At 48.6% G+C, this 71,896-nt stretch overlaps 4 protein-coding genes across 4 annotated transcripts; 1 reads left to right on the forward strand and 3 right to left on the reverse strand.

The window, feature by feature from the left end:
• Positions 1 to 13,348: 13,348 nt before the first annotated feature.
• LOC120982689 (histone H2B 1.1) lies at positions 13,349 to 13,733 on the reverse strand. Its single transcript, XM_040412945.1, has one exon. The coding sequence runs from the start codon at positions 13,730 to 13,732 to the stop codon at positions 13,352 to 13,354; it is 381 nt and encodes a 126-aa protein (XP_040268879.1). The 5' UTR covers position 13,733; the 3' UTR covers positions 13,349 to 13,351.
• A 1,992-nt stretch (positions 13,734 to 15,725) lies between these two features.
• LOC120982676 (histone H2A type 1-like) lies at positions 15,726 to 16,215 on the reverse strand. The gene has a single exon (XM_040412934.1). The coding sequence runs from the start codon at positions 16,122 to 16,124 to the stop codon at positions 15,732 to 15,734; it is 393 nt and encodes a 130-aa protein (XP_040268868.1). The 5' UTR covers positions 16,125 to 16,215; the 3' UTR covers positions 15,726 to 15,731.
• Positions 16,216 to 19,062: 2,847 nt separating this feature from the next.
• Positions 19,063 to 19,703, forward strand: LOC120982660 (histone H3). Its single transcript, XM_040412917.1, has one exon. It carries the CDS (start codon positions 19,248 to 19,250, stop codon positions 19,656 to 19,658), a length of 411 nt encoding a protein of 136 aa, XP_040268851.1. The 5' UTR covers positions 19,063 to 19,247; the 3' UTR covers positions 19,659 to 19,703.
• A 1,312-nt stretch (positions 19,704 to 21,015) lies between these two features.
• Positions 21,016 to 21,666, reverse strand: LOC120982655 (histone H1B-like). Its single transcript, XM_040412913.1, has one exon. It carries the CDS (start codon positions 21,664 to 21,666, stop codon positions 21,016 to 21,018), a length of 651 nt encoding a protein of 216 aa, XP_040268847.1.
• Between the last annotated feature and the right edge of the window lie 50,230 nt (positions 21,667 to 71,896).

The following is a 71,896-nucleotide window of genomic DNA, read 5'->3' on the forward strand; positions in this document are numbered from 1 at the left end:
CATTTCCACAGAGTGGGACATTCCACAGAGTAGGACATAAACAGCATTGAGATACTCATGGGTAGGCCTTTCCCCACACCATGGGCAAGACGCCCCCTGGTGGTACAGGAAGGGGACTTGGACCTGATCAGAGAGAAGTACTAATCTGATCAAAGTCCTCAGTAAAACTGAAGAAAAAGTTGCTTGTAAGTCTCCTTCTCTTTCACAGGAATCAACCCGTCCATTCCGGATAGGCAACCAGGTGATGATCAAGATCTTAAAGAAGGGAAAGGAACCAGGAAGTTTCACCTACGGACAACCCACCGAGGTAGTCGCGATCACCAGAACAGCGGTCCTCACTGAACAATCGCCCACGTGGATCCACGCCACAAGGATTAAGTTGGTGAAGAAAAGAGAGGTACTAACGGGGGCAGACAGCCCTGACCTCCAACGAGGCCCAGAGGTACTAACGGAGGCAGACAGCCTTGACCTCGAAGAAGATACAGAAGGGGTACTAACGGAGGCAGACAGCCTTGACCCCCAACGAGATGACGCAGTCGGGAAATTCCTTGAGATGGCTGAGATGTAGTGCCTTAATAATTGTAATTTTGTGTCTCCTACTTACTGTCCCATGGCTGTGGAACAGACAGATATACCTGGAAACAGAATGCAGAGGGGAAGACAGTCTATGCAAGACAAAGGAGAACTTATGGCTGTACCTGGCCAAAACTCTGAACTTAACTGACTTTTGTCTCCAAACCACTTTATCGGCATCTAACATTTTGGAGACATGTCTGGTAGCAGTCCCCACCCCACTAGACGTATGGACGGAGCTCCTACGTTCCCAATGGAACGACACAGACTTGGAGGATCATGATGTTAAATATGGATATGTAAATCCTTATCATGCTTGTTATGACTGTCCTACATATGAGAATCTGCAGAGTAATATGATAGAAATAGTTACAGGTCTTGTCACAACAGCAGAAATATGTTATAACTTCACCTGTGATGAGACACTATTGCCTCCCTGCATACAAGCAAAAATGCAGAATAAGATTAAGCCAAATATTTGTGATAGAGATTTAGGTAGTTGTAAAAAGATAATATCAGGAAAGAATATGCAATGTAATATTACAAAAACAGTACCATCCCTAGACAAACATGTACCTCTACCAGCAGGATGGGTATTGGCCTGTGGGAATACTAGTTACACATACATACCGGCCAATATTACAGAGGGACCCTGTACAATAGCCAGGCTGACATTAGCAATGTTACCACTATTTCCAGCAATGCAGACACGACACACGAGAGACACTTCCCTACAGTTACCGGAAAATTGTGATTATAATGTGAATCTCCTCTCTAGATCAGAATATATGAGTTTAGGGGTATCTTTGATAGGAGTACCAGGGTTGGCCATATATAACCACAGGACAATATCAAAACTTGCCTGTTTTATGGTAAAACAGATAAATGTCACTAGTGCAGTTCTGCAAGATATGCTGCTGGATATACAATCGTATGAAAAGGCTATCTTGCAGAATAGGGCAACTATTGACTATTTATTGCTCCAACATGGTATAGGATGCTCAGCGTTCGCAGGGATGTGGTGTTTCAATCTATCAGATCACTCCCGTGGAATAAAAGATAAAATAGGCCAATTAGAGGAGATGAGGAAACATATAAAACAGGATGTTGACCAAGGTTGGTGGGACTGGCTTTTTGGCTGAATACCTGACTTTGGTCAAATAAGATATGTCTTAGGAGTGGTACTCGCCGTGGTCGCTGCAATAGTGGGTCTCTGCTGTTGTCTGCAGTGTGCGCCCTCCCTTCTAGCCATATGTCAAAAGGTGGCCGAAAGAGGGGTACACTCGACATTCCTCTATACTCCGGTAGAGGTAGAAGAGGCAAACCCAACCTCAACAAAGCCTGAGGATTATACTGCTGAAGGGTATATGGAATACCTAAAGGCTTATAAGCAAACCAAGGAAGAGCAGAGAAAGAACCATATAGTATAAGGTATATATATAAGGTTCTAAGAGGGGATTTGATGGGATATATGTGACTCCATTTTGTCTCATTTAGCCACGTGTATTACATTTGGTTAGTGCACTACAAAACCTCCCTCCCCCCTATGGAATGTGAGACACTTCCTTAAACTGTTTCATGAAATCCATACATGTTGAAAGTATGAACAGCCTTCTAGCCATAAAAGGACATCTGACTCAAGTACTTGCTAGCCTATGTGTATATACCTGATTGGTCAAATGCTGTTACTAGGAGTCAGCTATGATGTTAATGCAGAGCTTATGTGTGACCATACTATTGGTCAAATACTAATGCTAACATATGATTGGATGTAAAGGAAGCTCAACCCCCTCTATTAAAACTGTTTGCCAGCTGTGAATAAACCAGAATGGATTGGAAATAGACATGTGTTCATGTGGTCTATCTTCTTCATTCTCCCGGTACCGGTAAGGCTTAATTCAAGCTGGCCACTGAAATCATGTGTTAGGGACACACCGTTAGGGAAGAGAATAAGATATTCCTTACACGCGTCTGCCCATCTCCTCCTGTAAGTCTGCCTGGATCCAGACCCTGCGCTGCCTATGAGACTGCTTATATCTGCACTGCCTGACAACGAGACTGCTTATATCTGCACTGCCTGACTACGCGTCTGCCCATCTCCTCCTGTAAGTCTGCCTGGATCCAGACCCTGCGCTGCCTATGAGACTGCTTATATCTGCACTGCCTGACAACGAGACTGCTTATATCTGCACTGCCTGACTATGCGTCTGCCCATCTCCTCCTGTAAGTCTGCCTGGATCCAGACCCTGCACTGCCTATGAGACTGCTTATATCTGCACTGCCTGACAACGAGACTGCTTATATCTGCACTGCCTGACTACGCGTCTGCCCATCTCCTCCTGTAAGTCTGCCTGGATCCAGATCCTGCACTGCCTATGAGACTGCTTATATCTGCACTGCCTGACAACGAGACTGCTTATATCTGCACTGCCTGACAACGAGACTGCTTATATCTGCACTGCCTGACTACGCGTCTGCCCATCTCCTCCTGTAAGTCTGCCTGGATCCAGACCCTGCGCTGCCTATGAGACTGCTTATATCTGCACTGCCTGACAACGAGACTGCTTATATCTGCACTGCCTATGAGACTGCTTATATCTGCACTGCCTGACTACGCGTCTGCCCATCTCCTCCTGTAAGTCTGCCTGGATCCAGACCCTGCACTGCCTATGAGACTGCTTATATCTGCACTGCCTGACAACGAGACTGCTTATATCTGCACTGCCTGACGAGACTGCTTATATCTGCATGCTATATTGCTCTGAACTTTGTGTGGCCTGTATCTGTCAAGTGACTTTTGAATACTGTCTGCCAGTAAAGACCATCTGTTCCTTTATTCTGCCTTTGTTGGACTCTGTTCACACTACTGCAGGTAGCTGCATTCAAGGTAACCAGTGCAGACACCGGGGTCCTGTTTCTGAGAGTCAGCAGTCAGCAATATTGGACTAATTCCCAGTCCTCTATCAGCTGACACAGAGGATCCACATCCTCTGGTCGTAACAATCTCCTCTCCCTGTGATCCTGTCTGCCGCTGGGGAGAGAGACCGGCTGTCATCTCTCCCTGTAAGGTAAGTGTCAAGGACAATTTATGTTGACCGTGACGCTGTTGCGTGCAGACTGGTTGCCGGGGGCAACGTGTAGTTTTCTGTTTGCATGTACACTTTCCTTTATTTGGTGCATTCCCCGTTTTGGTGGTCACGGGGTTAATTTAGGTGTGTCTGCTAGGTGTGGTGGGTGTGACCTCAGGCCTCTTTATATGATGGTGTGTTGGAGCCTGTGGTCAGTCTTATTTAGTTGTCTGCCTGAGTAGGAGCTCTGCTCCCTGGCGGTATGTCTTTGTGTCTGTGTGAGTCACCCTTATTTATTATATTGATTCCTTGCCATGGCTGTGTGTCCCCTCCGGTGTGTCTCTGTTTTCCTCCCCCACCTGGTGTATGTTGTATTGGTGTGGTTGGTGTATGGAGGTTTTCTGGTGGTGTCTGGGCTCCGCAAGGGACGTGCTTTCCCGGAGGGGTTTAAGCGAAGACAAGACTGTGGGTTTCCCAGCCTGGAGCCTCATTCCATCTTGGCTACGGCAGGTAAGTGTGGATTGCATAGTTATGTTGCTGTGTAACTTACCTGCCGTACTGTTTATCCCATGGTCTTGCTTCCTGTCTGCCACTGGGTCTCTGGAGACACCATTTCATCCGTGGTGTAGGATGAATAGGTGGTCTCTGCCCTGTCGTTTGGCCTAGGGCATTACAGGGATAGTAGGGTCCTAGGTTCGTGAGCATGAGCCCCCTTACCATCTGAGGCGGCTCATGCGCTAGGAGTCCAGGGAGAGCTCAGGGTTACTTTAGGTGGTGACCAGCTCCTTGTGCCCTGCTATCTTGCTTTGCAGCCACTTCCATTGCACGGTGGGGGGTTTTCCCCGCTCCCCGCCGTGACAGTAAGCTGCCGATGGGGAGTCAGACCGACTGTCTGGACTCCGGGTAACGCTGGCTGTAGTTGGGGATCTGGGCCGGCTGCCCAGCATCCCTGTAGGGCCGGTGAAGAGACTTCGGTCCCATCTCTACCTGCCGTCGGGAGGTCTTCCCAGAACCAGTCGATGAAGTTCCCTACTTTGGGAGTTGGTAGGAAAGCAGGGGGTATCGCCGCCAAGTCTTTCCAGTTGTAGGGGGGCAGATCTGGCTCTGCTTGTCGGGTAGGTTGGGGATGAACGGAGCTGAGCAGGTGTTGGTAGGTCTGCTCCAGCTCCCACTCCCTTGTTACCAGGTGGGTCATGTCTTTGCTCACCTCCCATCCGCCAGCATAAACATGCATGCCCATCCAGTAGTCGTAGATGTCCCAAAACCTAGACTCCTCCATGCTGCCGAGATCAATGTCCTCCTTCAACGCCTCTCATAGTAACCCAGGTCCATCATAATCCTTCCCTTCAGGTAAGTCGTGCTCGGCCGTCCAGGGGGGATGTTGAATGACATGCCACCTTAGGGCCCGGTAAGCGTCCTCTAGCCAAAGCTCCTTACATACCAGGCTCTGGAGCGCTGTTACCCAGTCATCCAGGGGCTGCTCTCCCAAGAGACCCATCCGCATCGCCACACGCTTCTGTAGCTGCTGATCATAACTGAGGAGACTCTCACCTCGCCGCCACTGGGCATTTTCCAGGACATCATACCAGACTTCCTTTCTGTCTGCATCCCTGTAGTCCGCGGCCGCCTCATCGCCATGGAACACTGTCCGAAGACTAGCTGATTCCATCCTGCTGTATCCAGGGGCGCTGTACGGATACTAGCATTGCCCTCCATATACTCCACGAACTGTGTCTCCGAGCTGCTCCTCCTCGCACTAGGACACCATCCCACTGCTGCCACCACTGTAACGGATCTCCTGGCACCCCGACTGGGTACCTCCGTTGATGGGTGCTCCTAGTGCTTCCCGAGGGCTCCAAGCACTCCGCTCGACACCGTAACCACCACAGGAACAAGGAACAGGATGGCTGTAAAAATGTTATGGAAAGGGCTAGAGGGCTGAAAATGGCCTCAAAATGTGGTTAAGAGCATGGCGAGTGCGCTGAAAACAAATGTGGATAGGGAAATGACTTTAAATAACAAAATACATAAAAATTAAACGAATAATCTTGATCTAGGAGGACGAGGTCCATATGGAGTAGGAGGTTGAGGAGGCGGTGGATGTGGCGGTGTAGGTGGAAGCGGCGGTGGAGGAAGAGGAGGAGGAGGTAGCCTACACTGCTTTTTGGTTTTACATTTATTTATATATTTTTTTAATTAGGGTACACCCCAAAACATTGGGAAATATGACCTGTGATAACGCCCTCCAGCCGTGCTAAACACACGTTCAGACAATACACCGGCTGCAAGGCAGGCCAGCACCTCCAAGGGGTAAAGGGCAAGCTCAGGCCGTGTGCCCAATTTGGAGACCCAGAAGTTTCAGGGGCTGACCCCTGTCAGTCAGTTCATGTAGATGTGTGCACACTTACTGCTCCACCATGTTGCATGTCCTCCAAACAGAGGATCTGCCAGCAACACCACCACCTGGGTCACCAAGCATCTCCACAATGTCCCACGGAAGCGTTCAGCTCTCCATCTCCCAAACGCTGGAGAGGAAGAGGAAGTACCCCCCTACCCACCCGCCATCCCTGGCCCTGAATGCCAGCATTTCTAAATTACTGGCCTTTGAAATGCTGTCATTCCGTCTGGTGGAGACGGAGAGTTTTAACGGCCTTATGGCGGTGGCTGTCCCACAGTACGTCGTGCCCAGCCGCCACTACTTTTCTAGGAGAGCCATCCCTTCCCTGCACAACCAAGTGGGGGACAAAATCAGGTGTGCACTGCGCAACGCCATCTGTGGCAAGGTGCACCTGACTACGGATACGTGGACCGCACGGTCAGGGCCGCTATATCTCCATAACAGCACACTGGGTAAATGCAGTGGCGGCTGGGCCTGAGGCGGATAGCAGTTTGGCGCATGTCCTTCCACCACCGAGGATTGCATGGCGCTTCAGTTTGCCTCCTGTTGCTTCCTCCTCCTACTCCGCTTCCTCATCCTCTACCGGCTCCTCATCCGGTCAGCGTAACCCCTTCACCACCAACTTCAGCACAGCCAGGGGGAAACGACAGCAGGCAGTTTTATAACGTATCTGTTTGGGGGACAGGCCCCACACCGCGCAGGAGCTGTGGACGGGCCTTGAACAACAGACCGACGAGTGGTTGGTGCCAGTCAGCCTCAAGCCCGGCCTGGTGGTGTGCGATAATGGGCGAAATCTCGTAGCAGCTCTGGGACTAGCCGGTTTGACGCACATCCCTTGCCTGGCGCATGCGCTGAATTTGGTGGTGCAGAAATTCCTTAAAAATTACCCTGATATGTCAGAGCTGCTACATAAAGTGCGGGCCGTCTGTGCGCGCTTCCGGCGTTCTCACCCTGCCGCTGCTCGCCTGTCTGCGCTACAGCGTAACTTCGGCCTTCCCGCTCACCTCCTCATATGCGACGTACCCACCAGGTGGAACTCCACCTTGCACATGCTGGACAGACTGTGCGAGCAGCAGCAGGCCATAGTGGAGTTTCAGCTGCAGCACGCACGGGTCAGTCGCTCTGCGGATCAGACACACTTCACCACCAATGACTGGGCCTCCATGCGAGACCTGTGTTTCTTGTTGCGTTGTTTCGAGTACTCCACCAACATGGCCAGTGCCGATAACGCCGTTCTCAGCGTTACTATCCCACTTCTATGCCTCCTTGAAAAAACGCTGCAGGCGATGATGGAAGAGGATGTGGTACAGGAGGAGGAGGAAGAGGGATCATTTCATAGGGTTTCCGGCCAGTCATTCCCAAGTGGCTCCGAGGGTGGGTTCCTGCACCCACAAACCCAAGGTACACAATTGTCCAGCCAGGGCACAGTTCTGGAGGATGAGGAGGATGAAGAGGAGGAGATGGAGGAGGAGGAACCGTGTTCACAGCAGGGTGGCACCCAGACCAGCTCATGGCCATCACTGGTGCGTGGCTGGGGGATACAGAGGACACAGACGATACACCTCCCACAGAGGACAGCTTGTCGTTGCCTCTGGGCAGCCTGGCACACATGAGCGATTACATGCTGCAGTGTCTCCACAACGACCGCCGAGGTGCCCACATTCTAACTTGTGCTGATTCCTGGGTGGCCGCGCTGCTGGATCCCCGTTACACGGACAACGTACCGTCCTTTATTCCCTCACTGGAGCGTGATCGTAAGATGGGCGAGTACAAGCGCCCGCTGGTAGACGCGCTGCTGGTGGCATTCATTGTCCCCATTGACTTCAATGGGGTTTGGGTTCGGGGTCAAGTTCGGGTCCCGAACTCGAACTTTTTTGTGAAGTTCGGCCGAACCCGAACATCCAGGTGTCCGCTCAACTCTATTTGTCACTAAACATTTTGGAAGGAAAGGCGAGTTCTCTCAGGGGTATCTGTGCCCCCCGCCGCACCGAGCACCCGCTCTGGCCGGGCAGGAAAGCATGTCCATGGAAAACTCGCCCAGTTGGGGCCACACATGAAGTTTGCATGCCCAGAAGTCCAGGAGATCTTGGATCATGGGTTACAGGGTGCAGTCCAAGTATGTCACCGCCTGCTGGTTCAGGTTCTGCTGGATGTCCTGCTGCTGGAGCTGGGTGGTTTCTTCAGAGGGCGGCTGAAGAAAGCTGCTCATTATAGACGGAAGTTGATGCATATGATGCTGGTGATGCTTCTATCCCCCCCATCATCCCCACACACAACAGCCCCCCCCAGTAAGACCTTAATGAGGACCGCCTGGTAATATGGAGGCTGTACTATAGTGTGAAGGCTGAAATCTGTAGGCTGTAATATAATGTGGAGGCTGTAATATCATGTGGAGACTGTAATATGGAGGCTGTAATATAATATGGAGGCTATAATGTAATGTGAAGGCTATAATATAATGTGGAGGCTGTAATATAATGTGAAGGCTGTAATATAATATGGAGGCTGTAATATCATGTGGAGAATGGTAATATGGAGGCTGTAATTTAATGTGGAGGCTGTGATATAATGTGAAGCCTGGTAATATGGAGGCTGTAATGTAATGTGGAGCCTAGTAATATGGAGGCTGTAATATAATGTGGAAGCTGTAATATAATATGGAGGCTGTAATTTAATGTGGAGGCTGTAATATAATTTGGAGCCTGGTAGTATGAAGGCTGTAATAAAATGTGGAGCCTGGTAATATGGAGGCTGTAACATAATGTGGAAGCTGTAATATAATATGGAGGCTGTAATATAATGTGGAGGCTATAAAATAATATGAAGGCTATAATGTAATGTGGAGGCTGTAATATAATATGGAGGCTATAATGTAATGTGGAAGCTGTAATATAATGTGGAGCCTGGTAATATGGAGGCTGTAATATAATGTGGAAGCTGTAATATAATATGGAGGCTATAATGTTAAGTGGAGGCTGTAATATAATATGGAGGCTATAATGTAATGTGGAGGCTGTAATATAATATGGAGGCTATAATGTAATGTGGAGGCTTTAATATAATATGGAGGCTGTAATGTGGAGGCTGTAATATAATGTGGAGCCTGGTAATATGGAGGCTGTAATATAATGTGGAAGCTGTAATATAATATGGAGGCTATAATGTAAAGTGGAGGCTGTAATATAATATGGAGGCTGTAATATAATGTGGAGGCTATAAAATAATATGAAGGCTATAATGTAATGTGGAGGCTGGTAATATGGACGCTGTAATATTATGTGGAGGCTGTAATATAGTATGAAGTCTGTAATATCATTTGGAGGCTATAATGTAATGTGGAGGCTGTAAATAAGGAGGCTGTAATATAATGTTGAGGTTAATAATATAATATAGAGGCGTTAATATAATGCAGAGGATATAATGTAATTTACAGGCTGGTAATATGGAGGTTGTCAATTAATTTGGAGGCTGTGATGTAATGTGGAGGCTGAAAATATGGAGGCTGTAACATAATGTTTAAGCTGTGATGTAGAAGCCGGTAATACAGAGGCTGTAATATAATGTGGAGGCCAGTAATGTAATATAATATGGAGACTGTAATGTAGAGGCCGGTAATATGGAAGCTGTAATATAATGTGTAGGCCAGTAATGAAATATAGAGGCTGTAATGTAATGTGGAAGCTGGTAGTATGGAGGCTGTAATGTAATGTAGAGGCTAGTTATATGGAGGCTGTGATGTAATCTGGAGGCTGAATATATGGAGGCTGTAACTTAATGTTTAGGCTGTGATGTAATGTAGAGGACGGTAATATGGAGTCTGCAATATAATGTGGAGGCTGTAATATAATTTGGAGTCTGTAATGTAATGCAGAGGCTGGTAATATTAAGGCTGTGATGTAATGTGAAGGCCGGAAGTATGGAGGCTGTGATGTAATGTTTAGGCCGTGATGTAATGTAGAGGCCGGTAATATGGAGTCTGTAATATAATTTGGAGGCCGGTAATTTAACATGGAGACTGTAATGTAGAGGCCGTTAATACGGAGGCTGTAATATAACATGGAGGCTGGTAATATTTAGGCTGTAAAATAATGTGGAGGCTATAATCTAATGTAGAGGCTGTAATATGTTGTTGAGGTTGATAATATAAGATGGAAGCTAGTAATATGGAGGCTGTAATATAATTTGAGGGCTGTAATGTAATGCAGAGGCTGGTAATATGAAGGCTGTAATATAATGTAGAGGCTGTGATGTAATGTGGAGGCAGTATTGTAATGTTTAGGATGAGATGTAATGTAGAGGACGGTAATATGGAGTCTGTTTTATAATGTGGAGGCTGGTAATGTAAAACGGAGACTGTAATGTAGAGGAATGTAATACGGAGGCTGGTAATGTAACATGGAGGCTGTAATGTAATGTGGAGGCTGATAAATTTTAGGCTGTAATATAATGTGGAGGCTATAATGTAATGTAGAGGCTGTAATATTTTGCTGAGGTTGATAATATAATATGGAGGCTGTGATGTAATGTGGAGGCCATTAATATGGAGGCTGTAATATAATGTAGATGCTGTAAATATGGAGACTGTAATATAATGTTGAGGATGATAATATAGAGGCTGTGATGTAATGTGGAGACTATAATGTAATGTGGAGGCTTTAAATATGGAGGCTGTAATATAATGTTGAGGTTGATAATATAATATGGAGGCTGTACTATATTGTGAAAGCTGTAATATAATATGGAGGCTGTAATATCATGTGGAGGCTGTAATGTAATGTGGAGGCTGTGATATTATGTGGAGCCTGGTAATGTAATGTGGAGGCTGTAATGTAGAGGCTGGTAGTATGGAGGCTGTAATGTAATGTAGAGGCTGGTAATATGGAGGCTATAATATAATGTGGAGGAAGATAATGTAATATGGAGGCTGTAATAGAAACATAGATGTAATATGGAGGCTGTAATATAAGGTGGAGGCTATAATGTAATGCAGAGGCTGTAATAGAATGTGGAGGCTGGTAGTATGGAGGCTGTAATGTAATGTAGAGGCTGGTAATATGGAGTCTGTAATATAATGTGGAGGCCGGTAATTTAACATGGAGACTGTAATGTAGAGGCTGTTAATACGGAGGCTGTAATAAAACATGTAGGCTGGTAATATTTAGGCTGTAAAATAATGTGGAGGCTATAATCTAATGTAGAGGCTGTAATATGTTGTTGAGGTTGATAATATAATATGGAGGCTGGTAATATGGAGACTGTAATATAATTTGAGGGCTGTAATGTAATGCAGAGGCTGGTAATATGAAGGCTGTAATATAATGTAGAGGCTGTGATGTAATGTGGAGGCTGTTAGTATGGAGGCTGTAATATAATGTGGACGCTGGTAATGTCACATGGAGACTGTAATGTAGAGGATGGTAATACGGAGGCTGTAATATAATGTGGAGGCCGGTAATGTAACATGGAGGCTGTAATGTAATGTGGAGGCTGGTAATTTTTAGGCTGTAATATAATGTGGAGGCTATAATATGTTGTTGAGGTTGATAATATAATATGGAGGCTGTGATGTAATGTGGAGGCCATTAATATGGAGGCTGTAATATAATGTAGATGCTGTAATTATGGAGGCTGTAATATAATGTTGAGGATGATAATATAGAGGCTGTGATGTAATGTGGAGACTATAATGTAATGTGGAGGCTTTAAATATGGAGGCTGTAATATAATGTTGAGGTTGATAATATAATATGGAGGCTGTAATATAATGTGGAAGCTGTAATATTATATGTAGGCTGTAATGTAATGTGGAGGCTGTGATATTATGTGGAGCCTGGTAATGTAATGTGGAGGCTGTAATGTAATGTAGAGGCTGGTAATATGGAGGCTGTAATATAATGTGGAGGAAGATAATGTAATATGGAGGCTGTAATTGAAACATAGATGTAATATGGAGGCTGTAATATAAGGTGGAGGCTATAATGTAATGCAGAGGCTGTAATAGAATGTGGAGGCTGGTAGTATGGAGGCTGTAATATAATGTGGAGGTTGATAATATAATATAGAGACGTTATTTTAATGCGAAGGATATGATGTAATTTACAGGCTGGTAACATGGAGGCTGGAAAATGAAAACCACCAGCACTTCTGAGCTCAGCCAATCAGAGCTGGAGGGCGGGGCCTGGAGTTCGGAACAGCCCCGCCCCCAGAAAGCCTCTCCGTGCAGTTCTCTTTCAGGTCCGCCCATGCTCCATATAAAGGAGGGCTCTGGGCTGAGCAGTCACTGCTCTCTGCTCCTCACACCTAGAAGATGTCTGGTCGCGGTAAAGGAGGGAAAGGGCTCGGGAAAGGCGGCGCCAAGCGGCACAGGAAGGTGCTCCGTGATAACATCCAGGGCATCACCAAGCCTGCCATCCGCCGCCTAGCTCGCAGGGGAGGCGTCAAGCGCATCTCCGGCCTCATCTATGAGGAGACTCGCGGGGTGCTGAAGGTCTTCCTGGAGAACGTCATCCGGGACGCCGTCACCTACACCGAGCACGCCAAGAGGAAGACCGTCACCGCCATGGACGTGGTCTACGCGCTCAAGCGCCAGGGCCGCACTCTCTACGGCTTCGGGGGTTAATGCTGCCGCCTCCTCCTCCGTCCTCACAGCACAAAGGCTCTTCTCAGAGCCGCCCACATCTTCCAGGGGAGGAGGAGCTACCATTCCACTGAGGGGTTAACACCGCCCGCCCATCAGGAGATCAGCGGCGCCCTGTGCTCAGTACAGCCGGAGGTCTACATTACAGAAACCCCCCAATAATCTGTAAATCCCGAGCCCCGGGTGTTCTCCACCGCAGCTACGAGACGAGCTGTGCTCGGAGACTGAGGGGTTAATCCGTCCCGCCAATGAGCGGCGCTGGTACAGGTCACATGACCGGCTCCACCTGTAAATCAGCAGCTCAACTATAGGCGGGAAATTCAAACGAGGGACGAGATGCTGAGCTCTCCCAGCCAATAGCAGAGCTCTGGACCCCGCAGCCGTTATGTGCCCGTAGGAGCCTCGTCCTCCTGTCCTGCACTGAGCGGCCGCACAGCCTCTCCCCAGGGAGCGCCACACTGAGGAGGATGATGGGAGTAGTGATCGGGCATGGAGGAGGAGGATGAGGGGAGATTGTACTGTAACTTCCGATAGCGTTACCGCATCTCATCTAGCTGACAGGGAGGAAAACCGCAGCCACCGTGAGAACAACGGGGAGACCCGGGAGCAGCTCCGCTGGAGACAGGGTGGGGGCTCTGAGAAGAGCCGTTGGGTCCGGAGAGCGGGGGGCGGCGCTCACTTGGCGCTGGTGTACTTGGTGACGGCCTTGGTGCCCTCGGAGACGGCGTGCTTGGCCAGCTCTCCGGGCAGCAGCAGGCGCACGGCGGTCTGGATCTCCCGGGAGGTGATGGTGGAGCGCTTGTTGTAGTGAGCCAGGCGGGAGGCTTCCCCTGCGATGCGCTCGAAGATGTCGTTGACGAAGGAGTTCATGATGCCCATGGCCTTGGAGGAGATGCCGGTGTCGGGGTGGACCTGCTTCAGCACCTTGTAGACGTAGATGGCATAGCTCTCCTTCCTGCTCTTCCTCCGCTTCTTGCCGTCCTTCTTCTGGACCTTGGTGACGGCTTTCTTGGAGCCCTTCTTGGGCGCTGGGGCGGACTTGGCTGGCTCGGGCATTCTGACTGAGGACAAAATCTCGTCTGTTCTCCTCCTGCCACCGCGGCGGTATTTATACACGGGCCATGCAAATGAGCTGCTGCTGACTGCGCGCCGATCTAATGGAGGAGAGGGTCACGTGGTGTCTCCGCTTCTCCCAATTGGCAGCCTCACATCCATCCAGCTGAGCCGGGGGCGGAGCAAATAGAGAGGCGGGGCTCACATACATCCATTCAGCAGAGCCGGGGCGGAGCAAATAGAGAGGCGGGGCTCACATACATCCATTCAGCAGAGCCAGGGCGGAGCAAATAGAGGGGCGGGGCTCACATCCATCCATTCAGATGAGCTGGGGGCGGAGCAACAGGAGAGGCGTGGTTCACATACATTCTTTCAGCAGAGCCGGGGAACGGAGCAGCAAGAAGGGAGGGGCTCACATCCATTCATAGAGCTGAGTCGGAGGGCGGAGCAGCAGGAGGGGCTGGGCTCATAGCCATCCATTCTGCTAAACCGGGGGGCGGAGCAGAACTCGCATCCGTCTATTCAGATGAGCCGGGGGCGGGGCTAACATCTCTCTTCAGTCTATCAGGGCCTCGCTGCTCTGCTGATAACCGCCCCTCACTGCGCCCCGCCCCCTGCTGGTAGTGATGCCGCCGCTGAGTGTACTGTGCCTGCAGGGGGGTCGTGCGCTCTATCCCTGGACACCAGCGCAGCGATGGAGCCGCTCTTCTCCGCACAGTGAATACGGGACTGTTCTCCCCTTCTCCGGTGGGGAGCGGGAGAAGGCGGCCACTGACGGGTTAATACTGAGCAGGCTATGGGGGCGGAGCTATAGAACTAGTACCATGGCTTTTGAAATTCCCGGTCAATTACCGTCTGGTAAGAATTCAGCGGCCGTGGACAAGCTCCGCCCTCGGCTCATCTGAATGGATGGATGTGAGCCCCGCCCCTCCTGCTGCTCCGCCCCCCGCTCCTGCTCTCTCCTCCCCCCGCTCTTCTCAGAGCCCCCACCTTCTCTAGGACGGAGCTGCCGCATTGTGTGAATACATGGAAGCCTCATGTCCGAGGCGGATTATTCCCTCATTATAGACCAGATCGGGAGGATGAGGGGAGTAGTGATCGTATACTCGGGAGGATGGGGGGAGTAGTGATCGGCCAAAGAGAAGGATGGGGGAGTAATGATCGGCCAGAGAGCAGTTGGGCAATGAGGAGAATGAGTGAAGTAGTTATATGGTACTGAGGATGATGAGGGGAGTAGTGGTCAGCCAGTGAGGAGGATGAGGGCAGTAGTGATCTGCTAATGGATGATGTGAGCCCCGCCGTGCGCTCTATCCCCGGACACCAGCGCAGAGAAGGGGGCGGAGCTATACGACAAGTGCTTTACAGTGATTGGCTGATCTCTGGCTTTTGAAATTCCCGCTCAATTACAGTCCGGTTAGAATTCAGCGGCCAAACCCTCTACAGCAGCAATGTCTGCCCGGACTCGCAGCAGGTCAGGAGCGGTGATGTCCGATTCATGTCGGAGGAGGAGGGGAGGCCAGCAGCCAATCAGAGCGGAGGCGCACACGGTCCAGGGAGTCGTGCACTGAGTCTAAGAATCCAATGATCCGACTTCTAGAACAATACACGGAGTCTCTGACCGGGCTGCAGCAGTATAAAGCCCTCGCAGTGCTGTCCATAGAATAGAGCGCCCCCCACTCAGTATAATGCCCAGATCAGTGCCCCCAGCCCCCCACTCAGTATAATGCCCAGATCAGTGCCCCCCAGCCCCCCCTTCCTAGTCCTCAGTCCGGTCACCACTGATCGGACACTTATTACCTATCCGGCTCCGGGTCACTTGTCACCAACTGAAGCCAAAGATCCAAACTTCCCATCTCTAGTCAGGAGCGGTAAGTGCCCCTGTGTGACGCCTCCTGCACAGCGGAGATCAGCGGCATCGCCAGCTCAGTCGTACGGACCATGTGGGGGGCTCTTAGAAGAGCCTTTGGTTCCGGGGGGCACAGCAGCAGCAGCAGAGCCGGGCTCACTTGCTCTTGGCCGACTTGGTGCTCTCGGTCTTCTTGGGCAGCAGCACGGCCTGGATGTTGGGCAGGACGCCTCCCTGGGCGATGGTGACGCCGCCCAGCAGCTTGTTGAGCTCCTCGTCGTTGCGCACGGCCAGCTGCAGGTGGCGGGGGATGATGCGGGTCTTCTTGTTGTCGCGGGCGGCATTGCCGGCCAGCTCCAGGATCTCGGCGGTGAGATACTCGAGCACAGCGGCCAAGTAGACGGGAGCGCCGGCGCCCACCCTCTGGGCGTAGTTGCCCTTGCGGAGGAGCCTGTGCACTCGGCCGACCGGGAACTGGAGCCCTGCCCGGGAGGAGCGGGTCTTGGCCTTAGCCCGGACTTTGCCTCCTTGTTTGCCGCGTCCAGACATCGTTCTCTACAGCAGAGCACAAAACAGCAACGAAGACTCTGATGTGTGTGATCCGGAGGAGCCGCCTCCTGCCGCCTTTATAGGCTGCTGCTCCGCCCCCAGCGCCGCTCATTGGGTGGATTAGAAGCCTCCAACGGAGACAAGACTCGTGGAGAAGCCAATGAGAGGCGCGGGGCGTGGCTTATGACGCGGGTACAGCTCACATGACCGGCTCCTCCTGTAGATCAGCAGCTCATTTGCAGTTGGGGACTATAGGCGGGAAATTCAAATGAGCGACGAGATCCTGAGCTCTCCCAGCCAATAGGAGCAGAGCTCTGGACCCCGCAGCCGTTATGTGCCCGTAGGAGCGGAGCCTCGTCCTCCCGCCTGCACTGAGCAGCCGCACAGCTCGCTGATCCGCAGCCATTCATAGCGGGAGCAGAGCTCAGCTGAAGTGTATAAGGGGAGCAGTGATCTGCCAGAGAGGAGGATGAGGGGAGTAGTGATCGGGCACTAAGTATGAGGGGAGTAGTTATATGCTATTGAGGAGGATGAGGGGAGTAGTGATCGGGCACTAAGGAGAATGAGGGGAGTAGTTATATGCTATTGAGGATGATGAGGGGAGTAGTGATCTGCCAGAGAGGAGGATGAGGGGAGTAGTGATCTGCCAGAGAGGAGGATGAGGGGAGTAGTGATCGGGCACTAAGGATGAGGGAAGTAGTTATATGGTATTGAGGATGATGAGGGGAGTAGTGATTGGGCAATAAGGAGAATGAGGGAAGTAGTTATATGGTATTGAGGAGGATGAGGGGAGTAGTGATCTGCCAGAGAGGAGGATGAGGGGAGTAGTGATCGGGCACTAAGTATGAGGGAAGTAGTTATATGCTATTGAGGATGATTAGGGGAGTAGTGGTCAGCCAGTGAGGAGAATGAGTGAAGTAGTGATCTGCTATTGAGGATGATGAGGGGAGTAGTGGTCAGCCAGTGAGGAGAATGAGGGCAGTAGTGATCTGCTATTAATGAGGGGAGTGGTGATTGGGCACTGGGGAGGATAAGGGGAGTAGTGGTAATATAATGTGTAGGCTGTAATATAATATGGAGGCTGCAATGTAATGTGGAGGCTGTAATAGAATGTGGAGGCTGTAATGTAATGTGGAGGCTGCAATATAATGTGGAGGCTGTTATATAATGTTGAGGCTGCAATATAATGTGGAGGCTGTTATATAATGTTGAGGTTGATAATATAATATAGAGGCTTTAATATAATGCGGAGGATATAATGTAATTTACAGGCTGGTAATATGGAGGCTGTCAATGTTGAGGCTGTGATGTAATGTGGAGGCTGAAAATATGGAGGCTGTAACAACGTTTAAGCTGTGATGTAATGTAGAGGCCGGTAATACGGAGGCTGTAATATAATGTGCAGGCCGGTAATGTAATATAGAGGCTGTAATGTAATGCGGAGGCTGTAATATAATTTGGAGGCTGTAATGCAGAGGCTGGTAATATGAAGGCTGTAATATAATGTGGAGGCTGTAATGTAATGTAGAGGCTGAAATTATGGAGGTTGTTACATAATGTTTATGCTGTGATGTAATGTAGATGACGGTAATATGGAGTCTGTAATATAATGTGGAGGCTGGTAATATAAAGGCTGCAATATAATATGGAGGCTATAATGTAATGTAGAGGCTTAAAATATGAAGGCTGTAATATAATGTTGAGATTGATAATACAAAATGGAGGCTGGTAGTAGGGAGGCTGTAATGTAGAGGCTGGTAATATGGAGGCTGTAACAATGTTTAAGCTGTGATGTAATGTAGAGGCCGCTAATGTGGAGGCTGTAATATAATGTGGAGGCTGGTAATTTTTAGGCTGTAATATAATGTGGAGGCTGGTAATATGTTGTTGAGGTTGATTATATTACCAGCCTCCATATTATATTATTTGGAGGCTGTTAGTATGGAGGCTGTAATGTTTAGGATGTGATGTAATGTAGAGGACGGTAATATGGAGTCTGTAATGTAACATGGAGACTAATGTGGAGGCTGTAATATAATGTGGAGGCTATAATGTGATGTAGAGGCTGTAATATGTTGAGGTTGATAATATAATATGCAGGCTGTGATGTAATGTGGAGGCCGTTAATATGGAGGCTGTCATATAATGTAGATGCTTTAATATATTATGGAAGCTGTAATGTGTAGGCTGTGATATTATGTGGAGCCTGGTAATGTAATGTGGAGGCTGTAATGTAATGTAGAGGCTGGTAATATGGAGGCTGTAATATAATGTGGAGGAAGATAATGTAATATGGAGGCTGTAATAGAAACATAGATGTAATGTGGAGGCTGTAATATAAGGTGGAGGTTAGGGTTATGATCGCCCAGAGAGAAGAAGGATGGGGGGGGAGTAATGATCGCCCAGAGAGAAGAAGGATGGGGGGAGTAATGATCGCCCAGAGAGAAGTTGGGCGATGAGGAGAATGAGTGAAGTAATTATATGGTACTGAGGATGATGAGGGGAGTAGTGGTCAGCCAGTGAGGAGGATGAGGGCAGTAGTGATCTGCTAATGGATGGATGTGAGCCCCGCCGTGCGCTCTATCCCCGGACACCAGCGCAGAGAAGGGGGCGGAGCTATAGAACAAGTGCTTTACAGTGATTGGCTGATCTCTGGCTTTTGAAATTCCCGCTCAATTACAGTCCGGTCAGAATTCAGCGGCCGTGGAGGAGCAGTCCATTACACACAGGGGTGCTGATGGCCCGGGCGTCACACAGGGGCACTTACCGCTCCTGACATGCTGCGAGTACGGGCAGACATTGCTGCTGTAGAGGGTTCGTCCCCTGTGTGTAATGGACTGCTCCTCCACGGCCGCTGAACTGCAATTTCAAAAGCCAGAGATCAGCCAATCACTGTAACATACTTATTCTGTAGCTCCACCTCTTCTTCCGCTTGGGCTCCGCCTCTTGTGAACGATGATTGGTAACGGAAGTTTTGGCGGGCACATCATTGTACGAATAAACCAATAGTGATGTAGGGGTGTGGTTTACATGAGCCAATGAGGACGAGGCCGGGAGTATAAATGATCTGCACGGTCCGCTCCTCGCCTCATTCTCTTGCTGTGTACAGATCTCTGCAGAGCCATGGCCAGAACCAAGCAGACAGCCCGTAAGTCCACCGGCGGGAAAGCTCCCCGCAAGCAGCTGGCCACTAAGGCCGCCAGGAAGAGCGCCCCCGCCACTGGCGGAGTCAAGAAGCCTCACCGCTACCGGCCCGGGACCGTCGCTCTCCGGGAGATCCGGCGCTACCAGAAGTCCACCGAGCTGCTCATCCGGAAGCTGCCCTTCCAGCGCCTGGTGAGAGAGATCGCCCAGGACTTCAAGACCGACCTTCGCTTCCAGAGCTCGGCCGTCATGGCCCTGCAGGAGGCCAGCGAGGCTTACCTGGTCGGGCTCTTCGAGGACACCAACCTCTGCGCCATCCACGCCAAGCGGGTCACCATCATGCCCAAGGATATCCAGCTGGCCCGCAGGATCCGAGGGGAGAGGGCTTAGATCTGCGCCCCGCACCCAACAAAGGCTCTTCTCAGAGCCACCACCTCCTCCAGAGACGAGCTCCACTGCGCCCTTCATCCTCCACCTCTGCTCACAGGAGGCGGGTTAACCCTTTCAGCGCTCTAATTAGTAAGAGCAGTTCCTTTATTCTAAAAGCGCTCTCTGTATCTCCCCCCGTCTATCAGGGACTCGCTGAATGTGACCGATAACCGCCTCCATCCTCCCTGCCCCCCGCCATCTCCACTCAGCGCTGCTGGGGGCGGAGCTATAGGACAAGTGCTTTACAGTGATTGGCTGATCTCCTGGCTTTTGAAATTCCCGCTCAATTACAGTGCGGTTAGAATTCAGCGACCAAACCCTCTACAGCAGCAATGTCTGCCCGGACTCCCTGCTCTTCCCTTCCGTCTCTTTGTCACAGACGTCCCCGCATTCTCCGCCATGTCCTGAGCTCCAATCCTATCCCCGCCCCCATAGCACCGGTGTATCCCCGAGTGCCCGGCTCTGTGGACCCATCCAGCCGCTCGTCCTTCACCACCTCCTCCTCCTCAAGTGTCCAATCACTACTCCCCCCTTCCTTCTCTCTGGCCGATCACTACTCCCCTCATCCTCCCGAGTATACGATCACTACTCCCCTCATTCTCCCGATCAGTGGTCTATAATGAGGGAATAATCCGCCTCGGACATGAGGCTTCCATGTATTCACACAATGCGGCAGCTCCGTCCTAGAGGAGGTGGGGGCTTTGAGAAGAGCGGGGGGCGGAGACAGCAGGAGGGGCGGGGTTCACAACCATCTATTCAGCTAAGCCGGTGGGCGGAGCAGCAGGAGCTTCATCCATTCAGATGAGCTGGGGGCGGAGCTTCTCCACGGCTGCTGAATTCTAACCGGACGGTAATTGTGCGGGAATTTCTAAAGCCATGGTACTAGTTCTATAGCCCCGCCCCCATAGCCTGCTCAGTATTAACCCGTCAGTGGCCGCCTTCTCCCGCCCCCCACCGGAGAAGGGGAGAACAGTCCCGTATTCACTGTGCGGAGAAGAGCGGCTCCATCGCTGCGCTGGTGTCCAGGGATAGAGCGCACGACCCCCCTGCAGGCACAGTACACTCAGCGGCGGCATCACTACCAGCAGGGGGCGGGGCGCAGTGAGGGGCGGTTATCAGCCGAGCAGCGAGGCCCTGATAGACTGAAGAGAGCGGCGCTGACAGGGTTAACCCGCCCCCTATTCCTGCCCGCAGAGGAGCCGGAGCCCCCGCCCGCAGTGAGCGGAGAACGAGGGCAGAAGGGCGGAGTGGAGCTCGTCTGAGGAGGAGGTGGCGGCTCTGAGAAGAGCCTTTGGGGGAGAAGTGCAGGCAGCGCCGGTTACTTCTTGGCCGCGCTCTTCTTGGCTTTCGCCGCCTTCTTAGCCGGACTCTTGGCAGCCTTGGGTTTCGCCGCCTTCTTAGCCGGACTCTTGGCCAGCTTCTTGGGGGCAGCCTTCGGCTTCTTGGGGCTCTTGGCTGCTTTCTTGGCCGCGGCTGGTTTCTTAGTCTTTTTCGGGCTCTTGGCCGGAGCCTTCTTGGGCTTCTTCGGGGATTTAGCGGGTTTCTTGGCCGCAGTAGCTGCAGGCTTCTTGGCCGCCGGCTGCTTCTTCTTCTTGGCCGCCGCCTTGTCCTTGGTATCCTGCTGCTTCTTGTTGAGCTTGAAGGAGCCGGAGGCGCCGCTGCCCTTCACCTGGGTGAGGGTCCCCTTGGTGACCAGAGCCCTGATGGCCACCTTGATGCGGCTATTGTTCTTCTCTACATCGCATCCTCCGGCAGCCAGAGCCTTCTTCAGGGCGGCCAGAGACACCCCGCTGCGCTCCTTGGAGGCGGACACGGCTGTGACCAGGAGCTCGGACACGCTGGGACCGGACGGCTTCTTGCTTTTCTTGGCGCCCCCTGCTGCCGCGGCGGATTTCCTCGGCTGCTTCTTGGACTTGGCGGCTGCTTCGGCGGGAGGAGGAGCGGCGGCTGCTGGCGCGGTCTCTGCCATCGTGTGAGACGTGGGGAGAGAACACAAAGACTTCTCCTGGAGAAAACACAAAGGGCCAGATTTATCATGACTCTGACAGCTCACTCCAATTTAACATATGGCTAAAGTCAGTTTTAGCCAAGTCAGATTTATGATCGGCCCTTTAAGACTGTAATAAATGTGGTTTGACGGTAGCAGTTTATCCGTCAGTAAGCAGCTTTACAAAAGTCGCACGTTTTTATGAAAAAGTCGCATGTTCTATTAAAAAGTCTCATAAGATAAGCATGGTCCTCACTGGAGTGAAATTGGGACTTTTTTGCGACTTTTTTAAATAGTCCCAATAGTAAATCTGTCTAGAGATACATTTACATAAGAAAACACGCCCACTTTCAGAAAACTGGCGAGCATAGTGCAGAGCAGAAAAAAGTCGCAAATTTGTGCGCAGTTTTAGCGTTTGGGACTTTTTCACTCCATTATTCTGACCTGAGCTAGTGATAAATCTGGCCCAATGACTTCTCCTGGAGAAAACACTGAGGCCGGGACCGCCTCTTATATGTGGAGCGCTGCGCAGTGATTGGCTGCCGAGCTCCGCCCTCCTGCGCGTCTATTGGCTGACACTGGACACAGGCCCCGCCTTCACCCCTCTCAGCCCGGCTGCAGCTCCGCTCTCCCCTTGTGCTTCCCTGCCCGGGAGAAGAGCCCTTTAGCGGCTAGAACCGGACAGGAGAGGCCGCCTTCTCCGCGCCTTCCTCCTCCCGGACATCCCCCCTCACCGTGTGTCGCCGTCTGTGGCGGAGGAGGCCGGAGCAGGCCCCGGGATCTCCGCCACAGTCCTCCCGCTCTGCCTGCCGTTCTGCACATCCGGCTGGATCCGGCCCGATGGCTCCGCTGCGGGGGCTCGTTCCCTCTCTTCCCGGCCCTCGTCCCCATCCCAGGGCTCTTTCCCACAAGGTGGGGCCACAGGAAGCTGCTTGGACGCTGCGGGGAGGAGCTGGAGCCGCGGAGAGCCCGGGAGGGTAACACAGGCGGCGGCCTCCGCTCCCTGCCGGCTCCAGTGCTCCGTGTCCCCGCACATTCCCCGCCGCAGTGATGCCGCCTCATGTGTGTACAGGGCTCTCAGGGGGCAGAGATGCGTCTTGTGGTCAGGGCTCCGCAGATGACAGAGGACTTCTCTCCTGGGCTCCTGGCTGCAGCAGAGGGGGTGCCGGTACAATGGGGCAGAGTATGGCCCCGCCCCCCAGAAGTGTGGACCCCGCTTTACTGACCCCCGGAAACATCTGGGGAGTAAGAAAAGTAGAGAAAACTGCCCCTATAATCCCCCTCATTGCACCTCCGTAATCTCAGTACAATACGGCAAAGTATAGTGTATTATAGTACAGTACAGTTTATTATATTATAGTAAGGTATATTATAGTATAGTACAGTATATTATAGTATATAATAGTACAGTATATAATAGTATAGTGCAGTATATTATAGTATAGTGCAGTATATTATAGGACAGTATAGTACAGTTTATTATAGTATAGTACAGTATAGCACCGTATAGTATAATACATTACAGCACAGTATAGTATATTATAGTATAGTACAGTATATTATAGTATAGTACAGTATATTATAGTATATTATAGTTTAGTGCAGTATATTATAGTACAGTATATTATAGTATATCATAGTATAGTACAGTATATTATAGTACAGTATAGTATATTATAGGACAGTATAGTACAGTATATTATAGGACAGTATAGTATATTATAGTACAGTATAGTATATTATAGTACAGTATATTATATTATAGTTTAGTGCAGTATATTATAGTATATTATAGTACAGTATATTATAGTACAGTATATAATAGTATAGTACAGCACAGTATAGTATATTATAGTATAGTGCAGTATAGTATATTATAGTCCAGTATATTATATTATAGTATAGTGCAGTATAGTATATTATAGTATAGTACAGTATATTATAGTATAGTATATTATAGTACAGTATATTATAGTATAGTACATTATAGTATAGTACAGTATATTATAGTATAGTACAGTATAATATATTATAGTACAGTATATTATAGTATAGTACAGCACAGTATATTATAGTATAGTACAGTATATTATAGTACAGTATAGTATAGTACAGTATAGTATAGTACAGTATATTATAGTATAGTACATTATAGTATAGTACAGTATATTATAGTATAGTACAGTATAATATATTATAGTATAGTACAGCACAGTATAGTACAGTATATTATAGTATAGTACAGTATATTATAGTATAGTACAGTATATTATAGTACAGTATAGTACAGCATAGCACAGTATAGTACAGTATATTATAGTATATTATAGTATAGTACAGTATATTATAGTATAGTACAGCACAGTATAGTACAGTATTATAGTATAGTACAGTATAGTATAGTACAGTTTATTATAGTACAGGATAGTATAGTGCAGTATATTATAGTATAGTACAGTATATTATAGTACAGTATATTATAGTACAGCATATTATAGTATATTATAGTATAGTACAGTATATTATAGTATAGTACAGTATAGTATAGTACAGCACAGTATAGTACAGTATTATAGTATAGTACAGTATAGTACAGCACAGTATAGTATATAATAGTACAGTATATTATAGTACAGGATAGTATATCATAGTACAGTATAGGATAGTATAGTATATTATAGTACAGGATAGTATAGTACATTATAGTACAGCACAGTTTAGTACAGTAAATTATAGTAAAGCACAGTATAGTATATAATAGTACAATATATTATAGTACAGTATAGGATAGTATAGTACAGTATATTATAGTACAGGATAGTATAGTACAGTATATTATAGTACAGCACAGTATAGTATAGTACAGTATATTATAGTATAGTACAGTATACTATAGTAGAGTACAGTATATTATAATTTAGTACAGTATATTATAGTACAGTATAATACAGCACAGTATAGTACAGCACAGTATATTATAGTATAGTACAGCATAATATAGTACAGTATATTATAGTACAGCACAGTATATTATAGTACAGCATAATATAGTATAGCACAGTATAGTATAGTATAGTACAGTATATTATAGTATAGTACAGCACATTATAGTATAGCATAGTATAGTATAGTACAGTATATTATAGTACAGCACATCATAGTATAGTACAGTATATTATAGTACAGCACATCATAGTACAGTATAGTTCAGTATAGTACAGCACAGTATGGTACAGTATAGTACAGCACAGTATAGTATAGTACAGTATATTATAGTACAGTACAGTATATTATAGTACAGCACAGTATAGTACAGTATAGTACAGCACAGTATAGTACAGCATAGTATAGTACAGTATATTATAGTACAGTATAGTACAGCACAGTATATTATAGTACAGTATATTATAGTACAGCACAGTATAGTATAGTGCAGTATAGTACAGCACATTATAGTACAGTATATTACAGCACAGTATAGTATAGTACAGCACAGTATAGTGCAGCACAGCATAGTATAGTACAGTATAGTACAACACAGTATAGTACAGCACGGTATAGTACAGCACAGAATAGTATAGTACAGTATATTATAGTACAGTATAGTACAGCACAGCATAGTACAGTATAGTACAGCACAGTATAGTACAGTATATTATAGCACAGTATAGTACAGCACAGTATAGTACAGTATAGTACAGCACAGTATATTATAGTACAGCACAGTATAGTACAGCACAGTATAGTATAGTACAGTATATTATAGTACAGCACAGTATAGTACAGTATATTATAGTACAGCATAGTATAGTACAGCACAGAATAGTATAGTACAGTATATTATAGTACAGCACAGTATAGTACAGCACAGCATAGTACAGTATATTATAGCACAGTATAGTACAGCACAGTATAGTACAGTATAGTACAGCACAGTATAGTACAGCACAGTATAGTATAGTACAGTATATTATAGTACAGCACAGTATAGTACAGTATATTATAGTACAGCATAGTATAGTACAGCACAGTATAGTATAGTACAGTATAGTATAGCACAGCATAGTACAGCACAGTATAGTATATAATAGTACAGTATATTATAGTACAGGATAGTATATCATAGTACAGTATAGGATAGTATAGTATATTACAGTATATTATAGTACAGGATAGTATAGTACATTATAGTACAGCACAGTTTAGTACAGTAAATTATAGTAAAGCACAGTATAGTATATAATAGTACAATATATTATAGTACAGTATAGGATAGTATAGTACAGTATATTATAGTACAGGATAGTATAGTACAGTATAGTATAGTACAGTATATTATAGTACATTATAGTACAGCACAGTATAGTACAGTACAGTATATTATAGTATAGTACAGCATAATATAGTACAGTATATTATAGTACAGCACAGTATAGTACAGCACAGTATATTATAGTACAGCATAATATAGTATAGCACAGTATAGTATAGTACAGTATATTATAGTATAGTACAGCACATTATAGTATAGCATAGTATAGTACAGTATATTATAGTACAGCACATCATAGTATAGTATAGTACAGTATATTATAGTACAGTATAGTATAGTATAGTACAGCACAGTATAGTACAGCACAGTATAGTACAGCACAGTATATTATAGTACAGTATATTATAGTACAGTACAGTATATTATAGTACAGTATAGTACAGCACAGTATATTATAGTACAGTATATTATAGTACAGTATATTATAGTACAGCACAGTATAGTATAGTGCAGTATAGTACAGCACATTATAGTACAGTATATTACAGCACAGTATAGTATAGTACAGCACAGTATAGTATAGTACAGCACAGTATAGTACAGTATAGTACAACACAGTATAGTACAGCACAGAATAGTATAGTACAGTATATTATAGTACAGCACAGTATAGTACAGCACAGCATAGTACAGTATATTATAGCACAGTATAGTACAGCACAGTATAGTACAGCACAGTATATTATAGTACAGCACAGTATAGTATAGTACAGTATAGTATAGTACAGCATAGTACAGTATAGTACAGTATATTATAGTACAGCACAGTATAGTACAGTATATTATAGTACAGCATAGTATAGTACAGCACGGTATAGTACAGCACAGTATAGTACAGTATAGTACAGCACAGTATAGTATAGCACAGCACAGTATAGTGCAGCATAGTACAGTAAAGCACAGTATAGTATAGTACAGTATAGTACAGCATAGTATAGTACAGCACAGTATAGTACAGCACAGCATAGTATAGTACAGCACAGTATAGTACAGCACAGCATAGAATAGTACAGCACAGTATAGTACAGCATAGTATAGTACAGAATAGTACAGCATAGTATAGTACAGCACAGTACAGTACAGCATAGTACAGTACAGCACAGTATAGTACAGCATAGTATAGTACAGCACAGCATATTATAGTACAGTACAGCATAGTATAGTATTGTAACGGATCTCCTAGCACCCCGACTGGGTACCTCCGTTGATGGATGCTCCTAGTGCTTCCCGAGGGCTCCACATAATAAATGGAATAGGACAGCACCACTTCCTGGAACACATAGTCCGTGGTATGGCGGCGCTGCTCGTGGCGTCAGCTCCCGGCCTCAGGGACCCCTCAAACGTACAAAAAACTTCAGAAAAGTCGCGGCCCTCTTGTTCTTGAATCAAAGCTTAGCGTTTAATCACACTGAAAGGATACAGCAACGTCTGGACACACAGGTCTTTCTCAGCTACATGTGGTTTACAAGTGGAGCTCAATACTTATATAGGTGTAACATTCAATCCGGATTGGTTGAGGGGTTGTCCCCCAGAAAGGTCAAATCCCCCCCTTACATATTCACCCAATCGTGTTCTAAAGTGATAATAACATTCAGTAATAAAACTGCATAACCATCTCAGCTGTGTATATAAAATCGCTAATTTCTAATGATAATTTGTTTTCCCTTAGTCCTAACAGTGGCACAGATGGGGTATTCTGCCCCTGTGGACTGGTTAGGACAGGTGGAAGTTTTAATGAAATAATAAAAAACTGACATATACACGCCCTCCCTGCCCCCAATAAAGAGGGGAGTCACCCTCCGGACATCGTGAAATTACAAGTAGACAAAAATAACCACAATTACTAAAAATGGGGGGGGAATTTGTGTGCCACTGTTAGGACTAAGGGAAAACAAATTATCGTTAGAAATTAACGATTCCCTTACGTCCTAACCAGTGGCACAGATGGGGATTTAGCAAGTAGAAACCCCCATGGGAGGATCATCATGCCTGGCAGAAGATAACACTGTCCGGCCAAATGAGGAATAACTATGTATTCTAGTGTCCACTCTATAGTGTGAGATAAAAGTGGAGTGAGAACTCCAAGAAGCTGACTTACAGATCACGTCCAATGGGATCGAGCTTCTCTCTGCAAAAGAAGTGGCCACTGCTCGAGTAGAGTGGGCCCTTACAAATTCAAGGGGCTCCGAGCCCTGAGACATATAAGACTCCCGAATTGCCTCTTTAATCCAGCGACTGATGGAGGGCTTAGAGGCTTTCCTCCCCTTATGGGTACCGGAAAAAAGGATAAGGAGGTTTTCATCCTTCCTAAATACCTTGGAGCGTTCCAGGTAAATCCTAAGACATCTCGAAATGTCGAGGGTATGGAGCCCTCTTTCCTCAGAGGAGGGGGGTGGAGCCAACGTTGGCAGGGAGATCACCTGGTTAATATTGTCAAAGGAAGGAACCTTTGGGATGAAAGTAGGCAAAAATTTGAGAAGTACGCGATCCTGCAGGAACTTTGTATAAGGCTCAAAGGCAGAAAAAGCCTGGAGTTCCCCAACTCGCTTTGCAGAGGTAACAGCCAACAAGAAGGTGATCTTTCAGGTCAGGAACTTGAATCCCGCTTCCTCTAGGGGCTCAAAGGGGGGAGCTGATAACCCCCTGAGCACGACCGATAAATCCCAAACAGGGATAGGTCTGATTACTGTAGGCTTTAATCTTGAGGCTCCCTTCAGGAATCTCTTGATAAGGGGGTCTTGAGAAATAGCTCTGTTGAGACAAGCAGAGATTGCTGAAATCTGCACTTTAAGGGTAGCTGGTGATAGCCCCCTGTCCAGACCGTCCTGAAGAAATTGGAGAATTATCGGGATGGAAGCTTCAGCGGATGTTTGCTGATGCCTTGTACACCAGGATGAAAAGATCTTCCCGATTCTGGAGTAGGCCTTATTGGTAGCTTCTGATCTGGAGTGCTCTAAGGTTCTCAAGACAGACCCTGATAGCCCTTCTATCCTTGGAAGGGACTGGTCAACCTCCAGGCCGTCAGGTTGAACATTTGAAGATTTGAGGAGATCTGGGTGTCCCCCGACACCAGTACTCTCTCTGGGGGAAGCCTCAGAAATTGACCCCGACTCATCTGTAAGAGTTGGGTAAACCAAGCTCTTTTCGGCCAGTATGGGATAATGGAGATAACTGACGCTTGGTCCTGCCTGATTTTCATCAAGACCCTAGGTATCAAGGAAATTGGAGGGAAGATGTAGGCCAGCCTGAACCTCCATGGGATTGACAGAGCATCTATAGCCACCGGGTTGTCCTCCCTGTAAAGGGAGCAATACCTCTCCACCTTGGTGTTGAACCTCGTTGCCATGAAATCGATCTCTGGCATGCCCCACCTGAGCGTTATCTCCTTGAAGACCTCTGGATGAAGTGACCATTCTCCGGTTGGAAGACCTCGGCTCAGGCGATCCGCAATCACATTGAGAACTCTGCGAATGTGAACGGCTGATAAGTGGGTGAGGTTCAGTTCTGCCCAATCCAATATCACCCCTATCTGTCTCAGGAGACTTTGTGACCTCGTGCCTCCCTGCTTGTTGATATACAGCACAGCGGTCATGCTGTCTGATTGTACCTTCACTGCCTTCCCTCGAATGAAGGGAGCAAAATGAAAAAGAGCTAGTCTGATTGCTCTGATCTCCAGGAGATTTGATGACAATAACCTCTTCTGAGGTGTCCAAGTTCCCTGGACTGTCATGTCCTGAAGATGCGCACCCATCCTACTAGGGATGCGTCTGAAGTAAGTATGATCCAAGAGGGCTGGATCAGGGACTTGCCGTCCTTGAGGTGGGACCACCACCTTAGAGAGGATCGGACTTTGTAAGGCAGGGAGAGCACGGAATTGAGTCCCACTGGACTGTGATTCCACTTGGCTAGTACTTCCGACTGGAGCGGACGTAGATGCCATAATGCCCAAGGTACCGCCTGAGCGGTTGAAGACATTAGTCCCAACATTTTCATCCATGTTCGAATCGTTACCTGTTTTGGTACAAAAAGAGAACGGGCTGTCTGTTGCACGGATTGCCTTCTTTCGGGAGTGAGATGAATCGTCATCCTGACTGAATCCACCAGGAACCCCAGGAACCTTACCGAGGTGGCTGGTTGAAGTTGGGATTTGTCCCAATTGATTATCCATCCCAACAGATGCAGGAATGTGACAGCCTGTTGGATGTGTTGGGACAGGATCGCTTGGGAAGGAGCTCTGAGGAGCCAGTCGTCCAGGTATGGAACTATACTCAGGCCCTGAAGCCTTAGCGCGGCCACCACAGAGACCACCACTTTGGTGAAAGTGTGTGGGGCTGAAGAAATCCCAAACGGGAGGGCCAGAAACTGAAAATGTTTTAGGACCCCCCCAATGTTTACCGCGATCCTTAAGAATCTTCTGGACCCAGGATGGATGGGAATATGGAGATAAGCATCCTTGAGGTCTAAGGTTGCCAAGAAATCTCCCGGCATAAGAAGATTGGTCACCGACTGGATAGTTTCCATACGGAACTTCTTTTGTTTTATGAAACGGTTGAAGAACCTCAAATCTCTAATCATCCTCCAACCTCCGGTATTCTTGGGTACCAGGAAAACTGGGGAGTAGATACCTGTTCCCCTCTCTTGGAGAGGAACCTCTTCTAAGGCCCCCTTCTGGAAGTATTCTAGCACGTAATTTTCTAGAATCTTTTGCTTGTTGCTGGGAAGAAGCCTTGTTTGGACGAACTTGTCCGGAGGCGGACTGCTCAAGTCCACAAGGTAGCCCTGAGAAATTACACGCAGGACCCAACTGTCCTGGATATGATCCTGCCAACAAGGTAGAAAGTGCTGTAGGCGACCGCCTACGGGAATGTGGGGAGAAGGGAGCCTGGGATTTCCAGTCAGACCGGCTAAATACCAAGAGCCTCGAGGAGGCCCGCAATCAGAGCACCGAGGACTTCTTGGGGGGTCTAGAACCCCGAGAGGATTTTCCTCCTCTACGGGAGCCCCAATTCCTCTGGGCTCTGGGTTGAGGTTCCGCCCTGGAACCAAACCCCTTGCCCCGACCACGAAAGGACTGCTGGGGAAGGGACTTGCCCTTCTTGTCTGACAGCCATTCCATTATTTGGTCAAGCTCTGCACCAAAGAGTTTGCCGGGTTCATATGCCATGGCACAAAGATTGTGCTTTGAGGTCGTATCGGCCTTCCAAGGTTTCAACCAAAGCGGACGCCTGCCCGCGGTTGAGAGAGCCATGGTCTTAGATGCCAGCTTCAACTGTTGTGGAGCTGCGTCACACAGGAAGTCTATGGCAAGGCTGGCTGTCTTACATGAGGCCAGAATGTCGTCCCTAGAGACCCCCTGGTCTAGGTCAGACTGAATCTGGGTGAATCTTGTTTTCAGAAAAGTCGCCACTTCAGACGAAGAAATCGCAACCGAGGCTGAGGAATAAGCGCGCCTAAGGGCGCAATCCGCCTTCCGATCCATTGGGTCTTGCAAACTTGACCCGTCGTCTGATGGGATCAGGGTCCTTCTCGATAGTTTTGCAATCGCCATGTCCACCTTGGGGACAGGCCCCCAGGAAGATACTTGATCTTCTTTGACCGGAAACACTGCCTTGAATCTTTTGGTCAACACTGGACCCTTCTCCGGCTTTCTCCATTCCGTCTTCATCAGAGACAGGAGAGAACCATCTGCTTTAAAGGCCCTAGGCCCCCTAGAGGCAGAGGATGAGGCTTCCCCCGGATCAACGTCCTGGTCCCCCGACCGGACGGATTTTAGTAGCCGCTGGGCTTTCTCCAGCGGAAAAAAATATGAAAACCCGTCCTCCTCATCCGAGGAGGAAGAGGCTGAACCGTCTCTCGCCTCCTGACACCCCGATACCTCCATCGCCCGATGGGGGGAGGAGGGACAATGGCGTTTAGAAACCAGGGTATTCTTCAGCTCTTATATGGAGGCGTTCCTCTGGTTCATATTGGTCTCCATATAGCCCTTTACCCAATCGACAACGTCGTGGACCGATGGCTCCAGCTGGGGGAGTGTCTTGGCCCTACAGGGTGGGCACCGGGAAAAATCCTAGGAGTCCTCCAGCACGATCTGGCAGTCATGGCACTGCAGGTGACGTCTCTTGCCAGCGGACTTCCTGCTGGGCTCTCGCTCACCGTCCCCGGTAGAAGACATGGCTGAAAAACAGAAGAGATATGAATTTAAGCATAATTCAAGAAAAAAAGACCTTTAATCGCAAGCTTCAGGATCTTTACCCAGAAGATCCTAGCAAGTCTATGGCAAGGCTGGCTGTCTATTATAAAGGAAAAGTTTTTTCAGCAATACAGAGGTTTCCACGCAATCAACTCTAGCACCAACCACACGACTCAAGGTTAACAGAAAACTGCGCTCCAGGAGACTGAACCTGGAGCCTGACCATGTTTAAATAGGGTGTTTGGGCGCCAAAAGGAAGCCCCGCCCACAAAGGGGCGGGGTAAACCTCTAAAGCCAATTCCTTAGATCTGAGTAAAAAAAAAAAAAAACATCCTCTGGAACCCAGAGAGGGACCCCTGAATCATATAAAGGCACCCAACAGCCCTAAACAGAGAAATACTGACGTCACTTCCGCAAGATGGCGGCGCCCAGCAGAACATGCGGGACGCTGCTACCGCCGCTTCAGACCCCGAATGAGGTAAGACTGAACTCCAGCTAAGGAATCCTAGATCTCAGGCGGCGTAGGAGGAGCGGAACCCGCTCCCAGAGGGGAAAAAATAAAAAAACACTCTCTCCACCGAAGGGATGAAGGAGTGAACCACCCGTCCTGCCTTGTCCGCAGGACAGAAAAAAACACGATGTCCGGAGGGTCACTCCCCTCTTTATTGGGGGCAGGGAGGGCGTGTATATGTAAGAAAAAGGGGCAGTAACGTATTAAAACCTGTATTTTATTAGGACGATTAATAACTAAGGATAGTGAGCCTCTACCAGACAAACCACATAAACATAGACAAACAAAAGCAAGGGACCTAAAGGATTAGGTCACCTATAGGTCAGGTCCACTTAGGCCCTTGGAGTGGTGCAAAAGTGGAAGTGACCAAGGAACATATACACTAAGTTGAGACCCTGGCGGTGCGCCTAAGGTCTAGTAATATGCCAATAGGCAAAAGTAACAGGGTAGGTCTTACCGGTGATGGACGCCCGGACCGTGTAGTCCAATGCTCAAGAGAAGAAATTCTTTGAACCTGGATGCGACCTTCAATGGGTTAGGTCTTGATGGCTGAGGGCCACAGGGAAAAGTCTAACCCTGTTGTTGCCCTACTTGGCCTATTGTGCCCTATCCTCCTAACCCTATCCCCGCAAGGGGTGGCCCCGTCCGGAACCTGACCCTGAAAAATGCACCCTAGATGGCCCTGTAAAGGCAGGGGAAGTGGCCCTGTGGGGGCTAAGACTATCAGGGTGTGTTGTTAGTGGAAAAATGAAGAAGTCCCTAAGGACTAGTATATAAGGATATATTCGTAGCCCTACGCGTTTCATTCATGAATATATCAACCTTCAAAGAATAAGGTACCTCTACTTCTACAGGACCCACTAACTCGTCAGGGGACAGGGGTCATGGGTAGAGGAAAAGTCCCCACTCCTATATCAGCTGGATGATGGTAGACGGACGGAGGGAGGGGGGGGGGAAGGAATAGAGATTGCACAGGCTCGAGTGGACGTATATAGTCCAAATAAGCCCAAGTACTGTGTGTCACATGGAGCGCGTGTAGCCTTTACCATGGAGGGTGGCAGGGCAGTTTAGTGTACCGCCTGTCTGCCGGCGTCTGTCAGTTTTTTATTATTTCATTAAAACTTCCACCTGTCGTAACCAGTCCACAGGGGCAGAATACCCCATCTGTGCCACTGGTTAGGACGTAAGGGAACCTACCCTGCACCTGAGCCGGGTATCCATCCGGCAGTATGCGTGTGGTGAGTGGCGTCTCCCGTCTGTCTCTGCGCATGCACGAGTTGTAGAACGAGATTCCCGGAAATCACGTATTAGACACATGATCGGGAGTCCCGAAACCGTGCAAGCGCCCTCAATCGCATGACGAGTCATGTGATAGAGCGTCCCAACCGTATCCCGGCAACCCAAGGTCCTAAACCAAAGCTAATGTGTTGTAAAGGATACTATAGGGCTGAGGATAGGATCCATTATGGGAGCGAAATACGGTAAATATCAGTCGTGCCACTCATCTCACGCATCATGAAATCCAGAATATGAACTTAGACTAAATGCCAATAATCGCCCATGTGCCAGCAACACTGGAAGCAGCCAATAGTGGATGCCCCATAGACAGTGTAGCGCTGCAATGGCAATAGTTGTAACCTAGCAGGACTGTGTTCTGGGCGAAGTGTGGAATGGACCACAGTTAGTTACAGACCCCCTTCCATGCTGACGGAGCACCACTAAAGCCCTGGAAGGAGGTCTATCGAGTGCATCTCAGAGCTCCCTTTTCTATTCGCCACCGAGATGTGGGATTGTGATATTTTAGTGCGATGTAAGTTTTAGTGCCCGATGTACCATTGTGATAATATATTCATTGATTTATTGTTCTTCTTCTCTTTATTTCACTTTTAGATTGTGCTACCATATGTAACCTGAGCGGAGGACTATATGCTGCCCCATTTATGAGCGACCAGAGAGCCGGCCAGTTGGGTTCCTTCCTTATACCAGTTGTAATTCCATGTTTTTTGCCTGTGCTGGATGTGTGTACTGGGAGGGTTTTGTTGTCGTGTTATTAGGCATCTTTTACCAATTTTATGATCCCCTCTTCCCGAGGAGCGACACATTTGATATTGATGGAGGGCATTGTGGGACGCCATGGGGGCAATTTTACGCTATTCCACAGGATTTGACTGGCCCTGAACCCAATCCATTTACAGGATATCGTTGGGAATAAGCAGGGTAGGGGTGCTCTTCATTTGGAGTTGGCCCAGACCAGGCAGGTGCCTATATATTTCACCTCCCCTTGACCGGGGTGGGGGGTATGTCGGCCCTAGTATTCCCCTTCCAAAAGTGTATGTGTGTGTCACAACCAGACAGCTGAGAAGCTCTGACAGAAACCTTTCAGAACTTCCTCCTTGAGTTTCTTTGTTTTGGTTTTCAGTTCATCATCTCGTTGGCCTCTCTCAGCTGTCATGTGTTTGGACTGATTGCATCCCTTTAAATTCCTCCCCATAATGCATTAGGTTGCGGCTTATACAACTTCCTGGAGTGTGTGTGCTTGCTGTTCCTAGTTCCCAGTCGTCTGCAAGATAAGTGCTGTATATGTATTTGTGATTTTCTGTCTGCTGGATCCAGGTGACCCTAACTCCCTCCGTGTCTGTGTAGGGAGCCGGTGGTCGTGTCCCCTCACTATTGTAGGGTCTTCAGGTGTTAGATAGTCGAGGTACGTGGATATGCGACCATTCACCTTTGGGGTGTTCGCATAGGCTGAGCAGTCAGGGAGAGTCTGCCATGTCCATGCAGGTCTCTCCCTTTTGTTCATTAGTTGTGGATCCAGTGAGTCATTGATTATATTGCATTGTCTTGTTTCCTGTACACCATCCGTGACATTATAAGCCGCCTAAACCGTCTCAAGCATGGATCCGGTTTTACTTTTGGCTGAACGCTTCCAGGGTCTTTCATTGGAGGTAGCTGATCTCCGTAAGACTTTTTCTCAGTTTCAAGTGACCGGTTCAGCTTGTGTTCATGGAGTTTGTGCTGAGCCTAAGATCTCGCTCCCGGATACGTTCTCCGGGGGTAGTGAGAATTTTGTGCGTTTTAGAGAGGCTTGCAAACTCCATTTTCGCCTTCTTCCCCATTCCTCTGGTGATGAGGAACGGAGGGTGGGGATCATTATATCGCTGCTCAGGGGTAACGCTCAGTCCTGGGCCTTTTCGCTGCCGGAGGGGGCACGGCCCCTCCGTTCAGTGGATGAATTCTTTTTAGCCCTGGGTCAGATATATGATGATCCGGATCGTATTGCTCTGGCTGAGTCTAGACTACGTCTGTTATACCAGGGTAAACAATCCGCAGAGATATACTGCTCAGAATTTCGGAGATGGGCAGCAGATACGGGTTGGAATGATGCTGCACTCCGAAGTAAATTTTGCCAGGGTCTTTCAGAGGGATTGAAAGAAGCATTTGCCTTTCATGAGAGACCTACCTCCTTGGATTCTGCTATGTCTCAGGCCGTTCGTATTGACAGGCATCTTAGAGAGAGAGGAGAGATCTCTCCTTCCTGTCATACTCAGTCCCGGGACAGTGCAGCGGTCTCATTCTGTGCACAGGGGTCTCAGTCGCTGTCAGCCCCTTCTGAGCAGGAGTCCATGCAGCTGGGGTTGATTGCCTCTGACAATAGAAGATTCAGCCCGCATGGGAGGGTTTGTTTTTGTTGTGGAGGTATAAATCATCTGGCAAATGTTTGTCCCTCTAGGAGATTCAGGCAGTTTTCTGGGAGTAATAAAGAAACAAAAAGGAAAAAATCTTTTAAAAATGTTCCGTCTGTTACTATTGGCAGGGTTGAGGCGGAAATTGAAGGTTTTCCGTTTGCTTGTAGTTCCCGTTTTGTCCTGCCTGCTAGGGTGGCGCTAGAGCGCAAGAGCATTTTTTGTGAGATTTTTGTGGATAGTGGAGCAGCTGTCAACCTCATTGATAATCAATTTGCAATAACTCATGGTTTCCAGGTATGCACTTTGGGAAAGGATATTCCTGTTTTTGCTATTGATTCCGCTCCACTTTCTCAGAAATCATTAAAGGGCATAGTTCACAATATCCGTTTGACTGTGGGTGACGCTCATGTTGAGGATGTGTCATGTTTCGTCCTTAGCGGTTTGCCTACTCCTCTAGTGTTGGGGCTACCCTGGCTCACTAAACATAACCCCACCATTGATTGGCAAGCGAGGCAAATAAATGGTTGGAGTGACTTTTGCAGAGAGAATTGCCTCACGACATCTGTTTCTGAGGTTTCTACTAAGACTGTACCACCTTTCCTCTCTGAATTTTCGGATGTCTTCTCTGAGAGTGGAGTTCAGGATTTGCCCCGCACAGGGAGTACGATTGCCCTATTAACCACCTCCGGACCGCCTAACGCAGATTCGTGTTCCGGAGGTGGCAGCGCTGCGCACAGTCACGCAATACGCGTCATCTCGCGAGACGCGAGATTTCGCTCAAAGCCGGCCCGCGCATGCGCATCGCGGGCCGGCAAAAGTTAAAGAAGAAGTTCGTCACCAGCCTGCCAGCATCGATCATTGGCTGGCAGGCTGGCGATTTTCAAAAAATCAAATCAGAAGCCAGATAACAGATCATATTAGTAAATATGATCTGTTATATGGCTTCTCTGCTCCTCTGCTGGTCCTTTTCGTCGGTTGGATCCAGCAGAGGAGCAGACTTCACAGTGAGTAGCACCAACACCACACTTAGCCCCAGATCACCCCCCTGCACCCCAATTAACCCTTTGATCACCCCTTTGATCGCACCTGTCAATCACTAGTGAAAGGAAAAAAAGTGATCAGTGTAAACTGTCACTTTTTTTTCCCACTAGTATTGGCTGTTAGGTTTTAGGGATAGTTTAGGCCCCTTGGTTAGGTAGTTTAGCGTCAGTTAGCGCCCAGCCCACCGCACCGCAGTCACTTTTATTCGCTGATTAGCGTATCGCTAATCAGCATTTGTACTTTTATAGTATCTGTAAGTGATCAAAACTGATCACAGTCAGATCTATAATTGTATTAGTGTCACCTTAGTTCGCCCTCCACTCAAAACGTAGTGTTTGCCCGATCAGGCCTGATCGCTCGCCCACACGTGCGTTCACCCACGCCCGCCCCACCGCAGTGACAAAAAATATATATTTTTTTGATCACTGCACAATCACTTTACAAGTGCTGCGGCGATAAAAAAATCAGTTTTGATATTTTTTATCAATCGCAGCGGCCTCCGGTACTTCGCTAGCCTCCCCTTTGTAAGACAGGCTTGCTTTTTTTCTTGGGTAGTCTCAGGGAATACCCCTAAATTTAGTAGTCCAAAATGTCAAACAGGGGGTATTCTTCTGAAGAGGCCTACAGGATTCTGACCCAGTCGGATGAGGAGTGGGAACCCTCATCTGATGAATCTAGCGGGTCAGAATATGAACCTGTAGAAAGCAGTGGCACTCTGACCCAAAGTTCGGACGAGGAGGTGGAGGTCCCTGATAGAACCAGGCCCCGTGTCGCTAGACCACAGGTTGTGCAGGATCCGCTTCAAGAGCAGCAGAGTGGGACTGGCGCTGCCGGATCACGTGGTGAGGCATACACCAGCAGCGCAGCCGTCCCTGGACCTAGTACCAGCACTGCCGTACAACATGGTGACGTGGCGAGCACCAGAAGGGCAGTTGAAGCTGGTACGGTGGCACGTGCACTAGTTACCCCGTCGCAGCCACCGCGCAGACAGGCCTGTAGAGCCCCTAGAGTCCCTGAGGTGCTGGCAAACCCTGATTGGCAGTCACCAACTTCAGCCGCACCATTAGTTCCCCCTTTCACCGCCCAGTCTGGAGTTCGGGTTGAGACGGCTCAAATCGGTTCGGCCCTGGGATTTTTTGAGCTGTTCTTGACTGCGGAGCTCTTGGACTTAGTCGTGGCAGAGACAAACCGGTATGCCACACAATTTATATCCGCCAACCCGGGAAGCTTTTATGCCCAGCCTTTCCGGTGGAAACCAGTCCAAGTTTCCGAAATTTAAATTTTTTTGGGCCTTTTCCTCAACATGGGTCTAACTAAAAAACATGAATTGCGGTCATATTGGTCCACGAACCCGATTCATCACATGCCCATGTTCTCTGCTGCTATGTCCAGGGCACGATTTGAGGCCATCCTCCGTTTCCTTCATTTTAGCGACAACACCACCTCCCGTCCCAGAGGCCACCCAGCTTTTGACCGGCTCCACAAAATTCGGCCCCTCATAGACCACTTCAACCAGAAATTTGCAGATTTGTATACCCCCGAGCAAAACATCTGTGTAGACGAGTCCCTAATACATTTTACCGGGCGCCTTGGCTTCAAACAATACATCCCAAGCAAGCGTGCCCGGTATGGGGTCAAATTGTATAAGCTCTGTGAAAGGGCCACAGGCTATACCCACAAATTTCGGATCTATGAGGGAAAAGATCAGACCCTGGAGCCGGTCGGTTGCCCTGACTACCTGGGGAGCAGTGGGAAGACAGTCTGGGACTTGGTGTCACCCTTATTCAGCAAGGGGTACCATCTTTATGTGGACAATTTCTACACAAGTGTGGCCCTCTTTAGGCATTTGTTTCTAGAACGGATTTGCGCCTGTGGCACCGCGCGAACTAGTCGCGTGGGCTTCCCCCAACGGCTTGTAACCACCCGTCTTGCAAGGGGGGAGAGGGCTGCCTTGTGTAACGAAGAACTGCTCGCGGTGAAATGGAGAGACAAGCGTGACGTTTACATGCTCTCCTCCATTCACGCAGACACGACAATCCAAATTGAGCGAGCAACCCGTGTCATTGAAAAGCCCCTCTGTGTCCACGACTATAATGCGCTCATGGGAGGCGTGGACTTCAATGACCAGATGTTGTCTCCGTATTTAGTTTCCCGCAGAACCAGACGCTGGTATAAGAAGGTGTCTGTATATTTGATTCAATTAGCGATGTACAATAGTTTTGTTCTCTACAGTAAGGCTGGGAGAACAGGATCCTTCCTCAAATTCCAGGAAGAGATCATCGAGAACCTCCTGTATCCAGAAGGTTCCGTGGCCCCATCCACCAGTGTAGTTAGCCGTCTACACGAGCGACATTTCCCCAGTGTCGTTCCTGGTACCTCAACCCAACCGTCACCCCGAAAAAGATGTCGTGTCTGTAGCAGGAGTGGAATAAGGCGTGACACCCGCTATTTCTGTCCTGACTGTCCTGACCACCCTGCCCTATGCTATGGAGAGTATTTCCGGAAGTACCACACACAGGTACACTTAGCATAGGGATTGCATCTCACAGGACAGGCACACAGGGCTATTAGGGCCCTTTTACTCACAGCTGCTGCAAACCTCTCCTTTCACCTGGGATAAAGTGCATAACGTACTTCGCCACATCTTTGGGCGATTTGCGCTTTGCACATTGTCCCATGGGGAAGGAGAGGTTTGTTCTATAAAGGTAAAAAAAACTAAACAAAAAAAAAAATACCGGTAAGTAAAAAAGTTAACGTTCAGTTAAAAAAGTTAAAAAAAAGTTTATATGTTCTGTTCAAAAGTTAATAAATTTATTGCGTTGCGGCCTGTTTTTTTTTTTTTTGTTTTTTTTACCTTCCAGGTGGACCAACCGATCGACTAGCTGCAGCACTGATGTGCATTCGGACAGAAGCATTGCGCTGCTGTCAGATTACACGCAAGTCGGTGTATGCGGCGCTGCAAGACGAGATTTCTCCTCTGCAGTAAAAGATACGTTTGCCGAGGCATATGAGCTGAGGGGCGGTGTTCATATACTTTGGCAAACACTTTGTATATATAAAAAAAAAAATTCCGGCAAGGATTTATTCATCCACATCGATTGATGTGAATGGAGAAATCGGGTTTGCCAGGGCATACGGGCTAAGTGGGTATGGATGTTGGGCGAATGAAGAAATCTGTGCCGTTCATTTTTTTCTTTCAGCCCAGAGGCTGAACGGGAAAAAAAAATCTCATTACCCGTATGCTCAATATAAGGAGAATAGCAGAAACTCCTAATGCTGGCCATACATGTAATGATTGCGGAGACCCTCAAATGCCAGGGCAGTACAAACACCCCACAAATAACACCATTTTGGAAAGAAGACACCCCAAGGTATTCGCTGAAGGGCATATTGAGTCCATGAAAGATTGAAATTTTTGTCCCAAGTTAGCGGAAAGGGAGACTTTGTGAGAAAAAAATCAAAAAAATCAATTTCCGCTAACTTGTGCCAAAATTTTTTTTTATATGAACTCGCCATGCCCCTCATTGAATACCTTGGGGTGTCTTCTTTCCAAAATGGGGTCACATGTGGGGTATTTATACTGCCCTGGCATTTTAGGGGTCCCAAAGCGTGAGAAGAAGTCTGGTATCCAAATGTCTAAAAATGCCCTCCTAAAAGGAATGTGGGCACCTTTGCCCACCTAGGCTGCAAAAAAGTGACACACATGTGGTATCTCCGTATTCAGGAGAAGTTGGGGAATGTGTTTTGGGGTGTCATTTTACATATACCCATGCTGGGTGAGATAAATATCTTGGTCAAATGCCAACTTTGTATAAAAAAATGGGAAAAGTTGTCTTTTGCCAAGATATTTCTCTCACCCAGCATGGGTATATGTAAAATGACACCCCAAAACACATTCCCCAACTTCTCCTGAATACGGAGATACCAGATGTGTGACACTTTTTTGCAGCCTAGGTGGGCAAAGGGGCCCACATTCCAAAGAGCACCTTTCGGATTTCACTGGTCATTTTTTACAGAATTTGATTTCAAACTCCTTACCACACATTTGGGCCCCTAGAATGCCAGGGCAGTATAACTATCCCACAAGTGACCCCATTTTGGAAAGAAGACACCCCAAGGTATTCCATGAGGGGCATGGCGAGTTCCTAGAATTTTTTCTTTTTTGTCACAAGTTAGTGGAAAATGATGATTTATTTTTTTTTCTTACAAAGTCTCATATTCCACTAACTTGTGACAAAAAATAAAAACTTCCATGAACTCACTATGCCCATCAGCGAATACCTTGGGGTGTCTTCTTTCCAAAATGGGGTCACTTTCGGGGTAGTTATACTGCCCTGGCATTCTAGGGGCCCAAATGTGTGGTAAGGAGTTTGAAATCAAATTCTGTAAAAAATGACCAGTGAAATCCGAAAGGTGCTCTTTGGAATATGGGCCCCTTTGCCCACCTAGGCTGCAAAAAAGTGTCACACATCTGGTATCTCCGTATTCAGGAGAAGTTGGGGAATGTGTTTTGGGGTGTCATTTTACATATACCCATGCTGGGTGAGAGAAATATCTTGGCAAAAGACAACTTTTCCCATTTTTTTTATACAAAGTTGGCATTTGACCAAGATATTTATCTCACCCAGCATGGGTATATGTAAAATGACACCCCAAAACACATTCCCCAACTTCTCCTGAATATGGAGATACCACATGTGTGACACTTTTTTGCAGCCTAGGTGGGCAAAGGGGCCCATATTCCAAAGAGCACATTTCTGATTTCACCGGCCATTTATTACAGAATTTGATTTCAAACTCCTTACCACACATTAGGGCCCCTAGAATGCCAGGGCAGTATAACTACCCCACAAGTGACCCCATTTTGGAAAGAAGACACCCCAAGGTATTCGCTGATGGGCATAGTGAGTTTATGGAAGTTTTTATTTTTTGTCACAAGTTAGTGGAATATGAGATTTTGTAAGAAAAAAAAAAATCATCATTTTCCACTAACTTGTGACAAAAAATAAAAAGTTCTATGAACTCACTATGCCCATCAACGAATACCTTAGGGTGTCTACTTTCCGAAATGGGGTCATTTGTGGGGTGTTTGTACTGTCTGGGCATTGTAGAACCTCAGGAAACATGACAGGTGCTCAGAAAGTCAGAGCTGCTTCAAAAAGCGGAAATTCACATTTTTGTACCATAGTTTGTAAACGCTATAACTTTTACCCAAACCATTTTTTTTTTTACCCAAACATTTTTTTTTTTATCAAAGACATGTAGAACAATACATTTAGAGCAAAATTTATATATGGATGTCGTTTTTTTTGCAAAATTTTACAACTGAAAGTGAAAAATGTCATTTTTTTGCAAAAAAATCGTTAAATTTCGATTAATAACAAAAAAAGTAAAAATGTCAGCAGCAATGAAATACCACCAAATGAAAGCTCTATTAGTGAGAAGAAAAGGAGGTAAAATTCATTTGGGTGGTAAGTTGCATGACCGAGCAATAAACGGTGAAAGTAGTGTAGGTCAGAAGTGTAAAAAGTGGCCTGGTCTTTAAGAGTGTTTAAGCACTAGGGGGCTGAGGGGGTTAATCTCATCCCAGGCGCCAAGCTGCCTAAATCTCGTTTATACAATCTCTCCCAACCTGAGAGGGTCGCGATGCGTGCTTATATCTCTGAGAGTCTGAGAAAAGGACACATACGACCCTCGAAGTCACCTGTTGCCGCTGGTTTTTTCTTTGTTAAGAAAAAAGATGGTTCTTTAAGACCTTGTCTGGATTTCAGGGAGCTGAACAGTATCACTATTCGTGATCCTTATCCGCTTCCTCTGATCCCGGACCTGTTTAACCAGGTTGTTGGGGCTAAAGTCTTTTCCAAATTAGACCTAAGAGGGGCATACAACCTGGTTAGGGTCAGAGAAGGGGGCGAATGGAAGACGGCTTTCAATACCCCTGAGGGCCATTTCGAGAATTTGGTTATGCCTTTTGGTTTGATGAATGCCCCAGCCGTTTTTCAGCATTTCCAAACGGAAAATGCAAATGTGATCGCACACTACATCCAGCACTCTGCCCTCCATGCTGGATGAGACATTGGTTTATATTTTGGCCAAAGCATAGTAAGCCACTCACCGCGTCAAGGCTGTCTCATGAGTGGTCCCTAACTCTTGTTCCTACCTGTTCATGGGCCATGACAGCCACATAAAATCCAGGGAATGCAGGTCAGCATGCAAGCCAAGTACACTTTGCTTGTAACCCCGTCCGGTGCCATTACAGCTTTCATCGGATCCAGGGATGCAAGTACCAACATGCATGCTGAACCTACCATATACTTCTCCTGGAGCCAGATGGCTAATGGTAGGTTCTATACAAGCAGACTCAGTTTTATACTGACTTTAAAACCAGCCTCAAGGACAGATTAACTGGTCAGGTGTGCAATGACTCCAAGGAGATCGCCACGCCTCCAATATATACTACAAAGAAAAAAATAAGGGGTTGGGTCAGCACAACCTGCTGTAGGTGCAGATCACTATGGCGAAATACATATACAAACGGAAAATGCAAATGTGATCGCACACTACATCCAGCACTCTGCCCTCCATGCTGGATGAGACATTGGTTTATATTTTGGCCAAAGCATAGTAAGCCACTCACCGCGTCAAGGCTGTCTCATGAGTGGTCCCTAACTCTTGTTCCTACCTGTTCATGGGCCATGACAGCCACATAAAATCCAGGGAATGCAGGTCAGCATGCAAGCCAAGTACACTTTGCTTGTAACCCCGTCCGGTGCCATTACAGCTTTCATCGGATCCAGGGATGCAAGTACCAACATGCATGCTGAACCTACCATATACTTCTCCTGGAGCCAGATGGCTAATGGTAGGTTCTATACAAGCAGACTCAGTTTTATACTGACTTTAAAACCAGCCTCAAGGACAGATTAACTGGTCAGGTGTGCAATGACTCCAAGGAGATCGCCACGCCTCCAATATATACTACAAAGAAAAAAATATAAGGGGTTGGGTCAGCACAACCTGCTGTAGGTGCAGATCACTATGGCGAAATACATATACAAACGGAAAATGCAAATGTGATCGCACACTACATCCAGCACTCTGCCCTCCATGCTGGATGAGACATTGGTTTATATTTTGGCCAAAGCATAGTAAGCCACTCACCGCGTCAAGGCTGTCTCATGAGTGGTCCCTAACTCTTGTTCCTACCTGTTCATGGGCCATGACAGCCACATAAAATCCAGGGAATGCAGGTCAGCATGCAAGCCAAGTACACTTTGCTTGTAACCCCGTCCGGTGCCATTACAGCTTTCATCGGATCCAGGGATGCAAGTACCAACATGCATGCTGAACCTACCATATACTTCTCCTGGAGCCAGATGGCTAATGGTAGGTTCTATACAAGCAGACTCAGTTTTATACTGACTTTAAAACCAGCCTCAAGGACAGATTAACTGGTCAGGTGTGCAATGACTCCAAGGAGATCGCCACGCCTCCAATATATACTACAAAGAAAAAAATAAGGGGTTGGGTCAGCACAACCTGCTGTAGGTGCAGATCACTATGGCGAAATACATATACAAACGGAAAATGCAAATGTGATCGCACACTACATCCAGCACTCTGCCCTCCATGCTGGATGAGACATTGGTTTATATTTTGGCCAAAGCATAGTAAGCCACTCACCGCGTCAAGGCTGTCTCATGAGTGGTCCCTAACTCTTGTTCCTACCTGTTCATGGGCCATGACAGCCACATAAAATCCAGGGAACTTGCATCCCTGGATCCGATGAAAGCTGTAATGGCACCGGACGGGGTTACAAGCAAAGTGTACTTGGCTTGCATGCTGACCTGCATTCCCTGGATTTTATGTGGCTGTCATGGCCCATGAACAGGTAGGAACAAGAGTTAGGGACCACTCATGAGACAGCCTTGACGCGGTGAGTGGCTTACTATGCTTTGGCCAAAATATAAACCAATGTCTCATCCAGCATGGAGGGCAGAGTGCTGGATGTAGTGTGCGATCACATTTGCATTTTCCGTTTGTATATGTATTTCGCCATAGTGATCTGCACCTACAGCAGGTTGTGCTGACCCAACCCCTTATATTTTTTTCTTTGTAGTATATATTGGAGGCGTGGCGATCTCCTTGGAGTCATTGCACACCTGACCAGTTAATCTGTCCTTGAGGCTGGTTTTAAAGTCAGTATAAAACTGAGTCTGCTTGTATAGAACCTACCATTAGCCATCTGGCTCCAGGAGAAGTATATGGTAGGTTCAGCATGCATGTTGGTACTTGCATCCCTGGATCCGATGAAAGCTGTAATGGCACCGGACGGGGTTACAAGCAAAGTGTACTTGGCTTGCATGCTGACCTGCATTCCCTGGATTTTATGTGGCTGTCATGGCCCATGAACAGGTAGGAACAAGAGTTAGGGACCACTCATGAGACAGCCTTGACGCGGTGAGTGGCTTACTATGCTTTGGCCAAAATATAAACCAATGTCTCATCCAGCATGGAGGGCAGAGTGCTGGATGTAGTGTGCGATCACATTTGCATTTTCCGTTTGTATATGTATTTCGCCATAGTGATCTGCACCTACAGCAGGTTGTGCTGACCCAACCCCTTATTTTTTTCTTTGTAGTATATATTGGAGGCGTGGCGATCTCCTTGGAGTCATTGCACACCTGACCAGTTAATCTGTCCTTGAGGCTGGTTTTAAAGTCAGTATAAAACTGAGTCTGCTTGTATAGAACCTACCATTAGCCATCTGGCTCCAGGAGAAGTATATGGTAGGTTCAGCATGCATGTTGGTACTTGCATCCCTGGATCCGATGAAAGCTGTAATGGCACCGGACGGGGTTACAAGCAAAGTGTACTTGGCTTGCATGCTGACCTGCATTCCCTGGATTTTATGTGGCTGTCATGGCCCATGAACAGGTAGGAACAAGAGTTAGGGACCACTCATGAGACAGCCTTGACGCGGTGAGTGGCTTACTATGCTTTGGCCAAAATATAAACCAATGTCTCATCCAGCATGGAGGGCAGAGTGCTGGATGTAGTGTGCGATCACATTTGCATTTTCCGTTTGTATATGTATTTCGCCATAGTGATCTGCACCTACAGCAGGTTGTGCTGACCCAACCCCTTATGTTTTTCAGCATTTCGTCAACAGCATTTTTTATCATTTAATGGGAAAATTTGTATTAGTGTATTTGGATGACATTTTGATTTTTTCTCCTGATTTCAAAACTCATAAGGAACACTTACGTCAGGTCTTGCTCATCCTGCGGGAGAATAAATTATACGCGACACTGGAGAAATGTGTGTTTACGGTTCCAGAAATTCAATTTCTGGGGTTTCTTCTCTCCGCTTCTGGTTTTCGCATGGACCCCGAGAAGGTCCGCGCTGTGCTTGAGTGGGAGCTTCCTGAGAATCAGAAGGCGCTGATGCGTTTTTTGGGCTTTGCCAATTATTACAGGAAGTTTATTTTTAATTATTCCTCTATTGTTAAACCACTCACTGATATGACCAGAAAGGGGGTAGATTTTTCTTCCTGGTCGGTAGAGGCGCGTAAGGCCTTTTCTAATATCAAGGAGAGCTTTGCTTCCGCTCCCATCCTGGTACAACCTGATGTTTCTTTACCCTTCATAGTTGAGGTTGATGCTTCTGAGGTAGGTGTGGGTGCGGTCTTGTCTCAGGGTTCCTCTCCTGCCAAATGGCGACCGTGTGCCTTTTTCTCAAAGAAACTCTCCTCCGCAGAGAGAAATTATGATGTGGGAGATAGGGAATTGTTGGCCATCAAGTTGGCTTTTGAGGAATGGCGCCATTGGCTAGAGGGAGCCAGACACCCTATTACCGTGTTTACTGACCATAAAAATCTGGCCTACTTGGAGTCAGCCAAGCGTCTGAACCCGAGACAGGCCAGATGGTCTTTGTTCTTTTCAAGGTTCAATTTTGTTGTTACGTTCCGCCCTGGGATTAAGAATGTGAAGGCAGATGCCCTGTCACGTTGTTTTCCGGGAGGTGGGAATTTTGAAGACCCGGGTCTAGGGATGAGCGAACCCGAACTGTATAGTTCGGGTTATTACCGAATTTTGGGGTGTCCGTGACACGGACCCGAACCCGAACATTTTCGTAAAAGTCCGGGTTCGGGTTCGGTGTTCGGCGCTTTCTTGGTGCTTTTTGAAAGGCTGCAAAGCAGCCAATCAACAAGCGTCATACTACTTGCCCCAAGAGGCCATCACAGCCTTGCCTACTATTGGCATGGCTGTGATTGGCCAGTGCACCATGTGACCCAGCCTCTATTTAAGCTGGAGTCACGTAGCGCTGCACGTCACTCTGCTATGATCAGTGTAGGGAGAGGTTGCAGCTGCGACGTTAGGGCGAGATTAGGCAGATTAACTCCTCCAAAAGACTTCATTCTGTGATCGATCTGCAGCTGTGGATCATTGAAGTGCTATTATTGACTTGCTCACTTTTTTGAGGCTGCCCAGAGCGTTTTTAGATCACTTTTTTCTGGGGTGATCGGCGGCCATTTTGTGACTTGTGGTGCGCCAGCACGAGCTATCACCAAGTGTATTTAACCATCGATAGTGTGGTTATTTTGTGCTATATCCTACATCAGCTGCAGGCTGAGCCTGTGTCACCGAAGTGCATTTAACCATCAACAGTCTGGTTATTTTTTGGCCATATCCTACATCAGTTGCAGGCTGAGCCTGTGTCACCGAAGTGCATTTAACCATCAACAGTCTGATTATTTTTTGGCCATATACTACATCTGGTGCAGGCTGAGCCTGTGTCACCCAAGTGCATTTAACCATTAACAGTCTGATAATTTTTTGGCCATATACTACATCTGGTGCAGGCTGAGCCTGTGTCACCCAAGTGCATTTAACCATCAACAGTCTGATTATTTTTTGGCCATATACTACATCTGGTGCAGGCTGAGCCTGTGTCACCCAAGTGCATTTAACCATCAACAGTGTGGTTATTTTTTGGCCATATATTACATCAGGGGCAAGTTGAGCCTGTCACCCAGCGCCTAAAAAATAGACCTGACATTTCTATTCAACCAAATCTGCACAGTTTTAGCTGGTCAAGTTATTTGTAGTGACCGTAAAAGCACAGTTTTTGTCCTGGGTTGAAAAACTATTCCCAAATTTGCCATTCTCAAAATTGTGGTGAACGGGAACAATGAGGAAAACATCTAATAAGGGACGCGGACATGGTCGTGGTGGTGTTAGTGGACCCTCTGGTGCTGGGAGAGGACGTGGCCGTTCTGCCACAGCCACACGTCCTAGTGAACCAACTACCTCAGGTCCCAGTAGCCAGCAGAATTTACAGCGATATTTGGTGGGGCCCAATGCCGTTCTAAGGATGGTAAGGCCTGAGCAGGTACAGGCATTAGTCAATTGGGTGGCCGACAGTGCATCCAGCACGTTCACATTATCTCCCACCCAGTCTTCTGCAGAAAGCGCACAGATGGCGCATGAAAACCAAGCCCATCGGTCTGTCACATCACCCCCATGCATATCAGGGAAACTGTCTGAGCCTCAAGTTATGCAGCAGTCTCTTATGCTGTTTAAAGACTCTGCTGCCAGGGTTTCCCAAGGGCATCCACCTAGCCCTTCCCCAGGGGTGGAAGAGATAGAATGCACTAACGCACAACCACTTATGTTTCCTGATGATGAGGACATGGGAATACCACCTCAGCACGTCTCTGATGATGACGAAACACAGGTGCCAACTGCTGCGTCTTTCTGCAGTGTGCAGACTGAACAGGAGGTCAGGGATCAAGACTGGGTGGAAGACGATGCAGGGGACGATGAGGTCCTAGACCCCACATGGAATGAAGGTCGTGCCACTGACTTTCACAGTTCGGAGGAAGAGGCAGTGGTGAGACCGAGCCAACAGCGTAGCAAAAGAGGGAGCAGTGGGCAAAATCAGAACACCCGCCGCCAAGAGACTCCGCCTGCTACTGACCGCCGCCATCTGGGACCGAGCACCCCAAAGGCAGCTTCAAGGAGTTCCCTGGCATGGCACTTCTTCAAACAATGTGCTGACGACAAGACCCGAGTGGTTTGCACGCTGTGCCATCAGAGCCTGAAGCGAGGCATTAACGTTCTGAACCTTAGCACAACCTGCATGACCAGGCACCTGCATGCAAAGCATGAACTGCAGTGGAGTAAACACCTTAAAAACAAGGAAGTCACTCAGGCTCCCCCTGCTACCTCTTCTGCTGCTGCCGCCTCGGCCTCTTCTGCTGCTGCCGCCGCCTCGGGCTCTTCCTCCGCCTCTGGAGGAACGTTGGCACCTGCCGCCCAGCAAACATGGGATGTACCACCAACACCACCACCTGCGTCACCAAGCATCTCAACCATGTCACACGGCAGCGTTCAGCTCTCCATCTCACAAACATTTAAGAGAAAGCGTAAATTCCCACCTAGCCACCCTCGATCCCTGGCCCTGAATGGCAGCATTTCTAAACTACTGGCCTATGAAATGCTGTCATTTAGGCTGGTGGACACAGACAGCTTCAAACAGCTCATGTCGCTTGCTGTCCCACAGTATGTTGTTCCCAGCCGCCACTACTTCTCCAGGAGAGCCGTGCCCTCCCTGCACAACCAAGTATCCGATAAAATCAAGTGTGCACTGCGCAACGCCATCTGTGGCAAGGTCCACCTAACCACAGATACGTGGACCAGTAAGCACGGCCAGGGACGCTATATCTCCCTAACTGCACACTGGGTAAATGTAGTGGCGGCTGGGCCCCAGGCGGAGAGCTATTTGGCGCACGTCCTTCCGCCGCCAAGGATCGCAGGGCAACATTCTTTGCCTCCTGTCTCCTCCTCCTCCTACTCGGCTTCCTCCTCTTCTTCCACCTGCTCATCCAGTCAGCCACACACCTTCACCACCAACTTCAGCACAGCCCGGGGTAAACGTCAGCAGGCCATTCTGAAACTCATATGTTTGGGGGACAGGCCCCACACCGCACAGGAGTTGTGGCGGGGTATAGAACAACAGACCGACGAGTGGTTGCTGCCGGTGAGCCTCAAGCCCGGCCTGGTGGTGTGCGATAACGGGCGAAATCTCGTTGCAGCTCTGGGACTAGCCGGTTTGACGCACATCCCTTGCCTGGCGCATGTGCTGAATTTGGTGGTGCAGAAGTTCATTCGCAACTACCCCGACATGTCAGAGCTGCTGCATAAAGTGCGGGCCGTCTGTGCGCGCTTCCGGCGTTCTCACCCTGCCGCTGCTCGCCTGTCTGCGCTACAGCGTAACTTCGGCCTTCCCGCTCACCGCCTCATATGCGACGTGCCCACCAGGTGGAACTCCACCTTGCATATGCTGGACAGACTGTGCGAGCAGCAGCAGGCCATAGTGGAGTTTCAGCTGCAGCACGCACGGGTCAGTCGCACTGCGGAACAGCACCACTTCCCCACCAATGACTGGGCCTCCATGCGAGACCTGTGTGCCCTGTTGCGCTGTTTCGAGTACTCCACCAACATGGCCAGTGGCGATGACGCCGTTATCAGCGTTACAATACCACTTCTATGTCTCCTAGAGAAAACACTTAGGGCGATGATGGAAGAGGAGGTGGCCCAGGAGGAGGAGGAGGAAGAGGGGTCATTTTTAGCACTTTCAGGCCAGTCTCTTCGAAGTGACTCAGAGGGAGGTTTTTTGCAACAGCAGAGGCCAGGTACAAATGTGGCCAGACAGGGCCCACTACTGGAGGACGAGGAGGAGGTGGAGGAGGATGAGGATGAAGCATGTTCACAGCGGGGTGGCACCCAACGCAGCTCGGGCCCATCACTGGTGCGTGGCTGGGGGGAAACACAGGACGATGACGATACGCCTCCCACAGAGGACAGCTTGTCCTTACCTCTGGGCAGCCTGGCACACATGAGCGACTACATGCTGCAGTGCCTGCGCAACGACAGCAGAGTTGACCAGATTTTAACGTGTGCGGACTACTGCGTTGCCACCCTGCTGGATCCCCGGTACAAAGACAATGTGCCCACCTTACTTCCTGCACTGGAGCGTGATAGGAAGATGCGCGAGTACAAGCGCACTTTGGTAGACACGCTACTGAGAGCATTCCCAAATGTCACAGGGGAACCAATGGAAGCCCAAGGCGAAGGCAGAGAAGGAGCAAGAGGTCGCCAACGCAGCTGTGTCACGGCCAGCTCCTCTGAGGGCAGGGTTAGCATGGCAGAGATGTGGAAATGATGGTTCGGCCCCATTCAACTTCTGGGTCTCCAAATTGTCCACGTGGCCAGAGCTAGCCTTTTATGCCTTGGAGGTGCTGGCCTGCCCGGCGGCCAGCGTTTTGTCTGAACGTGTATTCAGCACGGCAGGGGGCGTCATTACAGACAAACGCAGCCGCCTGTCTACAGCCAATGTGGACAAGCTGACGTTCATAAAAATGAACCAGGCATGGATCCCACAGGACCTGTCCATCCCTTGTGCAGATTAGACATTAACTACCTCCCCTTAACAATATATTATTCTACTCCAGGGCACTTCCTCATTCAATCCTATTTTTATTTTCATTTTACCATTATATTGCGGGGCAACCCAAAGTTGAATGAACCTCTCTCCTCTGTCTGGGTGCCGGGGCCTAAATGTGTGACAGTGGCCTGTTCCAGTGGTGGGTGACGTGAAGCCTGATTCTCTGCTATGACATGAAGACAGATTCTGCGCTGACATGAAGCCAGATTCTCTGTTACGGGACCGCTCTCCTCTGTCTGTCTGGGTGCCGGGGCCTAAATGTGTGACAGTGGCCTGTTCCAGTGGTGGGTGACGTGAAGCCTGATTCTCTGCTATGGCATGAAGAGACTGATTCTCTGCTGACATGAAGCCAGATTCTCTGCTATGGGACCTCTGTCCAATTGATATTGGTTCATTTTTATTTTTTTAATTTTTATTTTAATTCATTTCCCTATCCACATTTGTTTGCAGGGGATTTACCTACATGTTGCTGCCTTTTGCAGCCCTCTAGCTCTTTCCTGGGCTGTTTTACAGCCTTTTTAGTGCCCAAAAGTTCGGGTCCCCATTGACTTCAATGGGGTTCGGGTTCGGGACGAAGTTCGGTTCGGGTTCGGATCCCGAACCCAAACATTTACGGGAAGTTCGGCCGAACTTCTCGAACCCGAACATCCAGGTGTTCGCTCAACTCTAGTTGTAAGGAAATGTTTGATCCTAAGATAATTAAATATTTCTCCGGACGGTAGTTGGAACACTTGTTGGATATTAGGGAAGGAGAGTATTCCATCAGCTGAGACAAGCTGAGACACTTTCTCTATCCCACCCTCCCGCCATTTGGATAAGGTGATGTTCTGGAGAGAAGACTCTAGAGTATATGTGTCAGAATGAGAAAATAGGAAATCTTTAGAATCTGGGAAAGCTACGTGGGCTTGAAGCCACAGTTTCCCTACATGTTTTTCTGTCATAAGGGTGAGGTCAGGAATCTTCCTATTCCATATGATTCGAATCAAAAGGTCTCTCAAGGACCCTCCACCAATCGAGTCGGATTCAATTTGATGCCAGGCTTTAGTGCAATCTAATGTCCACCATTCCCTAGCTAGTGAAAGACCTATTGCTTTGTAATAGTCACGGATGTAGGGTAGTCCTATTCCCCCAGCACCTTTCCTCAAAAATAATTGTCTCTGCGCAATCCTAGGCTTGGATGTTTTCCAAATGTATTTAGATAAGCAGGTCTGTGCTTTCTTAAAAAATAATAGGGGGACCGAAATTGGGAGAGCTCGGAAGGTGTAGATCAGTTTAGGCAAAGTCATCACCCTTCCTACCCATGAAATCTCCCTCATGGAGAACTGAGCAAAGTCGGAGGACATAGTCGAAAGAAGGGGCTCATAATTACGCTTATATAAGAGAGAACAAGGGAACGTGAGCTTTATTCCTAAGTATGGGAGTTCTGATTCCTGCCAATCTAGGGGGTGCATGGTTTTTAATAGTGCAATTTCACTTTGAGGGATATTAATCGGTAGGACTTGAGACTTAGAACTGTTGATTTTATAATAGGATAACAAGCCAAAGTGTTTTATTATATCTAGAGCAAAGCCCAAGGATGTGAGGGGGTTCGACAGAGTAAGAATGATGTCGTCTGCATGAAGTGAAATTCTGTGATCTCGTCCACCTATATCTACACCTTGTATGAGGGGGGAATTTCGTATGTGTTGGGCAAGGGGTTCCAGGGCTAAGATAAATAAGAGGTGTGATAATGGGCACCCTTGGCGTGATCCATTAGTGATATGGAAAGGATTTGATACTACCCCGTTGACCCATACTTTGGCCATAGGAGAGTGGTATAGGCTATGAAAGACATTCATTATATTTCCTCTAAACCCCATCTTCTGGAGGACCGAAAAAGCGAATGACCAGTGTAAGCGGTCAAACGCTTTCTCAGCGTCAAGCGTCACAGCTAGTAGGGGGAAATTTTTCTGCTCAGCATAGTTAAACAGATTCACCAATCTCCTGGTATTATCTGATGATAGTTGGCCCTTGACAAAACCCGTCTGGTCGTCCTTGATTAGGGATGGCAGTATGGGTGATAACCTAATGGCAATCAATTTGGCGAATATTTTTATGTCCGAGTTGAGTAAAGAAATTGGCCTAAAATTTTTAGGTATATCTGGAGTTTTTCCGGGTTTGGGCAGAGTGACAATTAGAGCCGTGAGCATTTCTGAAGGGAAGGGAGTCCCATCTAGAGCTTTATTAAAAATATCTAAAATATAAGGGGACAAAATAGGGAGAAAATGTCTATAATACTCATTTGACAAACCGTCCGGGCCTGGGGATTTGCCCTGTGGGAGAGACAAGATCAGCTTTTGGAGTTCTGTAGAAGTGTGTGTGGGGGGGGGGGGGGGGCATTTAAGTAGGTAGGTTGGATTTTGCTAAAAAAAAATCCTCCACAAGACTAGGGTAATTCTCTGGTACAGGGATATTGTCCTTGAGATTGTACAGGGCATGATAATAGGTGCGAAACTGTTCCACGATATCTCTAGGATCCAGCAATTTAGCATTAGATGATGGATGCAAGAGATATGGTATTTTTGTTTTTCATTGGTGGGTTTTAATTTGGTTGGCTAGTAGTTTACCTGCTCTGTTTCCCTGGGCGTAATATCTCAACTTCATTCTGAGCAGGGTCTTAGAGTAATTTTGGGAAAGCAGGCATCCTAATTTGTCCCTCTCTATCCTCAATAAGTTAGAGGTATGAACTGTAGGTGATGCTTTATTAAGACTCTCAAGGTCTGCAATAGATTTCAATAATTGTGAAGATTCTTTTTCTCTAATCTTTCTCAATTTGTGTTTTAATCTAATCAAGGAACCCCTTATGAATGCTTTGTGGGTTTGCCACACTGTGTATTTATCTGAAACAGAACCCTCGTTAAAGGCAAAAAACTACTGCAATTCTTTAGAGAGCTCCTCAACAGATTCCAGATTATGGTATAGAGATATGTCATTTCGCCAAATGGGAGCTCTTGAGGACTGGTAAAGATTTTCCAGGGTTAATGTAATTGGGGCCTGGTCAGACCACTGAATAAGTCCAATACTCGAGGACTTTGCATGCATAAGAGTAGGGTGATCAATCAAAAACATATCTATACGGGAATATGAAAGATGAGGCGGCCAGAAGAAGGTGTAGTCCCTCTCCGCACTGTGCTGGGCTCTCCAAACATCAATAAGACCCTCAGACTGCAAGAGAGAGGCGACCCCTCCCTCCAACCGCCTTGTAGAGCAAGTAGAATCCAGTGACCGATCCATTATCATATTGAAGTCACCACAAATAATAGTTTTCCCTTGTTTCATGGCGTTAACCTTCTTTAGTAGTTTACGTAAAAAGGTAATTTGATGGGCGTTGGGTGCATAGATGTTGACTAACGTATAAGTAACATTATTAACGGAACATACCAAGATGATGTATCGGCCACTAGGATCCAACTTAGAAGAGATCATAATGAAGGCAACCGTGTTCTTGACGGCTATAAAAATCCCCCTAGATTTCTTGCTGAAATGAGAGTGCAAAACATGAGGAAAGGAGTGGTGGTGAATGCGTTTAGCATCCTCTTGCAACAAATGAGTCTCCTGGATGCAAACAAGGTCTGCTGCTGCTTTGGTCACCTCTCGCCAAACATATGATCTTTTCTGGGGGGCAATTGATCCCTTTAGCGTTTAATGATAGAATTTTAAGATCCATATGAATGAGGAGAGGCCCCAATTACCAGACGGATAAACAGATAGTAAACAACTAGTAAGACAACCGTATGGTTAGCAACAACACTTTCCCACAAGAAGTAAACTTGTCAGATGAATCTAACGCAATAAATGGTAAAATAATCAATAAAAGAAAGAAAAAGGTACAGAGGGATAAACACAACAGGGAAAGAAAAGGATATTATTACAGTACCAGGCGATTTTGCCCGTCTGTGTGGTTTAGGAGGCGTAAGTCCACAAGTGAGGTTGAGAGAAGGCACAACCGGTTTGGGTGTTCAATCAGGTATACTGCACCTAAATAACAATGGGAAAATGCAAGATCCCTCATAATTAGGGATGAGCGAACCCGAACTGTATAGTTCGGGTTCGTACCGAATTTTGGGGTGTCCGTGACACGGACCCGAACCCGAACATTTTCGTAAAAGTCCGGGTTCGGGTTCGGTGTTCGGCGCTTTCTTGGCGCTTTTTGAAAGACTGCAAAGCAGCCAATCAACAAGCGTCATACTACTTGCCCCAAGAGGCCATCACGGCCATGCCTACTATTGGCATGGCTGTGATTGGCCAGTGCACCATGTGACCCAGCCTCTATTTAAGCTGGAGTCACGTAGCGCTGCACGTCACTCTGCTATGATCAGTGTAGGGAGAGGTTGCAGCTGCGACGTTAGGGCGAGATTAGGCAGATTAACTCCTCCAAAAGACTTCATTCTGTGATCGATCTGCAGCTGTGGATCATTGAAGTGCTATTATTGACTTGCTCACTTTTTTGAGGCTGCCCAGAGCGTTTTTAGACCACTTTTTTTCTGGGGTGATCGGCGGCCATCTTGTGACTTGTGGTGCGCCAGCATGAGCTGTCATCAAGTGCATTTAACCATCAACAGTCTGGTTATTTTGTGCTATATCCTACATCAGCTGCAGGCTGAGCCTGTGTCACCCAAGTGCATTTAACCATCAACAGTCTGGTTATTTTTTGGCCATATATTACATCAGGGGCAAGTTGAGCCTGTCACCCAGCGCCTAAAAAACAGGCCTCACATTTCTATTCAACCAAATCTGCACTGTTTTAGCTGGTCAAGTTATTTGTAGTGACCGTAAAAGCACGTTTTTTGTTCTGGGTTGAAAAACTATTCCCAAATTTGCCATTCTCAAAATAACTAGTTTCTGGTATTTGAGGCCTACTTGAAATCTATCCCAAAAAAGATATCTTACATTGAAGGTGCTGATAGTGTCATTCAGAAAAACCTAAGACACACGCTAGCGTGCAGATAGAAGTCTGATTCTGTGATTAAACCTATAACTGTCACACAGCGCAAAAAAAAACAGGTCTCACATCTCTATTCAAGCAAATCTGCACAGTTTCAGCTGGTCAAGTTATTTGTAGTGACCGTAAAAGCACATTTTTTGTTCTGGGTTGAAAAACTATTCCCAAATTTGCCATTCTCAAAATTGTGGTGAACGGGAACAATGAGGAAAACATCTAATAAGGGACGCGGACGTGGACATGGTCGTGGTGGTGTTAGTGGACCCTCTGGTGCTGGGAGAGGACGTGGCCGTTCTGCCACAGCCACACGTCCTAGTGAACCAACTACCTCAGGTCCCAGTAGCCAGCAGAATTTACAGGGATATTTGGTGGGGCCCAATGCCGTTCTAAGGATGGTAAGGCCTGAGCAGGTACAGGCATTAGTCAATTGGGTGGCCGACAGTGGATCCAGCACGTTCACATTATCTCCCACCCAGTTTTCTGCAGAAAGTGCACAGATGGCGCATGAAAACCAAGCCCATCGGTCTGTCACATCACCCCCATGCATATCAGGGAAACTGTCTGAGCCTCAAGTTATGCAGCAGTCTCTTATGCTGTTTGAAGACTCTGCTGGCAGGGTTTCCCAAGGGCATCCACCTAGCCCTTCACCAGGGGTGGAAGAGATAGAATGCACTAACGCACAACCACTTATTTTTCCTGATGATGAGGACATGGGAATACCACCTCAGCACGTCTCTGATGATGACGAAACACAGGTGCCAACTGCTGCGTCTTTCTGCAGTGTGCAGACTGAACAGGAGGTCAGGGATCAAGACTGGGTGGAAGACGATGCAGGGGACGATGAGGTCCTAGACCCCACATGGAATGAAGGTCGTGCCACTGACTTTCAGAGTTCGGAGGAAGAGGCAGTGGTGAGACCGAGCCAACAGCGTAGCAAAAGAGGGAGCAGTGGGCAAAATCAGAACACCCGCCGCCATGAGACTCCGCCTGCTACTGACCGCCGCCATCTGGGACCGAGCACCCCAAAGGCAGCTTCAAGGAGTTCCCTGGCATGGCACTTCTTCAAACAATGTGCTGACGACAAGACCCGAGTGGTTTGCACGCTGTGCCATCAGAGCCTGAAGCGAGGCATTAACGTTCTGAACCTTAGCACAACCTGCATGACCAGGCACCTGCATGCAAAGCATGAACTGCAGTGGAGTAAACACCTTAAAAACAAGGAAGTCACTCAGGCTCCCCCTGCTGCCTCTTCTGCTGCTGCCGCCTCGGCCTCTTCTGCTGCTGCCGCCGCCGCCTCGGCCTCTTCTTCTGCTGCTGCCGCCGCCTCGGCCTCTTCTGCTGCTGCCGCCCGCCTCTGCTGCCGCCTCGGCCTCTTCCTCTGCCTCTGGAGAAACGTTGGCACCTGCCGCCCAGCAAACATGGGATGTACCACCAACACCACCACCTGCGTCACCAAGCATCTCAACCATGTCACACGGCAGCGTTCAGCTCTCCATCTCACAAACATTTGAGAGAAAGCGTAAATTCCCACCTAGCCACCCTCCATCCCTGGCCCTGAATGCCAGCATTTCTAAACTACTGGCCTATGAAATGCTGTCATTCAGGCTGGTGGACACACACGGCTTCAAACAGCTCATGTCACTTGCTGTCCCACAGTATGTTGTTCCCAGCCGCCACTACTTCTCCAAGAGAGCCGTGCCTTCCCTGCACAACCAAGTATCGGATAAAATCAAGTGTGCACTGCGCAATGCCATCTGTGGCAAGGTCCACCTAACCACAGATACGTGGACCAGTAAGCACGGCCAGGGACGCTATATCTCCCTAACTGCACACTGGGTAAATGTAGTGGCGGCTGGGCCCCAGGCGGAGAGCTGTTTGGCGCACGTCCTTCTGCCGCCAAGGATCGCAGGGCAACATTCTTTGCCTCCTGTCTCCTCCTCCTCCTCCTCAGCTTCCTCCTCCTCTTCTTCCACCTGCTCATCCAGTCAGCCACACACCTTCACCACCAACTTCAGCACAGCCCGGGGTAAACGTCAGCAGGCCATTCTGAAACTCATATGTTTGGGGGACAGGCCCCACACCGCACAGGAGTTGTGGCGGGGTATAGAACAACAGACCGACGAGTGGTTGCTGCCGGTGAGCCTCAAGCCCGGCCTGGTGGTGTGCGATAATGGGCGAAATCTCGTTGCAGCTCTGGGACTAGCCGATTTGACGCACATCCCTTGCCTGGCGCATGTGCTGAATTTGGTGGTGCAGAAATTCATTCACAACTACCCCGACATGTCAGAGCTGCTGCATAAAGTGCGGGCCGTCTGTTCGCGCTTCCGGCGTTCACACCCTGCCGCTGCTCGCCTGTCTGCGCTACAGCGTAACTTCGGCCTTCCCGCTCACCGCCTCATATGCGACGTGCCCACCAGGTGGAACTCCACCTTGCACATGCTGGACAGACTGTGCGAGCAGCAGCAGGCCATAGTGGAGTTTCAGCTGCAGCACGCACGGGTCAGTCGCACTGCGGAACAGCACCACTTCCCCACCAATGACTGGGCCTCCATGCGAGACCTGTGTGCCCTGTTGCGCTGTTTCGAGTACTCCACCAACATGGCCAGTGGCGATGACGCCGTTATCAGCGTTACAATACCACTTCTATGTCTCCTTGAGAAAACACTTAGGGCGATGATGGAAGAGGAGATGGCCCAGGAGGAAGAGGAGGAAGAGGGGTCATTTTTAGCACTTTCAGGCCAGTCTCTTCAAAGTGACTCAGAGGGAGGTTTTTTGCAACAGCAGAGGCCAGGTACAAATGTGGCCAGACAGGGCCCAATACTGGAGAACGAGGAGGACGAGGATGAGGAGGAGGAGGATGAGGATGAAGCATGTTCACAGCGGGGTGGCACCCAAAGCAGCTCGGGCCCATCACTGGTGCGTGGCTGGGGGGAAACACAGGACGATGACGATACGCCTCCCACAGAGGACAGCTTGTCCTTACCTCTGGGCAGCCTGGCACACATGAGCGACTACATGCTGCAGTGCCTGCGCAACGACAGCAGAGTTGCCCACATTTTAACGTGTGCGGACTACTGGGTTGCCACCCTGCTGGATCCCCGGTACAAAGACAATGTGCCCACCTTACTTCCTACACTGGAGCGTGATAGGAAGATGCGCAAGTACAAGCGCACGTTGGTAGACGCGCTACTGAGAGCATTCCCAAATGTCACAGGGGAACCAGTGGAAGCCCAAGGCGAAGGCAGAGGAGGAGCAAGAGGTCGCCAACGCAGCTGTGTCACGGCCAGCTCCTCTGAGGGCAGGGTTAGCATGGCAGAGATGTGGAAAAGTTTTGTCACCACGCCACAGCTAACTGCACCACCACCTGATACGGAACGTGTTAGCAGGAGGCAACATTTCACTAACATGGTGGAACAGTACCTGTGCACACCCCTCCACGTACTGACTGATGGTTCGGCCCCATTCAACTTCTGGGTCTCCAAATTGTCCACGTGGCCAGAGCTAGCCTTTTATGCCTTGGAGGTGCTGGCCTGCCCGGCGGCCAGCGTTTTGTCTGAACGTGTATTCAGCACGGCAGGGGGCGTCATTACAGACAAACGCAGCCGCCTGTCTACAGCCAATGTGGACAAGCTGACGTTCATAAAAATGTACCAGGCATGGATCCCACAGGACCTGTCCATCCCTTGTGCAGATTAGACATTAACTACCTCCCCTTAACCATATATTATTCTACTCCAGGGCACTTCCTCATTCAATACTATTTTTATTTTCATTTTACCATTATATTGCGGGGCAACCCAAAGTTGAATGAACCTCTCCTCTGTCTGGGTGCCTGGGCCTAAATATGTGACAGGGGCCTGTTCCAGTGGTGGGTGACGTGAAGCCTGATTCTCTGCTATGACATGAAGACAGATTCTGCGCTGACATAAGGCCAGATTCTCTGTTACGGGACCTCTCTCCTCTGCCTGGGTGCCTGGGCCTAAATGTGTGACAGTGGCCTGTTCCAGTGGTGGGTGACGTGAAGCCTGATTCTCTGCTATGACATGAATACAGATTCTGCGCTGACATAAGGCCAGATTCTCTGTTATGGGACCTCTCTCCTCTGTCTGGGTGCCTGGGCCTAAATGTGTGACAGTGGCCTGTTCCAGTGGTGGGTGACATGAAGCCTGATTCTCTGCTATGACATGAATGCAGATTCTGCGCTGACATAAGGCCAGATTCTCTGTTAGGGGACCTCTCTCCTCTGCCTGGGTGCCTGGGCCTAAATGTGTGACAGTGGCCTGTTCCAGTGGTGGGTGACGTGAAGCCTGATTCTCTGCTATGACATGAAGACAGATTCTGCGCTGACATAAGGCCAGATTCTCTGTTACGGGACCGCTCTCCTCTGTCTGGGTGCCGGGGCCTAAATGTGTGACAGTGGCCTGTTCCAGTGGTGGGTGACGTGAAGCCTGATTCTCTGCTATGAAATGAAGACTGATTCTGTGCTGACATAAGGCCAGATTCTCTGTTATGGGACCTCTCTCCTCTGTCTGGGTGCCTGGGCCTAAATGTGTGACAGTGGCCTGTTCCAGTGGTGGGTGACATGAAGCCTGATTCTCTGCTATGACATGAATACAGATTCTGCGCTGACATAAGGCCAGATTCTCTGTTACGGGACCTCTCTCCTCTGCCTGGGTGCCTGGGCCTAAATGTGTGACAGTGGCCTGTTCCAGTGGTGGGTGACGTGAAGCCTGATTCTCTGCTATGACATGAATACAGATTCTGCGCTGACATAAGGCCAGATTCTCTGTTACGGGACCGCTCTCCTCTGTCTGGGTGCCGGGGCCTAAATGTGTGACAGTGGCCTGTTCCAGTGGTGGGTGACGTGAAGCCTGATTCTCTGCTATGACATGAATACAGATTCTGCGCTGACATAAGGCCAAATTCTCTGTTACGGGACCTCTCTCCTCTGCCTGGGTGCCTGGGCCTAAATGTGTGACAGTGGGCTGTTCCTGTGGTGGGTGACGTGAAGCCTGATTCTCTGCTATGACATGAATACAGATTCTGCGCTGACAAAAGGCCAGATTCTCTGTTACGGGACCTCTCTCCTCTGCCTGGGTGCCTGGGCCTAAATGTGTGACAGTGGCCTGTTCCAGTGGTGGGTGACGTGAAGCCTGATTCTCTGCTATGACATGAATACAGATTCTGCGCTGACATAAGGCCAGATTCTCTGTTACGGGACCGCTCTCCTCTGTCTGGGTGCCGGGGCCTAAATGTGTGACAGTGGCCTGTTCCAGTGGTGGGTGACGTGAAGCCTGATTCTCTGCTATGACATGAATACAGATTCTGCGCTGACATAAGGCCAGATTCTCTGTTACGGGACCTCTCTCCTCTGCCTGGGTGCCTGGGCCTAAATGTGTGACAGTGGCCTGTTCCAGTGGTGGGTCACGTGAAGCCTGATTCTCTGCTATGACATGAAGACAGATTCTGTGCTGACATAAGGCCAGATTCTCTGTTACGCGACCTCTCTCCTCTGTCTGGATGCCGGGGCCTAAATGTGTGACAGTGGCCTGTTCCAGTGGTGGGTGACGTGAAGCCTGATTCTCTGCTATGACATGAATACAGATTCTGCGCTGACATAAGGCCAGATTCTCTGTTACGGGACCTCTCTCCTCTGCCTGGGTGCCTGGGCCTAAATGTGTGACAGTGGCCTGTTCCAGTGGTGGGTGACGTGAAGCCTGATTCTCTGCTATGACATGAATACAGATTCTGCGCTGACATAAGGCCAGATTCTCTGTTACGGGACCGCTCTCCTCTGTCTGGGTGCCTGGGCCTAAATGTGTGACAGTGGCCTGTTCCAGTGGTGGGTGACGTGAAGCCTGATTCTCTGCTATGACATGAATACAGATTCTGCGCTGACATGAAGCCAGATTCTCTGTTACGCGACCGCTCTCCTCTGCCTGGGTGCCTGGGCCTAAATGTGTGACAGTGGCCTGTTCCAGTGGTGGGTGACGTGAAGCCTGATTCTCTGCTATGACATGAATACAGATTCTGCGCTGACATAAGGCCAGATTCTCTGTTACGGGACCTCTCTCTCTGTCTGGGTGCCGGGGCCTAAATGTGTGACAGTGGCCTGTTCCAGTGGTGGGTGACGTGAAGCCTGATTCTCTGCTATGACATGAATACAGATTCTGCGCTGACATAAGGCCAGATTCTCTGTTACGGGACCTCTCTCCTCTGCCTGGGTGCCTGGGCCTAAATGTGTGACAGTGGCCTGTTCCAGTGGTGGGTGACGTGAAGCCTGATTCTCTGCTATGACATGAATACAGATTCTGCGCTGACAAAAGGCCAGATTCTCTGTTACGGGACCTCTCTCCTCTGCCTGGGTGCCTGGGCCTAAATGTGTGACAGTGGCCTGTTCCAGTGGTGGGTGACGTGAAGCCTGATTCTCTGCTATGACATGAATACAGATTCTGCGCTGACATAAGGCCAGATTCTCTGTTAGGGGACCTCTCTCCTCTGCCTGGGTGCCTGGGCCTAAATGTGTGACAGTGGCCTGTTCCAGTGGTGGGTGACGTGAAGCCTGATTCTCTGCTATGACATGAAGACAGATTCTGCGCTGACATAAGGCCAGATTCTCTGTTACGGGACCGCTCTCCTCTGTCTGGGTGCCGGGGCCTAAATGTGTGACAGTGGCCTGTTCCAGTGGTGGGTGACGTGAAGCCTGATTCTCTGCTATGAAATGAAGACTGATTCTGTGCTGACATAAGGCCAGATTCTCTGTTATGGGACCTCTCTCCTCTGTCTGGGTGCCTGGGCCTAAATGTGTGACAGTGGCCTGTTCCAGTGGTGGGTGACATGAAGCCTGATTCTCTGCTATGACATGAATACAGATTCTGCGCTGACATAAGGCCAGATTCTCTGTTACGGGACCTCTCTCCTCTGCCTGGGTGCCTGGGCCTAAATGTGTGACAGTGGCCTGTTCCAGTGGTGGGTGACGTGAAGCCTGATTCTCTGCTATGACATGAAGACAGATTCGGCGCTGACATAAGGCCAGATTCTCTGTTACGGGACCGCTCTCCTCTGTCTGGGTGCCTGGGCCTAAATATGTGACAGGGGCCTGTTCCAGTGGTGGGTGACGTGAAGCCTGATTCTCTGCTATGACATGAAGACAGATTCTGCGCTGACATAAGGCCAGATTCTCTGTTACGGGACCTCTCTCCTCTGCCTGGGTGCCGGGGCCTAAATGTGTGACAGTGGCCTGTTCCAGTGGTGGGTGACGTGAAGCCTGATTCTCTGCTATGACATGAAGACTGATTCTGCGCTGACATAAGGCCAGATTCTCTGTTACGGGACCTCTCTCCTCTGCCTGGGTGCCGGGGCCTAAATGTGTGACAGTGGCCTGTTCCAGTGGTGGGTGACGTGAAGCCTGATTCTCTGCTATGACATGAAGACAGATTCTGCGCTGACATAAGGCCAGATTCTCTGTTACGGGACCTCTCTCCTCTGCCTGGGTGCCTGGGCCTAAATGTGTGACAGTGGCCTGTTCCAGTGGTGGGTGACGTGAAGCCTGATTCTCTGCTATGACATGAATACAGATTCTGTGCTGACATAAGGCCAGATTCTCTGTTACGGGACCTCTCTCCTCTGCCTGGGTGCCGGGGCCTAAATGTGTGACAGTGGCCTGTTCCAGTGGTGGGTGACGTGAAGCCTGATTCTCTGCTATGACATGAAGACTGATTCTGCGCTGACATAAGGCCAGATTCTCTGTTACGGGACCTCTCTCCTCTGCCTGGGTGCCTGGGCCTAAATGTGTGACAGTGGCCTGTTCCAGTGGTGGGTGACGTGAAGCTTGATTCTCTGCTATGACATAAAGACTGATTCTGCGCTGACATAAGGCCAGATTCTCTGTTACGGGACCGCTCTCCTCTGTCTGGGTGCCGGGGCCTAAATGTGTGACAGTGGCCTGTTCCAGTGGTGGGTGACGTGAAGCCTGATTCTCTGCTATGAAATGAAGACTGATTCTGTGCTGACATAAGGCCAGATTCTCTGTTACGGGACCTCTCTCCTCTGTCTAGGTGCCGGGGCCTAAATGTGTGACAGTGGCCTGTTCCAGTGGTGGGTGACATGAAGCCTGATTCTCTGCTATGACATGAAGACAGATTCTGCACTGACATGAAGCCAGATTCTCTGTTACGGGACCTCTCTCCTCTGCCTGGGTGCCGGGGCCTAAATATTTGACAATGGCCTGTTCTAGTGGTGGGTGACGTGAAGCCTGATTCTCTGCTATGACATGAAGACTAATTCTGTGCTGACATGAAGCCAGATTCTTTACTATGGCATGAAGAGACTGATTCTCTGCTGACGTGAAGCCAGATTCTCTGCTATGGGACCTCTGTCCAATTGATATTGGGTCATTTTTATTTTTTTTATTTTTATTTTAATTCATTTCCCTATCCATATTTGTTTGCAGGGGATTTACCTACATGTTGCTGCCTTTTGCAGCCCTCTAGCTCTTTCCTGGGCTGTTTTACAGCCTTTTTAGTGCCCAAAAGTTCGGGTCCCTATTGACTTCAATGGGGTTCGGGTTCGGGACGAAGTTCGGTTCGGGTTCGGATCCCGAACCCGAACATTTCCGGGGAGTTCGGCCGAACTTCTCGAACCCGAACATCCAGGTGTTCGCTCAACTCTACTCATAATTAGTGCAAATATTAACAACCATTCCCTTAACTCATCCAAGGTTAATAGTAAGACACTTTATGGGACATTAATATCTCCAACCGATTTCGGTCCTACTAAAGGAATCAAGTGTCCCTTGTATTAGATGAAGTAGGGGGGTCATTTCGCCGACGATTTCCGCGTTTCTACACAGAGAGCCGAATGTCCCATAATTGGAGGAGATTTTGCCCTTCTTCAACTGTTTTCACCACATGGGTTTTGCCGTCTTTCCGTATGAGTAGTTTTTGTGGGTATCCCCACTTGTACTGAATGTCATTATCTCTAAGGGCGAGGGTGACAGGTTGCAGTTCCCTTCTTTGTCTTAGCGTCGCCATGGATAGATCAGCAAACAGCCTGACTGATTGAAAGGGAGCAGGTAACTGATCGCAGTTTCTGGCCGCTAACATCAAGGCCTCTTTTGTGTGGAAAAAATGAATGCGGGCTAAGGTGTCCCTTGGGATATCTGCACTTAGATGGGCTGGCTTAGGGATCCTGTGGGCCCTGTCTATGATCATGTCAGGTACAGCTATTCTCGGCAGAAGCAATTTAAATAGGCTTTTGAGATATGTCTGTAGATCTCTGGGTGCCACGTCTTCTGGTATACCTCGGAACTTCACATTGTTCCTCCTGGAACGATCTTCCATATCTGCGATTTTGTACTTGAGAGATTCAAGTTCATCTGCCATATCATTGTGTGCATCTTTAATGTTATTTTGTGAGGCCGCGAATTCAGCCATTTTACTTTCCACATGAGCTACTTTGCTCTCATTTTCTTTAACTTTGGCAGCTAAGAGGTTAATCATCCCTGCTATGTCTGCACGTAGTGACTGGTGCAGTGCTAGAAGCTTCACAGAGAGGTTTATCAGAAGTTTGATATGCAAGTATAGGAACTGCTTGGGGAGTCTCTGACGGTATCGCCCATATTGCAGTACTGACCTCCTGGTGTTTGGAAGATTCCAGCCTCGGTCTCTGTTTCTGGGGGCTAGATGAGGGTGAGGATCTTGAGCTGCTTGCGGCGACGCCATTTTCTGGATCTGTGGTCTCCAGGGCATAGATCTCGCCCGGAATCGGAGGGAGCGAGGGGAACTCCGCTTCATTCAAAGAAAAGGCCTCGGGCTCCAAAGGAGGCGATTGTGAGGGAGAGCTATGTTTCGGCGAGATGCTGTTGCAGGGAGACGGCGGGTAAGTTCCGTTGTTCGATCCGGCGCCATCTTTAGCCGGGCCTCTCTCAAAGAAGCCGTCTAGATTCCCACTTTGCAGTTTAGGCAGCTGTCTTTTGGACCTCCTCATGGTGTCAAGGAGGGTGTCCAGCTTCTGTCCAGGCTAGCCGGGTAATGAGGAGGGTGATAATAGGTCTGGGAAGCTCAATTATGATCGCTCTGGTGCAGGAGCTGTAAGATCAAGCGGCCATTCCTCTCAGCGGCCAAGCCACGCCCCTGTGTTCGGCGATTTTTATGGCGCTTTTTGAAAGGCTGAAAAGCAGCCAATCAACAAGCCTCATACTACTTGCCCCAAAAGGTCATCACAGCCATGCCTACTATTGGCATGGCTGTGATTGGCCAACTGCAGCATGTGACCCAGCCTCTATTTAAGCTTGGGTCACGTAGCGCCGCCCGTCACTCTGCTCGGATTAGTGTAGGGAGAGGCTGCAGCTGCTGTGAGGGAGAGATCAGGGAGAAATCAAGAACTGGTTTATGTACTCAGCGATCTACAGAAAAAGTGTTTTGTGGGTGCAGTGCACTATTTTTTTAAGCCTGCCCTGAGCCAACTACAGCTGAAAACGGACTTTTTTTTCTTCATTTCATCAATATCAATACCTGATCGGCAGCCATTTTATGCAACGATAGTGCACCAGCTTAGGCTATCTGCAAGTCCAGAAATACAGCTTTGGCATACTGGGGTGAAAAAACCCTCTAATATACTGCACATCTGGGATAAGACGTGCATAAGTGACTGTCACATTTAGGCCACAAATACCGCTGTCGTATAGAGTTAAAAAAAAAATAATTTAGTGCAATACCCTACATCAAGGTTTTTATTGGCGGTTAATTTTTTTTAACAGAATTAACCACTTTTTACTTTGCTTGGTGAACGCTAACTATGAGGCAAACATCTAATAAGGGACGCGGTCATGGTCGTAGTGGTGGTGGAGCCTCTGGTGCAGAGAGAGGACGTGGCCGTTCTGCCAAAGCTACACGTCCTACTGAACCTACTACCTCAGGTCCCAGTAGCCGCCAGAATCTACAGCGATATTTGGTCGGGCCTAATGCCGTTCTAAGGATGGTAAGGCCTGAGCAAGTACAGGCGCTAGTCAATTGGGTGGCCGACAGTGGATCCAGCACGTTCACATTATCTCCCACCCAGTTTTCTGCAGAAAGCGCACAGGTGGCGCCTGAAACCCATGCCCATCAGTCTGTCACATCACCCCCATGCATATCAGGGAACCTGTCTTAGCCTCAAGTCATGCAGCAGTCTCTTATGCTGTTTGAAGACTCTGCTGGCAGGGTTTCCCAAAGGCATCCACCTAGCCCTTCCCCAGGGGTGGAAGAGATAGAATGCACTGACGCACAACCACTTATGTTTCCTGATGATGAGGACATGGGAATACCACCTCAGCACGTCTCTGATGATGACGAAGCACAGGTGCCAACTGCTGCATCTTTCTGCAGTGTGCAGACTGAACAGGAGGTCAGGGATCAAGACTGGGTGGAAGACGATGCAGGGGACGATGAGGTCCTAGACCCCACATGGAATGAAGGTCGTGCCACTGACTTTCAGAGTTCGGAGGAAGAGGCAGTGGTGAGACCGAGCCAACAGCGTAGCAAAAGAGGGAGCAGTGGGCAAAAGCAGAGCACCCGCCGCCAAGAGACTCCGCCTGCTACTGACCGCCGCCATCTGGGACCGAGCACCCCAAAGGCAGCTTCAAGGAGTTCCCTGGCATGGCACTTCTTCAAACAATGTGCTGACGACAAGACCCGAGTGGTTTGCACGCTGTGCCATCAGAGCCTGAAGCGAGGCATTAACGTTCTGAACCTTAGCACAACCTGCATGACCAGGCACCTGCATGCAAAGCATGAACTGCAGTGGAGTAAACACCTTAAAAACAAGGAAGTCACTCAGGCTCCCCCTGCTACCTCTTCTGCTGCTGCCGCCGCCTCCTCGGCTTCTTCTGCTGCTGCCGCCGCCTCGGCCTCTTCCTCCGCCTCTGGAGGAACGTTGGCACCTGCCGCCCAGCAAACATGGGATGTACCACCAACACCACCACCTGCGTCACCAAGCATCTCAACCATGTCACACGGCAGCGTTCAGCTCTCCATCTCACAAACATTTGAGAGAAAGCGTAAATTCCCACCTAGCCACCCTCGATCCCTGGCCCTGAATGCCAGCATTTCTAAACTACTGGCCTATGAAATGCTGTCATTTAGGCTGGTGGACACAGACAGCTTCAAACAGCTCATGTCACTTGCTGTCCCACAGTATGTTGTTCCCAGCCGCCACTACTTCTCCAAGAGAGCCGTGCCTTCCCTGCACAACCAAGTGTCCGATAAAATCAAGTGTGCACTGCGCAACGCCATCTGTGGCAAGGTCCACCTAGCCACAGATACGTGGACCAGTAAGCACGGCCAGGGACGCTATATCTCCCTGTGGCGAAACCAACCTCGCCACTGGGTTTTGGAGGGGCCTGGCTACTAGCCTCTTGCCCCAGGATTATGGGCCCTCTCATCAGCCAGGCCTCATTTGTTCACAAAGGACTTGGATTAACTTGAACCCTGGTCTAATTCGTGTCATTTTGGAATGTTAAATGTCTGTGTATTGAAAAGGGTGGGACATTGTATACGTTGAGTAGGGAGGTCTGTTCCATTGTCTCTCTGTGTGTATTGGCGATGTCCTTTGTCCTGAGAGATAATTGAATTACTTCTCGGTTGTCTCCAGGACAGAGGATATTGTGTATTCGCCTGCCTGTGATGATGGCATCAACCCAGAGTGAGGTAATTCTATCACGGGCAGAGGGGAGGATTTTGTGTGGGAGTGTCTGAGTGTATTGTACGTGGTTATTGGCTGTTTTTACAAAACCCTGTGGGTGGTAACCTTGTTGGAAGATGTGTATAAAATGCTTGTGTTAAAATAAAGAGAGTTCCTGTTTTATACCTTCATGAAGTTTTTGCTCATGTTTGGGGAATGGGATAACTACACTCTTGGGGATTGCTATATCACAATACTCCCCTGAGTATAAGCCCTTGTAAGAGCTTGTTCATGGTTCCTGCTCTCTGCAATTAGGAGAGGTTCACCCACTTGAGCCTGGAGCCTTGTCGTAGGTCCAGGGTGGGTAGGAGACGGCGAGACCTCCACCAAGCTTCGGCGGTTCGTGGGGTCTGCAGTGCTGACGGTGTCGAGTGGAGTGCTTGGAGTCCTCGGGAAGCACTAGGAGCACTATCGACGGAGGTACCCGGTCGGGGTGCTAGGCGTTCCGTTACACTAACTGCACACTGGGTAAATGTAGTGGTGGCTGGGCCCCAGGCGGAGAGCTGTTTGGCGCACGTCCTTCCGCCGCCAAGGATCGCAGGGCAACATTCTTTGCCTCCTGTCTCCTCCTCCTCCTACTCAGCTTCCTCCTCCTCTTCTTCCACCTGCTCATCCAGTCAGCCACACACCTTCACCACCAACTTCAGCACAGCCCGGGGTAAACGTCAGCAGGCCATTCTGAAACTCATATGTTTGGGGGACAGGCCCCACACCACACAGGAGTTGTGGCGGGGTATAGAACAACAGACCGACGAGTGGTTGCTGCCGGCGAGCCTCAAGCCCGGCCTGGTGGTGTGCGATAATGGGCGAAATCTCGTTGCAGCTCTGGGACTAGCTGGTTTGACGCACATCCCTTGCCTGGCGCATGTGCTGAATTTGGTGATGCAGAAGTTCATTCACGACTACCCCGACATGTCAGAGCTGCTGCATAAAGTGCGGGCCGTCTGTTCGCGCTTCCGGCGTTCACATCCTGCCGCTGCTCGCCTGTCTGCGCTACAGCGTAACTTCGGCCTTCCCGCTCACCGCCTCAAATGCGACGTGCCCACCAGGTGGAACTCCACCTTGCACATGCTGGACAGACTGTGCGAGCAGCAGCAGGCCATAGTGGAGTTTCAGCTGCAGCACGCACGGGTCAGTCGCACTGCGGAACAGCACCACTTCACCACCAATGACTGGGCCTCCATGCGAGACCTGTGTGCCCTGTTGCGTTGTTTCGAGTACTCCACCAACATGGCCAGTGGCGATGACGCCGTTATCAGCGTTACAATACCACTTCTATGTCTCCTTGAGAAAACAATTAGGGCGATGATGGAAGAGGAGGTGGCCCAGGAGGAGGAGGAGGAAGAGGGGTCATTTTTAGCACTTTCAGGCCAGTCTCTTTGAAGTGACTCAGAGGGAGGTTTTTTGCAACAGCAGAGGCCAGGTACAAATGTGGCCAGACAGGGCCCACTACTGGAGGACGAGGAGGACGAGGATGAGGAGGAGGTGGAGGAGGAGGAGGATGAGGATGAACCATGTTCACAGCGGGTTGGCATCCAACGCAGCTCGGGCCCATCACTGGTGCGTGGCTGGGGGGATACGGAGGACGCAGATGATACGCCTCCCACAGAGGACCACATTCACCGCCTCCTCAACCTCCGACTCCATATCCACCTCCTTCTCTGAGTTGCAGGTTAATAATATGTAATTTTTAGTTATTTTATTTCATTTTAAGTTATTTCCCTCTCCACATTTGTTTGCAGAGCAGCTGTCATGCTCTTAAGCACATTTTACTGCCTTTTACATCCCTCTAGCCTTTTCAAGGAAAATTTTAGAGCCATTTTAATAAAAAAAAAGTGCCAATTTTAGTGCCCTATATTGAAAAAATTCTTATTTTCAATTGTCGGGTGACATTTTACCATTTTTGGCGTATTCAAACCCCTGCTGTGCCTGGGTGACAGGGGCCTAAATCTCTCAAAATCCTCTGTTCCATCGCTGGGTGACATGAACCCCCTTTTGCCGTGAATGAACCCCTGCTGTGCCTGGGGGACAGGGGCCTAAATCTCTCCAAATCCTCTGTTCTATTGCTGGGTGACATGAACCCCCTTTTGCCGTGAATGAACCCCTGCTGTGCCTGGGTGACAGGGGCCTAAATCTCTCAAAATCCTCTGTTCTATTGCTGGGTGACATGAACCCCCTTTTGCCGTGAATGAACCCCTGCTGTGCCTGGGGGACAGGCGCCTAAATCTCTAAATATCCT

Source organism: Bufo bufo (genome assembly GCF_905171765.1).
Source record: "Bufo bufo chromosome 1 unlocalized genomic scaffold, aBufBuf1.1 SUPER_1_unloc_1, whole genome shotgun sequence".
NCBI lineage: Eukaryota > Metazoa > Chordata > Amphibia > Anura > Bufonidae > Bufo > Bufo bufo.

Bases quoted from the DNA above. Each gene is read 5' to 3' on its own strand.
- LOC120982689 (XM_040412945.1), bottom strand. From the start codon at position 13,732: ATGCCCGAGCCAGCCAAGTCCGCCCCAGCGCCCAAGAAGGGCTCCAAG.
- LOC120982676 (XM_040412934.1), bottom strand. From the start codon at position 16,124: ATGTCTGGACGCGGCAAACAAGGAGGCAAAGTCCGGGCTAAGGCCAAG.
- LOC120982660 (XM_040412917.1), top strand. From the start codon at position 19,248: ATGGCCAGAACCAAGCAGACAGCCCGTAAGTCCACCGGCGGGAAAGCT.
- LOC120982655 (XM_040412913.1), bottom strand. From the start codon at position 21,666: ATGGCAGAGACCGCGCCAGCAGCCGCCGCTCCTCCTCCCGCCGAAGCA.